This window comes from Wolffia australiana, chromosome 4, assembly GCF_029677425.1.
Source record: "Wolffia australiana isolate 7733 chromosome 4, ASM2967742v1".
NCBI lineage: Eukaryota > Viridiplantae > Streptophyta > Magnoliopsida > Alismatales > Araceae > Wolffia > Wolffia australiana.
The window spans coordinates 3,969,745-4,041,325 of record NC_135838.1 but is presented as its reverse complement, the minus strand read 5'-3'; the positions used below and the strand labels follow the sequence as shown (position 1 = coordinate 4,041,325).

Genomic DNA, 71,581 nt, shown 5'->3' with positions numbered 1-71,581 from the left:
ATGAGAGCGGAGGCCGCGCTGCCGGCGTTGTTCTCCTCGATGAAACTGATAGTGGAGTTGATGATCAGGAGGGAGACGATGCCGAGAAAGTCTTGCCAGTCTGGGCCCACCCCCTGAAATCACAGCCGTCTGATCATTGATCATAAGGATGTGATGATGAGCTCTGGACTTACGCCCCCGTTAGCCAGGACGATGGCCATGATGGCTGCGGCCTCCATGACCCATGATAGAGGGTTCCACATGAACCCCAGGAATTTGAGGAACTTGTTCTCCTGCGTTTGTCAAAACAATAGGTCAACATAGCCTTAGAATGGTTGCTTCTTTTCTTGATTTATGGTTTGATTATCGATGCCGAGTTGAGGTTTCTTTCTCTCTCTAGAACTATCTCTTTCCTGGCATAAATCATGTCTCTCTTCGGAAATTCTGTTCTTATCATCACCTTAAATTAGATATGTTCTCTAATCACACGTCGAGATTGATTCACGCATTTCCTTGCACTTTTTACTGACTCACGCACTCTCTATGTCCTGTTTCCTTGTTAATTAGGACATGGATCTCTCTCCTCTTTCTCTGTCTCTTCTCTCTCTTCTCTTTCTTCATCTTTTTCTTCATCATTCTATCTTCTCTCTCCTCTTTCTCCCTCTTTCTTCATCATTCTATCTTCTCTCTCCTCTTTCTCCATCTCATCCCTCTCCTTCTTCATCATTCTATCTTCTGTCTCCTCTTTCTCCATCTCATCCCTCTCCTCTTTCTTCTCTCCAGATTCTCTACCTTATTTCTTCATCTCTCTCCCAGCATTACATCTGCACCTAATTTCCTGCCCCTTCATCTCCAAGGACGAGCGACTAACACACACTTCAAAATCTTCTCTCTAGAACCATCTCTCTCTCTAATAAATTCAAGATAGTAGCCATTAGTCAAATTTGCAAAGGGGGGAGAACTCACAGGCTTCTCCTCTAGCTTGTTGGGGCCAAACAGTCCCATCCTGGCCTCGGCGTCCTCCGAAGAAAGCCCCCCTTTGGAAGTTCTTAGTAGCTCCAACACTTCATCCAATGGAAGGCTCTCCTGCTCATCAGATTCACCAAAATTAGTCAGTTTTACTCTCTGATCACATGACATATATATGAGTAATGATGCATGTGATGATACAAAATATTTTGAATTTTCTAGGGTTAAACTATCCTATCCTACAGTCTTTGATCCAAATGGAGATACCCTTGTACTGTGTGTTTTAGATAGAAATTCTGCTCATCAAATTGCCAAAATGTGTCATCTCTACCCTTGGATCATAGGAATTATTTGAAAGATGTAATGTTGGAATAATCCTTCCAACAACCATTGATCCCAATGTACCCATCTCTATGTTGGGTATGATTAAGATAGAAATTCTACTAATCAAACTGTCAATACCAATCAGTTTTCTGCCCTCATATTATTTATCATATGATATGTGTTCTGATGTATGTGACTATCAAAAATGTTTTCCTGGGTGAAATAAATCCATATTATGAAGATTTATCTCAGTGGAGCTACCCCTTTGGTGTGTATTTAGTAGATAGAAATTCTTGCCATTAGGTTGCCAAAGCTAGAAAACCCTCAGACTATATAGATTATCCTCTATCCCAAAAAAAAATGAAAATTCTAGGGTTGGATAATTCATGTTACAGTCTCTATCCCCAATGCGGCTGAATCATATTCATCGAATTACAAGAACCTTCAGTTCTAACTTATGAATGGATAGAAAAATGATATGATGGATGTGATTATTAGAAAACAACGAAAATTTCAGGTTTCAATAGCTCAAAGTTGGATCCACATTTGGCTTCCCATTTGTAGTGTACAATGTCAATAGAAATCAAATTACCAAAAAATAATTTGCATGTGATGATCACAGTATTGTATGAGAAATGTGCAGATATGCATGTGATGATTAGAAGATCAAAATTTTCCTAGGTTTAGGTAAATATGAAATCCAAGGGTCAAATAATATTAGGTCTTGTTGGGGCTTATGCATTCGGTGTTTATGTATGATGTAGATAGAACGCATCATCAAAATCAGTATAGTTTAATGCTGCAATTGATGATTAAAATTACAAGAGCTTACTAGAGTTAAATAGTTCCCTATTATACATGATCTAAATGGGGCTTTGTTGTGTATGATTCAGATATAATTCTTATTGATCAAACTTTCATTGCTCAAAATTTATTTAGAAAGTTATGATATATTTGAAATTATTGATGTGCATGGGATGAGTAAAAAAATATAAAATTTATTTGGTTTTATGTCATAATTTTTTATTCTTACCTGTAATTGTTTATGGTAAGTTAAGGCATAAGTCATTCACATCAAGTTAAAAATAAAATGTATAATGTAAAGTTAAAACTTTGATATACTCCAACCATTTTTCATTATGAATCATTAGAAATGTATAATGGTGCCTATGAGAAAAATATGAGTTAAGATTAAAATAAAAATACTTCTTAACTGATCCAAATAGGGAAGCCTCATAAACTTGTAATTTTTTTAAAAAATAGAAATTATACACCTCAAACAACCAAAGAAAATTTGACAGCTTAACAGCTGGATAATATAAATATAAATATACATCGAGGATTGAATAAAACCCCTGGTTTGTACTTTATCCCTGTGTGAAAGCCCTTAAAAGTGTGCATTATTTTAAGATACAGATGCTACTTATTAAATTACCAAAAGAAATTAAACAGCTTTACGTTGGGATCATATGAATTGCTAAAACTATAATGATGCATAAGATAAACATAAAATGTGGAATACTACAATGTGAACAATAAATGTAGAACTGGTGGATAACAAACACAGGAAAATGGGCATAATAATCTTTATGAAAAAAGTGCAATTGAAGAAATAAAGAAGTTCTGGTCCTCTCTACTGCCTCTCTCTGACCAGGTCAACGTCGTGGTGGATGAAGCTGAGAGGAATGATCAACGGCTTTTCCAGGTCAACCTCCATGGTCAGCCGGCAGTTTTTCTCCAGAGAAGAAAATAGATTGATATTTAGCTAGAGATAGGGAACGAAACTGAGAAAGAGAGAGAGAGTGGGAGAGATAGAAACTGAAAAGAGAGAGAGTGGGAGAGAGAGAAAGTGAGAAAGAGAAAGAGTGGGAGAGAGAGAAAGTGAGAAAGAGTGGGAGAGAGAGAAAGTGAGAAAGAGAGAGAGAGTGGGAGAGAGAGAAAGTGAGAAAGAGAGAGAGTGGGAGAGAGATAGAAACTGAGATAGAGAGAGAGTGGGAGAGAGAAACTGAGAAAGAGGGAGAGTGGGAGAGAGAGACAGTGAGAAAGAGAGAGAGTGGGAGAGAGAGAAACTGAGAAAGAGAGAGAGTGGGAGAGAGAGAAAGTGAGAAAGAGAGTGGGAGAGAGATAAAGTGAGAAAGAGAGAGAGTGGGAGAGAGAGAAAGTGAGAAAGAGAGAGAGAGAGTGGGAGAGAGAGAAAGTGAGAAAGAGAGAGAGTGGGAGAGAGAGAAAGTGAGAAAGAGAGAGAGAGGGAGAGAGAGAAAGTGAGAAAGAGAGAGAGCGGGAGAGAGAGAAGGTGAGAAAGAGAGAGAGCGGGAGAGAGAGAAGGTGAGAAAGAGAGAGGGGGAGAGAGAGACAGAAAGAGAGAGGAGAGAGAGAAAAAGTGAGAAAGAGAGAGGGAGAGAAAAAGAGAGAGAGAGGGAGAGAGAAAGTGAGAAAGACAGGAAGGGAGAGAGAGAAACTGAGAAAGAGATGAAGGAAGAGAGATGGGGAGAGAGAAAGAGAGAGAGAGGAGAGAGAGAGAGAGAGAAAATGAGAAAGAGAAAGAGAGAGAGTGTGGAAGTGAGAAAGAAGGAGAGAGAGAAAATGAGAAAGAGAAAGAGGTAGAGAGAGAGTAAGAAAGAGAGGGAGAGATAAAGTGGGAGAGAGGGAGAGAGAGAAAGTGAGAGAGAGGAGAGAGAGAAACTGAGAAAGAGAGAGACAGAGAGAGAGAGGGAGAGAGAAAGTGAGAGAGGGGTGAGAGAGAAAGTGAGAGAGAGGGAGAGATAGACACTGAGAGAGAGAGAGAGAAAGGGAGATAGGGAGAGGGAGAGAGAAAGAGAGAAAGGGAGATGGGGAGAGGGGGAGGAGAGAGAGAAGGAAAAAGAAAGGGAGATGCAGAGAGGGGGGAAGTAGGAGAACCAATGTGATTGGGTGTATAAGATTGAGAGAGAGAGACACAACACAGAGAGGAAGAGAGAGAGAGAGAGAGAGAGAGATCACCTCTGATGGAGACGAGGCAATGAAAAGAGAGGGAGAGTTCTCCATAAATGGTACCAATACAAATGGCCAGTCAATGGCTTGACCGTCCGCTAGCCCATCTCTCTATCCTACAACTGCCTCTCTCTCTCTCTCTCTACATCATTCTTACTGCATTCTTTGAACACAATTCTTTCTTACGCCTTATAAGTATAGACTATGGTGGGCACTATAGTGGTAGGAATACAAATAAATGACAGATATTTCATCTCTCTCTCTCTCTCTCTCTCTCTCTCTCTCTCTAGGATGTTCTTTTACAATGACAAGTTGACAACACACCAGAACGATGTTGAATGACAGAGAGCTCCTATGTCAGGTGAGGTTTGAAGGGCAGATGGTATTTTGTCCTGCAAAAAGGAAAGCGATCCATTTCACTAGCGAACTTAGAGAGAGAGAGAGAGAAGTGATTCACTCCATCGAGGTTTGGAACACAAAATCAAAGCTTCCATCCTCGTTTTGTGCAAAAGGGTGTTCGTTAATTATGGGTTTGAGAGAGAAGTGATTTTCTCCATAGAGGTTGGGAACGCAAAATCAAAGTTTCCTTCCACGTTTTGTGCAAACGGGTGTTCGTTAATCATGGGTTAGAGAGAGAAATGATTCTCCCCATATAGTTTGGCAGCGCAAAATCAAAATTTTCATCCATGTTTTGTGCAAAAGGTTGTTCGTAAATAATGGTTAGAGAGAGAAGTAATTCTCTCCATAGAGGATGGGAACACTAAATCAAAATTTTCATTCACGTTTTGTATGAAACGGTTAGAGAGAGAAGTGAAGTGATTCTCTCCTAAGAAAAGATCACAAAATAAAATGTCTACCTCATTTTTTGTTAAGGAAGTAAGTTGGATCATGGGTTGAAGAGAGAACCCATTCTCTCTCTAGAAGTCGGATTCACAACTTATAAAATTTACCCGCATTTTTGGTTTTAGGATAATGTTGATGAATCTGAGGATTAGAAGAGTTAGGTCGTTAGGTTTGCCAAAGGTATTGATGGATCTGGGGCTAGAGAGAGAAGCGATTCTCTCTCTAGAAGTTGTGATCACAAAATAGAATGGGTCTCAGTAGAGATAGATAGTTACTTCTCTCTCTAGAAGCTGGGATCACAAAATACAAATTACACCGTGGTTTGGGGGTTAGAAAAGAGGGTTTTATAGGTCTTGTTCAAGAGAGAAGTAATTCTCCTCTCCAGAAGCATGGATAGCAGTATAAAATTTTATATAAAATAGATAGAGGCAGGAATCTCACTTTCAAAGTTCTAAACAATTTCAAATTAAATCATCTACTCTGCTCAAGAGATAGAGAGAGAGAAGTGACGTTGTCCGAAAATAATTATACCCACAATGAAGTGTGTCAGTGGTTCATGAGTTAGAGACAGAAGTGGTTGTCTCTAAAACTGCATAGTTTGGCTTAGAAATGACATTGATGGATCTTGTGCTAGAGAGATAATAACTCCCATAACTAAGTTAACAAATTAGGTTGTACCAATGTTTTTAACTTTATGAAAGGGGTCTGTTGAACATGGGTTAAGGAGAGACTTGATTCTCTCTATAGAGGCAGAGATGGGAAGCAAATTTCTTCAGAGATGCTGGGATTACAAGAACAAAATTTTAAAACTAGTATCTTTTGGTTAATGAGGGGGTTTAATAGGCCATGAGTTAGAGAGAATCACCTCTCCCCTGGGGGTTTGGTTAATAATAGGTAAGAAAACACATAATAAAAAATTAAACAGATTTAATATTTTACCAAGGTTGATGGATCATGAGCTCGAGGAGAGGGATTTTCTTTCTGGGGACTGGAATTAGGAAATTACGACTAATTCAAGTAGTTCATTGTGATGCATTAGAGAGAGATGATTCTCTATCTAAACGCAGGGATGACAAATTAACAATTATACATACTATTTTGGGTTTATGAAGGGTGTTGATGGATCACTGATGAACCCAAAATGAGGCATGACATTATACATATTTCAAGGCCATTGTGGCACCATTCTACTAATGTTACCTTCATCTTTGTAAGAATTTTCATCTCATGCATTAAATGGAGCATTTGGTTAAAAAAATATATTTAAATGTAATTTAGAAGTCCAATTATTTTCATGCAAAATGAGTTTTAACATTACTAATTTTAAAGGGTTAAAGTGTCTATCTAGTGGTTATACTACCTTTTTCAGGGCTCAAGATAAATAAATAAAAAAGATAAGAGTAAGAAGAACTACATATATAAATTAAGAAGAAATTAAATCCAAGCGGCCAAGGCAGCTAGGCACATCAGTGCTCAAGCATGCCGTAGGCAGGCGAGCGGAGAGTGCTCAAACGCCTGCACAGCCGGCAACCCCAAGAAGGCCCATCAAAGGGAGCTTACAGAGCCCCAGTGCAGAAGTAGCCCCTGTAAGTGCATGAGGGGGATAACATTTTATTAAAACTATCTAATTCAAATCAGATTTGTATAGTGTTTTTTCTTTTTCCAATATGGGATAATATCTCATTGTTTCTTTCAGCTCCACACCAGGCTGGGCCGACAAGAGACAAGATGGATCGCGGCCCAATGGACCGCGATCTTAAGACAAACAGATAGAAAACTTGATGAGGCTTTGGGCCAACCAGGTCCGAAGCCCGCATCATTACGGGGCAAATCATTTGGCATTTTAATCACAGTTGTCCGATCTTCGTACAGAGGATCGGATGGTCCGCATTACATCTGACTCCTCTTTTTATTTTTTTCTTTTTCTAGCCCTTTGATTGGCTGCAGCTACTAACGAAGATAATAGCGCTCCTCAAAGATGAATCATAAAAAATAAAAAGGTTAACAGGGATGATGACGGGGCATCAACATGGCTCGTGGGTGCACCATAAACAAAAGGGGTCCACGGCTACTATTTTATCACAGCCGTTGGACTCTCTATGAAGGAGATCTGACAGCCAGGGCCAGACCCATCCATCTCCGCCCTTGGTCATCGCCTTCAATGCCCACAGTTCAGTTTTCAGCCGCGGTTGTCCACCTGGGATCACCCCCGTGGCCAGAAAAAACTCATCTATACTAACCGGAGATCCGTCCTAGGGCCGAAAAGGGACTCAAAAGCCCCCACTTTGGTATATAGTTCTGGATCGTCCCGGACGTGGACGATGCGCGGGATGGGACAAATTTTGTCCCGTCCGACGTCCGGATTCAGTGTAGGGACAAAGAACGGGACAATTTTTTTGTCCGACGATATGAAAACCATCCCATTCAGTCCTCCCGGGATGAATTTTTGTCCCGTCTGGGGAAAAAACCGTCCCCTCCCTCGTCTAAGTTTTTTAGGGAAATACAGAGGAGAGATAATCCCAAGGGACATACGTACAATTATTTCTGAGTGGTGTCAGTTTGCACGCGCATAAAATACAGGGACTTTGATAAAAATACATGGCTATATCTCAACCGTCAGATGTGAATCCAGCATATTTTCATCCAGATTCGTCCGTCCATCGTCTGAGACCTCCGGACGGAGGTTTTTTCATCCCACATGACAAAAACCATCCTGTCCGGTGGTCCCAGGGATGAATTTTCATCTTGAAATTCGTCCAAACCCTTGGACAGGATGATTTTTTTTGTCCGGGGATGAAAAAATCATCCCGTCCGCGTCCCTGCAATATAATTGTATAGTTGATATTTTCCATCCGTGCCGTTGAAAGAAGAATGAACTTAGTGTGCAAGTGTGATTGATAAACCTACATAAGGTAATTTCAATAGCTGATGAATGCAAAAGACTCTTTAACAGCTGATATTTTGTCATCCCTATCAAAAAGTGCAATGAGCTTATTGTGGAACTGAAGCTGAGTAAAACTACATTCAATGATTTCAGTAGCAGATAACACCGAAATACTCATGTTTACCTGATTTTTGCCCTCCCTGCCATTGAAAGTGAAACAAGCTTAGGATGTAAGTGCATTTGAATAAACCCACATAGGAAGATTCAATAGCCTCTATGTCCAATCTACTGATTAAATTCAGAATTCCAGATATAGTAAATGCACAATAGATCCTCAAAAAAATGATCAAGTCCAAACAGGACTACACTTTCTTTGGGGCAGGCCCAATAATCCTGAAGGCCCAACTCAAAGGGCTTGTAGCAAAGTTATTTTTTGAATGAGAGAAAAATACCCCTTTTATATAAGTCTGATCAGAAATAAAAACAAATCGTATGGCACAAAACAATCCACATGTCGAATATGCCAAAAACAACACTGGCTTATAAAGAGAATCACTTTGCTTTTTAACCCATCATCAACCAAGATCTATGAAATAAACATGCTTGTCTATTCCTTAATTTTATAGAGAGAATCACTTCTATCTCTAACATTTTATCTATCAACATCCTTCAGAAACCCAAAATATCAGGTCCTAGGTTTTTCATCCCTGAATTTAGAGAGAGAATCATCTCTCTCTCTCTAATTTTTAATCCTAGGTTTTCATCCACTAATACTTAAAGTTAGGTCGATGGAGAATTTAGGATAATAATAAGAGTAATTAAAGAGATTAGTTAGAGATTGATGAAAAAACATTCGGATCTTAATTTTACTGTTGTTGTAATTTTAATCAAATAAAATATGATATTTTGGATAAATCAAATAAATTTAAATTAGAAAACTCACTTAGGTTTGTAAAATGGGAGTGAGGTCATATCCATAGGGACTGGCCTTTAGAGTTGAATTTAATACAAGTTAGGTCAATGGAGTCTTTAGGATAATCATAATAGCAATTAAAGAGATTATTTAGAGGTTGAGTAGGGGAAGGGATTATAATAATAAATATAGAGAAAATAGTAGAAGACAAGTAATTACTAAATGGGAGGAAGTATTTAATGGATGAGAGAATTAAGAAAATACATTATAAATAAGGAATAGTAAATATTGTAAGGGAGAACTAGAAATAAAAGAGAGATAATATAAGATACTATTTATATATCTTTATAGATATTAAAGATAATAAGGAAGTAGGAAATTGAAATGAATTAATGGTATTATAATTTAGGCTGATATTAATATTGGTAGTGGAAGAAGTATATAAGATTGGTAAGATAGAGACAATAATAATATACTTTTCTTAATAGAAGATAGGAAGGTTATTTATTTCATTAATAGAAAGTAATATATCATATAAGAGATAGATATAATAATGATGGATATTAATATTTAGTTAGATAATGAATGAGATTTCATTTTAATAAGATGTAAGAAGTTAATTAATAACAGTATTTATTTTATAAAAATATATGAGAAAACATGAAGAAAGGGGATAAGAATATTAATGATAGCAAGGGAGAGATTATTTAATTAGATATAGACTAATGAAGGAGAGAAATATATGTGTATATACATATTTATAAATGTTAAAATTTTGAGATTTAGAGGGGTGGAGAAGATAGATTTTTTTTATTGTAGAAGAACATAGGTAGAGGGAAAAATAATAAGAGGAGAGAGAGGTGAGAGACTAGAAAATAGAGAGCTATTGAGTTAATTATGTGTATTAATATATAGCTGGGAAATATTGTATAATAGCATATTACGGTTTATATAGCTAATATATTTAATATATATATTTTAATTAGGTAAAAAATCAATAAAATTCATGTGAAATAGCCAGCGCTCAGGAAATGTTTGTGAAAATGCCTCACAGAGGCTGAACTTGTAAACCAGATCAAAAACAGATTCAGACTTTTATTTGCACCAAATGCAAACATGAAAATGACATAATGAAGTAGAAATATACCTGTGGAGTTCAACAAAACTCACTTGAATCATGTTGATTCAGGCGGTTAGATAATGGGGGCAGTCGCCACCCCCTAGCATTGGTGTTTATCTCCTCCTGCCTTCTTCCATGCTGGCACAAATTCAAGGGTCTCTAGCACTCCTAAGGTAGTATGTTAGCTTTATGAGGTATTCAAATTATCTAATTTGGATGTATTTGGCTGCAATTGCATACAAAACTCAATCGGCTCTCAATAGCAGGGATGCAAAAATAGCAACTATTCAAGAGTACTTGGGTTTATCATGAGGGATATTGTGTCAAGCCAATCACACTTCAATGAAAATAAATAGAAACTACTTAACTAGAAACAGAGACATCATTTGTGATGTCCATGAATTCATGCAGTAACTCAATGAATTATTTCATACTACAGTCTATGCACATGTATTCTAAATATTCTTATACACTAGATATTCACAACAAAAATTGAACTATCAAAAAAGAATAACATTATTTGATTTCACTTATATGATAAGTATGACTGATATTGTTGCATCAGTGTAGAGGCACTAAGGACAGAAAGTGGGACTTAATAGGGAAAAGTTCACTAAATTAATCAGTGTGAATTCCAAAATTGTGTTATACTTAAACATGAATTAGGTTGATTCATTTCACAATGTTATAAGTGGCCCTTTGATCTGAGACACCAAAAACATATTGTGGATGGATGACTATATTTTTACTCTGACTTGCAAGTCTCTAATCATAGAGTTCAAATAAGTATTGTCTCGAATATAGTAAGAAGTACATGAAGGTGATTAAGTAGACAGGATGGGATCATCTGCCCTTGGTAAATGAGGAGATTGAATTGAGGAAGAAGATTCATTAAATCGCTAGCCAGAGTAATGGAGATATTCGATAAGACATTATCCAATGATCCCCATTCCATATCAATATTAATTAAATGACAGATTAGCGTTCGATATTAAATTGTGTCCTAAGTCATTTGAGAGTCTCACATATAGTGCACGATAGTCTGGGATGGGGGCGATAAACTGTATGGGACATTTTTTGTCTCTTCTCATGTCCCATTATTTTGGGCATCCCAAACTGTCCCGTCCCAAAATTGACCCATCAAACACCCTCCTGTATGGGAATTCTCTCATTAAAAACTCTCCCATATGGAGGGCCGTCCCACCCCAAAACTGACATGTTCGGGAATCGTCCAGTTGGGAAATGAGCTTGCCCCTGATGTCCTGATTTTGTATGACATTTGGAATGAAAAAATATAGGCATTCCAAGTCATAGAAGTTTCAAATTTTATAAAATAATCATAAAATGATATTTTACTTTACCCATCAAACACCCTGGGTGGGAATTCTCTCATTAAAAAAACTCTCCCAGAGGGCCGTCCCACCCAAAAAAACTGATGTTTCTGGAATCGCCCAAGTTTCAAATTTTATAAAATAATCATAAAATGATATTTTACTTTATTCATCCCACATCCTGTCCAACACATAAGACAAGATGGTTTTTTCTTCCTAAAATTTTTGTCTCGTCCAACGTCCTTCCTTCGATGGATAAATTTTCAACTCGCCTAACATTCAAGGTCCTGAACAGGACAGTTTTTGTCCCTCGGACGGAAAACCCATCCCCTCTGTGTTCATGCACAAAGAAATATACATATACAGTGATCAATGATAGTAAAGGTTTGTGAGGGAGTGTACCACGACCCACCTAGGCGTCGTATCCTTCACAGAGCTCTACGATAATACCCAATGAGCATGACGAGGGCCCCTGCTCAATGCGCCACTAACATCAGAGAACAAGAACGAGCTGTTGGCACCTAATGACTCATTTGCAACCTGGAGTGGTATCACCATTGTATCTGTATGCTTTGTGTCATGGGTATGGGCGAGTCAGGTCCATGTGTTATTGGGATATTTATGTTCTCACTATGCCTATAAACTTTTGCATACAGTTAATATTGACATTGATAAAACCCCCCGGGTGGCATCCAGGGCACGGATGGACCAGCCTTCGAGCACAGCACTCGAGGTTGATTATACCCCGGCCTCATGCTTTTGCCACTAAAAAAGTTTGTGAGAGAGAGTTGATTTAATATTCTATATCCTCTAGAGCATAGTGTGTAGGGTAGGTTGGAAACCTATGGGCTGGAAACTGTCATAGGGTTGGCCAATAAATATTATTGGGCCATTAAAGTTATTGATTGCACTAATACATGGTTAGAGGGCCACATACATAAGATCAATTGATGTTGGTGGATGTACTTATAAGGATTTTTTTTGGAAAGTGCCCGAATAAGTACAAATAGTGGGGCCCCCATTTTGGGTGCCCATGTCAGACATACATGGCAGCCCCTTTTTTTTCCTTTGTTTGCATTCCACTCACTCCACAGGTGAGATTTGATGGTGAAGATATCTACAATATCTTCAAGAAGAGTTGGAGAAGAAAATGTTGAGATCCATGGTCGCATCGATTGGACGGATACATCTAGAGGCCAGACAAGTGAATCGCTCAGAGAAACTCTTTCACAGAGCAAAGTCAATGGTCGGCTTATTTCCCCAACACAATATGATCATCTAAATTTTATTTATAAATTCTAAATTTATGTTATCATCTTCTGATGCACAAGGAATGTGTTTTCAAACACTTAATCAAAGCCAATGAACCTAATATGTCAACTATTGAAATTAACCAATTTGGGTTTATTGGAATGAGCTTGCACTCTAAGGTTGTTCAACTACCAGTGTCAGGGATGTGAAATTATCAGCCCTACACGAGTATTTTGGGTTTATCATCTATTGAGTTTTTGCAATTCGGGTTTATTCAGTTGCACTTGCAGGCTTATAGTTTCTTCTGTTTTCCACAGCATGAATGACAAAATTATCAACTGTCTAAGAGTATGTTGGGTTTATTATCTATTGAAAGTATCTAATTTGGCCTTATTCACTGCACGTGCACTCTATATTCATTCCACTTTCAACACAAGGGGTGACAAAATATCAAGTATACAATCCAGTTTAGTTGATGGGTTAGAGAGAGGTGTAATTCTCTCCAAATGCAGGGATGACAAAATATACAAAGGATTTGGGTGCTTACATGCGAGAGGGGGGTTGTTCGGTCACGGGTTGGACCGATGCGGGGTAGAGCCGTTTGAAGAACTTGCGGCAGAAGCGGTCAGCAGAATCGGCATAGTTAAGGCGCACAAAGTTGTCCATGCACTTGAGGTAGGAAAAGTCGGCTCTTTGGCCGTCGGCTCCCACCACAAAGAAGCACCTTGAGTCAGGAAATCCCTCTGCCTTGTTGATCTGTTCGGACACGGAGAGAGATGAGACGTTGATGACTAAGAGATGTGAAGAGAGAGAAACAATCTGGTCAGACAAGTTCTCACCTGCCTTCTATTGCTTTAGATGAGAATAAGGACCTTGAGATGAGAAGATAAGAGAAACAAAAGCGAGCAAGAGAGGTGAGAGAGAGAATGAGTGAGAAATGAGGAAGAGAGATTAATTTTAAAGAGACTAGAAAGAATGATGGGAAGGACAGAGTGTGAGTGATGAGGAAGAGAGTGATTTAACCGAGATGAGAAAGAGAGAGAGGTAGAGTAATTTGAAAGAGATAAGAGAGATACTGAGGCAGAAACGATAGTCAGAGATGAGGGTGAGTGATTTAAGAGGAATGAGGGAGAAAGAAGCAGAAGAGAGAGAGATAGGAGATAATGACGAGAAAGAGAGTGGTGAGAAAGAGGTAGAGAGTTATTGGAAATAAATGACAGTGAATTATGATAAAGAGAGCGGGGTGATGAGGAAGAGAGAGAGCGTGTGATTTGGAGGACATGGGAAGCAGTGGTGAGGAAGAAATCTCTAAATAGTGATTCTGGAGAACATGAAAGAGAATGATGAGGATGATAGAGTGAGTGATTAAGAGGACCTTGAAATCGACTGATGAGGAATAGAGAGAAGTTATTTGGAGGACCTGAGAGGGATGAGAGAGAATGATCGAAAGGAGACAGAGATTGTTGAGGAAAAGGCAGTGAAAGAGTGATTTGAAAGAGATGAGAGAGAGTGATGAGGAAGAGAGGGCAAGTGAATTGGAAAACACGAGGGAGACATGATAGAGAGAGAGTGTCTGATAAAAGTAAGACGGATACAGAGAGAGGAAGAGAAATTGAGGGGCGTGGAAACAAGAGTAGGAATGGAGGACATAGGAAGAGAAAAAAAATTGAGGCAGGAAAAGACAGTCTAAAAGAGAAACAAGGAGAGAGAAAAAAGGACAAAAGTAGAGATATAGAAGTAGATTTATTGAAAGAAAAAAGGGAGAGGGAAAAGATGGAGATAGAGTAGAGATAGAGATAGAGACAGGAAATGATAAGAAAATAACTAGAGATAGAGACAAGAGGAAACGGGAAGGACTTCAGTAGATAAAGACAGAGGAAATGGGAAGGACTTAACTCGAGATGGAGAAGAGGAAAAAAAAGATTGATTGAAGTTGGGCGAGAAGAAGGGAAAGAAAGAAACAGACGGTAAAAAAAGACGTAAAGATTGAGAGAAGGGAAAGAGAAACAAAGATAAGAGAATAAATAAGGGCAAAGAAGTAGGGATTGAGAGAGAAGAAGAGAAAGAGAGGAATAAAGATATATATAGAGAGTAAACGGGGAGACAGAAATACATGTATAAAGAGTGTGTGATAGTGGATGAAAGTAGACTTCAAGAAGAAAAAAACTCCAGCTTAGAAATGAATCCCGAGCTAAGACCCTACCTCAACATAGTCAACCTCGCCAGTAACTTTTGAGCTTTTCCTCGGGTGGTACTGGAAGCACTTGTCCAGGACATAAGACTGGTCTTCCTCAGACAACCGATCGCCATCCTTATAGCTGAGAGTGGACCAGAGTCAACATTCAAAAATGGAAAAAATAAACCAAAAAAAAAACATTTAAAAGAAAAAATAAAAACAATCTCCCTACCCGAATAAATGAAGAATCTGCCTTAGGCGCATCAAGACAGGGTCAACCTCGCCGAGGATTTCCTCCTCCTCGGGGGTCAATCCCGCCCGAATGGATCGTTGACTTTGACCCCAAGCGATTAACTGCCCATCTTTCCGTTGACTTTGACTTTTCCTCCATTTGCTGATGCTTGCCATGGAATGCGACCTTTCTTGAGTCTGGGTTTGACTTCCTCCCCGTCTCCTTGAATTTGAACCCCAAGTTGGACTAGGAGATCTGCTTGATCCCCGAGGGCCGTTGATCTTCTCCCAGCCATCTGCTTCCGGGGGTGGACTCTCTGCCTGTCTGCTTGGGCTCGAGCCCCAACCTTGAGAACATGCACCGACAGCCAAATTGGATGGACCAGATGGATTCCATGAGCTGCTGCTCTTCTCCCAGCCGTCCGATCTCGGTGCTGGACTTTCTGCCTGTCTGTTTGAGTTGGAGGTCCAGGTTTGAGAACATGGTTTGAAATCCAAATCGGATGGACCAGATGAGTTCCATGCACTACTGCTCTTGTCCCAGCCATTTGCTTTTGGGGTTGGGCTCTCTGCCCGTCTGCTTGGGCTCGAACCCCAACCTTGAGAACATGCACCAACAGCCAAATTGGAAGGACCAGATGGATTCCATGAGCTGCCGCTCTTCTCCCAGCCATCCGATCTCGGTGCTGGATTTTCTGCCTGTCTGTTTGAGTTGGAGGTCCAGGTTTGAGAACATGGTTTGACAGCCAAATCGGATGGACCAGATGAGTTCCATGCGCTACTGCTCTTGTCCCAGCCATCTGCTTTTGGGGGTGGACTCTCTGTCTGTCTGCTTGGGCTTGAGCCCCAAGTTTGAGAACATGCACCGACAGCCAAATTGGATGGACCAGATGGAATCCATGAGCTGCTGCCCTTCTCCCAGCCGTCCGATCTCGGTGCTGGACTTTCTGCCCGTCCGCTTGAGTTGGAGCCCCACATTTGAGTATGTGATTTTACATCCAAATCGGATGGACCAGATGGGTTCCATGCGCTGCTGCACTTCTCCCAGCCGTCTGATCTCGGGACAGGAATTTCTGCCCGTCCGCTTGAGTTGGAGCCCCACATTTGAGTATGTGATTTTACATCCAAATCGGATGGACCAGATGGGTTCCATGCGCTGCTGCACTTCTCCCAGCCGTCTGATCTCGGGACAGGACTTTCTGCCCGTCCGCATGAGTTGGAGCCCCACATTTGAGTATGTGATTTTACATCCAACTCGGATGGACCAGATGGGTTCCATGCGCTGCCGCTCTTCTCCCAGTCGTCTGATCTTGAGGTTGGATTTTCTGGCTGTCTGCCTGGGCTCAACCCCCAACCCTGAGAACATGCACCGACAGCCAAATTGGATGGACCAGATGGGTTCCATGCATTGCTGCTCTTCTCCCAGCCATCTGATCTCTGGGGTGGACTTTCTGCCGGTCTGCTAGGGCTCGAGCCCCAAGTACATTCAATAATACCCAAATTGGGTGGACCAGATGGGTTCCACGCACTGCTGTTCTTCTCCCAGGCATCCGACCTTGGAGAAGAATAGCCCACTGGGTCAAACCCATTGTCAGAGTCTTCAACAGGGTTTGAGAGCTTCTGATCCAGCTCTGGTGATGAAACCACCTCATCTTCAGCAATGAAGTCTATATCATCACCTAACAATGTGGTGCCTTTTTCCCCTTGACCAGCTGCACCATTGATCAGATTCAGAAAATCGTAGACATCTTCATCAACACCCTCAAACCCAGCCACCTGACAAAAATATCCCTGATCAACGTTGGAGCTGGGACATTTTAAGCACCTAAAAGATAAATGAAATATAATATCAAAATCGGACCTTTTTCTTGTCCCACAGTATCTCAAAGTACCCTCCGGTGCCAATGGCCACGGGTTTTCCCCAAGAGCATGCTGCCACCACGCTGGTCAACAGATCCTTATGGCACTTCTCTGCCGCTCTCTCAAAACACTTAAGCGGGGTCTGTTGACAAATACAAAAAAAATATTGTTTGGCGCACAGGGTGATATTTTTTCCAAACAAAGTCGTTTTGTTTGTATTGATTTTTTATACTAAGTTTCAAAAAAATATGCACATGAATTCATTCATTCTAAAATTAGGAAATCAATGAAGATTGATACTAACAGCTATACTTATGCATCCGAAAACTTACACTTCTCAAATCTACGGAATCTTTCTGAATATGAAAAGAATAATTAACTTTGAAAAAAGATATTACACATACCTGGAGAGTGGCCTCAGCGAAGGGCAGCTCAATGCCAAGGGAGCGGAAAAGGGGCTTAAAACTAGATCTGTTGAAGCCCATAACCCGCCCAGAGCAGGTCATGGCTTCAGTCACCACGAGGAAATGCTCATTCAGGACCCCTTTTGATACGTGTCCAACAGCTGTTGAGAGGCGCTGAAAAAATCCATGAGCCCAAAATCTAAAATTACTGGGAGGATTTATTTTAATTTTACAAAATGAAGGAAAATCCATCACCTGAAGCGACTGGTCAAAGGCAGAGGAGATGCCCAGAAAATCTTGAATCTGGTTAATACCATAAGGGATGATCCGTCTTGTGTCGAGGAGATGCATCACAGGTAGGCAGCAGTCCAGCACGACTCTCCATGCATCACCATGAGATTTGGCCTCCTCTTTCCCCACTACCACCTCCACAACCACTTCCCCTGTGGGCACTTGAGTAGAATTCTTAACCCTTGGAATGGCGTTGGGGCCCACCCAGATTATCCCACTAGAATGTACCCGTGGATCACCTTAGGGCAGGCATCAAATTAAAGATGAAGTAATTACTCAATCATAAGTTACATGCATAAAATAACTGATACTACATAGAGAAATGTTTACCTTGGATGACAGTTTCCAATAGAATAGGGCATACTGTATGTGCCAATATTTCTAAAGTTTTGTTCATGTCTGATGGATCAGGGTACGGATCACGATATAAGAACCGTATGCAGGGAGACGAGGATAAGTGATGACGCCCTTTGTGAGGATCCCAGCTGCAGCAGATGCTTAAAACACCTTATAAATTTAAATTTTGGAAAAATGATTGTTCTTTCCGATAAATACCAACCTGGGGATCAAGATTATCTTTTTCAGAATCTCAGATAATTTTTTTCTTTTTTTTCCACGCAACGAAATGGCGTTCAAACATTTGCCGTAGATGTCATCCACGTTGCATGACAATCCATCCAATTTCCGCTGTCATCAAGTACACTCCAGTTTATTTTGATTGATTTATTTATAAATAGTGTAAAGATATTGTCTTTCATATTTCAAAAATCTATTTTTAAACGATGAAATACTTGCATTAATCAAAGGAAACGGTCAAAACGATAAACCTGAAAACAGGAGAAAAACAATAGGTGACCTGATCAAGATGAATATGCGCCATTAGACCCAAAAAGACATCTCCAGTTTCAGGTAAACTGACTCCTCCTTGGTACCTGAAGAACAGACCGTCAAGATCAAAGGAAAAATAGCACTGTGATGACAAAAAACAATTATAAAAACTGGAAAAACATTTCGAACAAAATAATAAATTTCAGATGGGTTAAGCCAAAAGTTGCATACTCGATTGAGAAGTAAAGGGTGAGATCCCGCAATGTGACTTTCTTCAAGAAAGAATAAACCGTGCATGCGGCCTTTTCTTTGCAAGTCCGCTTTCCACAAAGGCAGTCATTCATGTAAAGTATTACCCTCCGACCAGCATCATCATTCTTGAATTTGACTTTGGACAGCAGAACTTCCTGAAGAAGAAAAAAGTTAAAATACACTTCAGCGACACAAGATGATGAGACTCTTCTCCTACATTCCTCACCTTCATCAGCTCCCACGATGTCTCTGTACTCCGAGAAGAAGAAACAGCAGCTTTATAAGCGGGGTTAGAGATAGCAGTTGCAGCTAAAATCCCAACTGGCTTGCCAGCTTGCCTTCTCACGTCTGATCCATAGTTAAACATGAGTATAGAATTAGTACAAACATTCCGTACAGTCCCATCATAGAGAAGAACCACATCGCGAAGAATCGACATCAAGTTTTTAAACAGGGTTCCTGGCTCAGTCAACCCAGAAGAAGAACGGATGATCAGTTCTCTACTGTGAATCGAATGGATCATCTCCTCAAATGGATCCAGGCCATGGAAGAACGAACTGCCAATCAAGCCATAACCTTTTGTGGGGCAATGATCATCATCAAGTTGATATTTGTACATAAAATGTGAATATATATCATTAACCAATGAAGGCGAGTAAAGCTTTCCTCTATCAGAAAGCTGAAGGCCGATGAAACCAAGTTGCTCTACCAATCTGGAGACAGCTGAGTTGCTCGTCATGTCAACCAGAAAAGCTAAGGAAGATTGTTTTTGAATAAAGTCAACGACCGGGGTACTAACAGCCTCTAACTGCCTTTCTATGTGTGAGCTACTTCGCTGACAGAGGAGAGGGAAAATCCCTTCGATTTTAGAAGCTAAGTTGTCTCTAATATCTTTTGCGATGACAAAATCCTTTAAACAAATGCTGAAACCTTCTCGGGATATGAATTCCATCAGCAGAGGCAGAAGCACATTATAGAACCTGAGAACCTCTTTTGGTCCGTCTGAAGACAATAATGAGTTGAGAATCTCACTCATCGTTGACTGCAGCGAGTCCCTCTCAAATTTTAATACCATAATCTCCCCTTGCACGATTAAACACCTCTCTCCAGAACAGTTTAAGGACGGAGTAAGGGCACCTTGCAAAAGCTGTGCAGCAGTCCATAGTGAGGCATCTTTGGATGCAGAATACAAGGCTGGATAAGATAACATAGTATTTGAGAACATTGCCAGTTGCTGAATTGCAGGCTTCTTCAAGAAAAACTTTTTCTGCATCAGTTTCAGGGCCAGTAGTGCGTCTTGGTTTAGCTGGAGATTTAAGGCCCTGGTGTGAGAGCTTAGAAGCTGCTGGTCAACTCCGAACAGTTCTCTGGCTTCTGCCTTAGCAGCATATGATTGCGGATAGAAGACATGGAGGCAGTCCCCGTCGAAGTCTGCTCCCAAGGGTGCACATATCAGAGGGTTGATCTTCACTGTGTTATCAACATGAACAAATACAGATAAAGCCTGGAGAGAATGTCCATGCGTTGTCGGTGGCCTGTTTATAAACACAATGTCACCATCCATAATACTGCGATGAACAACCTGACCAACTTTCAGGGATCGACAGCCCTTTGGACCGAGAGAGACATCATAAGTAGACGAGCCGTCTTTGAACGTAACACAGTCCTGATTGTCAACAATCTGTTGCAGCCATGCTAAGTTAAGATTTGTGACTCTCTCTTCAAACGTGACTCTCATGGCCACCTCCAAGGGTAGGCCGATTTCATCAACTCCTATGTATGGGTCTCCCGTGATGACGGCCCTTGATGAATACCCAGAAGACTTTCTGATGAACAGCGTTCTCATTTTCTCAAGCCATTGCTTTTGTGAAGTCCCACCCACTTTTGGGTCAATAAGTTTCCTCTTGTCACGATGGACTTGCTGCAAAAAATATTTTTATTGCATCTTTTCCGCAGAAATTGGAGGAAAAACAATAATAAAGCAAAAATGATTTACCTTCGTGGTGCCTTTAAGGCACATGTATCTCAAAATAGCAGCCTGCAAGTCTTTGGACTCAAAGTCGGAGGATTCAAAATTTGGAGGTCCAGACCTTGATTTTTCGATGTCTTGAATTTTCTTCAGGATTCTTCTCAGCATAGAATGGGAAATATCCTGGAGAAAAATAATAGAAATGAAAAAACTTGGAAGATCGAACAAATGAGCCAGACATAAACTCCTATACTTCATGACTTACAGAAGATATGATCCCTTTCCCGTCTATGTAATCTGATAAATGTAAGCAGTTAGGGGGCACAGGAAGATACTGCATTATGAACCCTTTTTGAGGGTAGAACCCCTTTTTGGCAAGCGTTTTCCTAGTATCCTCTGGGATTTTCTCCAGCATAAGGAGGGCCTGATGTGGGAAAAAGTTGGATAAACCAATAAAGTCCACAAGGTAATAATAAATACCTTGATAAGACAAATCAGATGACTAATTCAGTTAATTTAATTTAAATACATGATAGAACGACTGCTCAGGTACCGTCCTAAGACAGTGGGACTATGTTTGCCATATAGCACGTATTAGTGGTAATATAGTATGAAAAAGTCTCATGAAATCGTAAATAAAACGCAAAATTTATACTTCAGATGGTAGCAAAGGGCGATGATTTGACACGCCATATCGGAATCCATATCTTCCCATGAAATTCCAGAAGCCAGCTTCAAATTGGGTATCTGAAGAAGCTTCCAACTCAAGTCTGATACTGCCGTCGGCAGTCTTCACATCATTAACCAGGATTGAAGGTCCCTAAGAATAAAACCATTTGGATTAGCAGGAAGATATAAAACCATAATCAAGCTCCAAAGAAAATTAAGAGATTAGCCAAAAACTAAATCATATTTTTTTGAAAGTGTAATAAATTGAAGGAAAAAATGAGATAGTGGACTGCAGAGAGAATTTCTGAGAATGTGGAGAAGAGACAGAAAAATTGGGGCAAAAATTAACTGATCTTTATTACTGAACAGATGCCCCTTTTATACAAATTTTCACAGAGAGAGAGAGAGGTTAATGCTTTTGTCCAACGGTCAAAAACTGACCGTTGGAAAAAGCTGCAGAAGAGATTCCTTTTTCAAAAAGGACTTCCAACAGCTATATTTATAGCTGTTGGAGGCTGGGCCTGATATAAATCAGGCCCAGCATATATTAGGTCCTTAATGGACCTAATATATTCCCTAAATGGGCCCCTCACTATTGGGCCCTTAATGGGCCGTTAATGGGCCCTTATTGGGCCTTTATTTAAATCTATTTTAGGTTAGTTTTTCCATTAGATCCCTAGGATTAGTCTATTACACGTACATGGCCTCAGGCCCATAAGTTAGTAAATTTGGCCCTAACTGGGCCGTGATGATCTAACAGAAAGAAGTACTTTAACTTGGAGATGCAGGGTATCGATCCCCGTACCTCCCAAAAATAAATAAATAATAGTAAAAAAACAAAACAAATAAACAATAATTATACATCTTGTATTCATATACAAGCTAAATTTTTAAGGTTCGAAAATAATACAATTTGAAGAAAACTTGAACAATTATTTTTTTTTGAACTATGAAAACTTGAACAATTGTACATCTTGATGCAATTTTCTAGGAAGTCTAATTCTTACAAATTACTCAAAAGAGAGAAAGTATGTTATGAGACTGATCCTAAGGGGCAGAGAGAAGCCGAGACAAAGCAGCGGAATGGAAGAAAGAGGGGAACAAAGACAGGAAAAAATGATTGTGCATAACAAATGAAGGGTACGAGAACTTGCCAGCCGGAGAGGCTAGGGCGAATGGAGTTATCCCTTTGCTTCAAACTCAAGTCTACCAATTATTGACTGATAAGAACCTGTGTGCTCTTACCATGTGAAGAGAAGAGAGATAATTTAGACGCCACTTGACAGGGAAGTCAGAGCTTCAGCAGGGTCAAGGGAAAGGGAAAAACGAGTAGATGTCTTCAAAGGGCAGTTATAGGGAACCATATTTATTTTTAATTTCTTCTAGGCCGCCCTGATAAATGTAGAGATACCCTATTTAAATAGAAACATGCAGTAAAGGAATAGCTCCAAAAGAAGCCCCTAGAGGGGGTAAATGACAGGAATACCCAAAGAGGTGTTGGAGGTCGTGTATTCCTCTCATTGGAGAGTGATATGATCCCCATCATATATAGGGTTAGTTTCGTCATGTAAGTGCACTAGGGGCATTTTGGTCATTTGGCCCTGTCAGCCGAGACGTTACAGTTCTTTTAGTGCATTAGGGGCATTTTGGTCATTCGGTATAACTCCCTTATAACTCTAATGGGACTGCTACTATTAGCCCATGCTGATGCACAACTTGGCCTCTATATGTAAACCAAGGTATCCAGTGAGAATGCAACATGATGTCCCTTTGTTTCTTGATTCTCTTGCCCTCTTCCTCAATCTCCTAGAGTTCCCTAAAGAGATCTATCATCAGAAAAAGAAGAAACCTTATAGTCATAGAAGACAGGTCCCTATGTGTTTCCTTTAAATAGGGCAGTCCTCCCTGTAGAAGGGTAGACAAGAAGTATCAAGAGATAGTCTTTGGCTCTCTGTAAAAGTCCATCCTGCCATTATCTTCTCCCTGGCGATGTCCACCCTGTCAGACCTCCTTCTCAGGGATGTCCATTTTTCCTGTGTCTCATCTTCTCCCTTCCTTCCCATCCGTAACCAGATAGGAACTTGTGGGTTCTTATCAGAGAGCTCCTAGTCCCTACACAATCCATAAAAACCAAAGCATACAACTCAAAAATTGCAAGGAAGCCCCATATCATCAGATAGGTCCCCTACTACTCGCTACTCAAAGCAGATATGAAAGCTAGCCCACTACTCGCGTAGCCCCCTTGCAAGCATCAGACATAGATATAGTGATGGAAGTGAATGTCAATGAAAATGCAATGAAGCTCGCATGAAGGTTCATTCTAAAAATTTTCATGTCCAGACAAAAGTCAACAGAAGGACTTCATTTTAAAAATTTTCCCATTTCACCAATGCAATTCTTTATGTCCGTTAGTATAAATTATACTATTGGATAACTCAACCAGAGTAGACAGTCAATGTTGATGATTGGCTCTCTTTCTTCTGGCCTCAAACTGTCTATATTTATCTCTCTACCTTCCTCTGTTCTGGGCATTAAGCCCATTACAAGCTGCCCGGTGTCGGGTGATACATCCATCTTGTATCAGATTTTGATCCAGCAAGCAAGCGTGAAGATGAGAAATGTCTGACTCTATAGTGCGACAAATCTCGCAAATGTTGACCCCAAGATGAAAGAAGAAATGGAGGTGAAGGGAAGAACAACTAGAAGAAGGTATATAGAATCCGCGAAGATCTCCTCAAGCTCTCCACTCTGGTTGGCAAGCCCGATCCTGCTCCCCCAGCCCTCACTCCTGATTCAGCGACTGAAATCTTGAAAAACACTTCCCGCATCTTCTTTATTTATACTAGATCCAGCACGTGTCTTCTTTTTTTCCTTTGATATTTCTTGGAGAAGAATCATTGCTTATCATCGGGCTACTGATGTACCTTTTGGATATGGTTACCAGGACCCTGATTAACCCTTTGTCTGAAATTTTTATAGTTCTATCCAATCAGATCATTAAGATCGTTATTCTTTAACGGAAAATTCAATGATTTCATTTCTCTCTCACTATTCCACTCGTGTTTAGATCAGAAATGACAAATCCTTGGGCGAGACCCCTCCAACGCATACTCAAATTCTTCATTGTTTTTGGAGTTTCTATCCATCAATCAAAGGATGCCTAAGCCATTTAAGAATGTATAAAATGATTTCCTTCTCAAGATCCACCAAATTCGAAATGGAATAAAACAAGGGAACCCATAAGAAAATCAGGTTGAAAGGGAATAACCAAATTATCAGATGCAATACTAATCAGATTACCTGACAGTATGTGCACGAACTTCGTTTCTTCTTTCCGGAGAGGCTCTGATTCCCCTGAGATACAGAAAACTCTGTCACAGGGATGTGTTACAAGGTAAAATTCAAGATTTTAGGTTGAACTACGACACAAAATAGAGTGACAATTCAACTGTAATCGTAACCTCCAGAGACACTTTAAATTAAATATCTCCAGTTCATACTTACAATAGAAATTAGCAAGAATATTAACGACAAAGGATTACTTAATTCAAAATACAGCTCCCAGTTTGACATATGTCTGATAAATAGCGAAGAAAATAAGCTTGAAGACCAAATTATGACCATTTTCATTCAACGAAAGAAGAAAAAGAGGAGAGAGGTTCTGAATTTCAAAGTTCCATCACAAAACTCTTGCTCATAATAGGCAAATAAATAGCGTAGAAAAAACTTAAAAGATCAAGACTGGTCCCACAGATTTTCCGGCAAATTCAAGGGTTTTTTTAACCCAAACTAGGGGATGGAGCTTTCTTTAGCAACTGGCCAGATGATTGGTCTGCCTGTGGCAAGATGCGAGAGACATTTCCCCGCCTCTTTGCGATGGCACGGAGTCCCAAGCGTAGGTAAAAGAGCGTTGGGACAACACATGGAACCTGCTCTTGGAGGGCGCTCTGTCTGATCAGAGATTGGAAGACCTCCTGATCAGGCTATACTCCATCTGCGACCCACCTTTGGAACACGAGGCGGTTGGGGATGGGCCCACAGCTTTCAGTTCGGGAGGTTTAGAAGATGATCAGGGGAGGTATGACAGAAGCTGAGACCATCATCTGTGCATGCTGATGTTTATGGAAGCAGAAGATTCCGTTAAAGGTGCAGATTTTTGGATGTCTTTTTCTTAGGAGACAAATTATGACACGTGTTCTCCAAAACCGCATGATACCAGGCACACCGGCATCATGTCCCATGTGCATCCAAGGAGAGGAAGACCGTTCTCACTTGTTCTTTTGCACTGGCAATTTGGCGATCGAAGAAGCTCAGAGAGGCGGATGTGATGTCTGACCAAGCATGCTGGGGATCACTCCCGCGGGTGCATGCAGAGGACATTCAGGGTGGGGAAGGATCCTCGAGGAGCTCTGGACATTATGGCTGCACCCCAATGAGGTGGCCTTTCAGGAAAGGGGTGTGTCGCTGGACGTGGTTGTACATGATGCGGAGAAATATATAACCCACTGGTCCATCAGGAAGTGAAGGATGGAAAAAAGGCCAGGATGGCCCCTCCTGTATTTGTCACGATCACATATTTTTATTAATTTTGGGTTGATCACCGATTTAGGGCGATCATCCCGCTTTTTCATCAGAAAATGAAAGACCAGTCCCACAGACGGCTTCTATAATTAAAAAACTCGGTTGGTAAATCCAAAATGACAGGTGATCATTGAGGCATTTACTTCGCATTTTCTTCAAGTCCAAATAGATACTGAATGGCGCAGAATTGGGTTAAATGATAAAAGTAGACGCATAGATTTTAATTTTAAGAATCATGCAAAATAAATAACACTTAATTCCCTCCAGGGTAAAGAAGTTATCTAGGACGAATTCCACCAGACACTATTACCACAATCTACAGAGAAAAGATGCACCTTCTGCTTCTTGACTTTAAGGCACTTCAAACACAGGAGATTCAACAAGTTCTTCAGCTCATGAACATGGAAGGGATGGTATACAGGTAATGGCAGTATGACATGTCCAAAATGCCCTGGAAGAGAGAAAAAATATATTGACAGCATAGTTATCATTAGATGATACAATACTGACACTATGCAATGAAATATATACCTTCACACTCTCCAAGTTCAGAGGTACCACAAGCATCACATTTCCCGGCCTCTGATGGCAGACCAAGCATAGAATTTCTAAGTTGGTGAGCGTGAACTATCCGCTCATCATTTGCACACGACAAGATCTGAACGAGGAAAGTGAAAACTTTCATTTTCAGTCAAAAATAGAGTATGTCAGATGACATAAGACATTCAGTCATAAAACCATAATGATAAAATAAAATGAACACAAGGCATGGGTCTGATAGATTAATAATGAATGAAGATGCATATACAATTTGTTATCTTAACCAAGATCTAGGCCAGCCAGCTTAGAGAGGTGATCTGCGATCTGATAGGATCAATCCAATCTGCCTTTATTCCAAGAAGACAACTCGGGGATGGCACCAAAGAATGAAGGTTGAGGAAGGTAAATTTTGCAAAGGCTTACAGCTGCCTCGAGCGGTCTTTTCTATGGGCATGTATGTGGCACCTAGGCTTTCCAGCAGAATGGGTGAGGTGGACTAAGAGATGTATAACATCTCACTCGTTTTTGGTGCTGGTGAATGGTGTTAAAGGCTTACCGAGGACTTATAAAAGAATAAGAAGAAGTGGAGGAGACGAGTCACGTGCCAGCCTGGACCGTGGCCGTCCAACAGAATGAAGGCGGGAAACGAGAATAGAGATCTATTCTACAATAGAGAGAGTTTATCAGATCATTGAGTTCTCGTGGAGTCTTAACAAATAGTTTAACGACATAGTGATGTCAGACAGGGATGCCCTTTAGCCCCACTGCACTTCGTTTTTAAGCAAAGCTTCGCCATGTGCCCATGGCCTGATCAGTGGGCAGACCACTGCACTTCGGCTGTGGTTGAAATGTCTTCTGCAGGTTTTCCTCAAGTCTGGAAATTCTCCAACACCAAGCTAGGGAATAGCACAGCCTATTGCTTTTGGCTTGACGACTGAACAGCTCAGGGCATACTGTTAGGATCCACGAAGCCCACTAGGGGCATTATCATCTTTTGTATTCCCAGGCATTTCCCTTTAAATATGTAGCCCTCCTCGTTGGAGGGCAGGACATGAGTTGTTGGTTAATATTTCCCTTCCTGTAGTCTCTCCTCTCTCGACGACGTCCACTCCATCGAGGCCCACCACACCGTTTCCCCACACCCTCGGCATCGTCCACTCTGCCAGGGTGAACCCTGTTGTCAATACGGTCCCGACTAGGATCTTATCACATACTAAAGGCAGAGTTCCCATGCCTGTCCCCCCTTCCATGGACCCCTTAAGCCCACAGTCTGGGAGTGAACGGATGTCATATGGAATCCATGCTTGGCCGACATCCTGTCAGACCAGAGACTGGAGGACTATAGACAAAGATGCTTAGTCCATGGATGCCAATGCACATGTCCACTGAGAGGAACACATGACAGTTGGGGGGTGCACCAGCACATCCTTCTTTGTCCGGGATGCTAACGCAAGGCTCAGACTCAGAAACGTAATGTAGCAACCGAAGACGAACTGCCCATGCCACGCCATTATAGAAACACAAAATCGTCCTAAAGTTACCTTTCTTTGGTTGCATGTTCCTTTGAGGAAGACTGATGACGTAGGTCATCGGGACGAAATGGTTCCAGAAAGCCTTAGCGGGATGTGCCCATAGATCCTTTGAAGCCCATTGTCATCCTAGTTGTGACGAATGACGTGAAATGATGACTTTACCCCCAACATCATCATCCTGGAGTAAACTAATCATAAGAACCATGACCGCTCACCATAGACCTCTACTCATTCTTGATAAAGAAGATCACAGGGGCAGGGACGAGGGAAGAGACTGGCTGCAGCAGCCATGTCGTCTGGAGACCAGTTAAAAGGGCAGATGAGTAGATTTGTCATCAACATTCTGATACAGTCTGACATGGTTCACATCATGAATGGGGAGGAGGGAAGAAGTCAGAAGAATGGGCATTGCCACAGGGATGACACGGAGGGAGGTAGACCTCACCATTGGGAACAAGACCCCATGGAGTAGACATCGCGGGCTACATCTTTAAAGAGGAAAGGCAAAAAAAGATTGAAATGCCCTTAGTGGACTTAAGACACGACTGTTTGGATCATATCACATCAAACTCGTCAGACTGTTTGGACTCAAGACAGAAAAACTGTTTAATAAAGATGACGAAGTTTTCAACATCATCATCCTGGTCGTATACAAGTGACGATTACGACTTTGTCATAGTCACCATCATACTGGAGTAAACAAATGATGATTAACGAAGATGACTCCTTTACATACTACAATATATCAGGTACTTACAAATAAAACTGAACGATAGCACTTATTACTATTTGATAGAGCATTAGCATATACATATACAGAAGTGCAATATGACCCCAGTCAACCGGTAAACTGGGCTACCACAAATAAAATTAGAACATAGTGTAACATAAGTTGAAAAAATTGCCGTATCGACCAAGTTTTCTCTAGTCAAATAAATAGAGTGATTGAAGAAGAATTCTCGGAAAAAATTCTAAGTTTCGAACTGGATACAACAGCTTTTATAATCGTTGTACGACCTAAAGTTCTTTAGAGATCATTCAGATGCCCCAAATTTTATTTTCGCTGCTAAAAAAGTGACGTCCAAATATGCATCTATTGTATTTAACAAAATTAAATTATTGAAGAGAATACTTGTTCACCAGACAAAGATACTTGAGGCGCCTTCCACAGTTGAAAGTGCATTGGAAGAAAACTAAGATAAGATGCATTGAACTTGATTGAACCTAAAGATACTAAAAAATTCCCCGTAATAGCAAAATCATAAACTGCGGGACAAAGTTTAAAGCATGATTATCTTCAACTATTGGCACATATATGCAACAGGCAGCTCAAGAAGTAATGCAACCGCATTTGATCAAAAAATATAAAGCCCAGAGCTACATTCCCAAACAGTTATTCATCTATCCTCTAGAAGCGGAAAAAAAAACAGGATGACGATACCACACATCAGCCCTAATCCAGAAATATTAACCCAATTAAAGATCAAAGAGATAGAACACCACGCACAATGTCCTCAGCCGACGCAAGGCTGAAAGATATCTCCCGAACAGATGCGTTCAATATCGTAGGAGAAGTGAACTCCTCCATTGTAGCAGTCTCGTCGCCAAGAACACTGCACAAGATCAAACCGAAGCGCAGAATTTTTTTCAATCAAAGGCCATCATCATAAAGAAAAAAAACGCCGAGAAGAAGTAAAACGGATTCAGAAAAGACAAACGAACAGCAAAGACACGATCAAAGCGCTTGGAAGGAAATTAATCGACGAAAAATGCTAGCAGAAGAATCGAGAAACAGAAAGGAAAACGAAAAGGGTAAATGATCTTGCTTTCAAAAAATGAAGAAAAATGGCGCAAAGTGGAGAGAGATTTCAACCGCAGAGCTCTTCGTCTTCTTCTTCTTCGATTTAGAGAGAGAGCGAGAGAGAGAAAATGAGAGGCGGTGCGCGACACAGACGAAGCAGAAAAGAAAGAAGTTTAGACTGTTGCGCAAGTCGAGGACATCGACCAGATCTTAGAGAGAGAGAGGGAAGAAACTGAGCAGGAGAGAGAAAGACTTGAGCAGGTGAGACTCTCGACGTGACCAGGAGAGAGAGAGAGAGAATCGACGTGAGCAGAAGAGAGAGAATCGACGTGAGCAGAAGAGAGAGAGTCGACGTGAGCAGGAGAGAGAGAGAGACGTCGTGAGCAGGAGAGAGACAAAGACGACGAGAGAAGAAGAGAGAGTCGACGTGAGCAGGAGAGAGAGAGAGAGAGAGAGAGACGTCGTGAGCAGGAGAGAGAGTCGACGTGAGCAGAAGAGAGAGAGAGAGAGAGAGTGGACGTGAGCGGGAGAGAGAGAGAGACGTCGTGAGCAGGAGAGAGACAGAGACGACGAGAGAAGAAGAGAGAGGCGACGTGAGCAGGAGAGAGAGAGAGAGAGAGAGAGAGAGAGAGAGTCGACGTGAGCAGAAGAGAGAGAGAGAGAGAGAGAGAGAGAGAGAGAGACAACGTGAGAAGAAGAGAGAGAGTAGACGTGAGCAGGAGAGAGATAGACAACGTGAGAAGAAGAGAGAGAGACGTCGCGAGCAGGAGAGAGAGAGAGAGACAACGTGAGAAGAAGAGAGAGAGTAGACGTGAGGAGGAGAGAGAGAGACGACGTGAGAAGAAGAGAGAGAGACGTCGTGAGCAGGAGAGAGAGAAAGAGAGAGACAACGTGAGAAGAAGAGAGAGAGAGACGTCGTGAGCAGGAGAGAGAGCGAGAGAGAGAGACGTCGTGAGAAGAAGAGAGAGAGAGAGAGAGTCGACGTGAGCAGGAGAGAGAGAAAAAGAGCGAGAGCAGAGATGAGAGAGAGAGAGACGACGTGAGCAGGAGAGAGAGAAAAAGAGCGAGAGCAGAGATGAGAGAGAGAGAGAGAGAGAGAAAAAGAGCGAGAGCAGATGAGAGAGAGAGAAAGAGAGCGAGAGAAGGTGAGAGAGAGAGAGAGAGAAAGAGCGAGAGCAGATGAGAGAGAGAGAACGAGAGCGAGAGCAGCAGAGAGAAAACATGCATGAGAGTGAGAACAGGAGAGAGAAGGCAGTGCAATAGAGAGAGGGAACTGGAGAGAAGGACAGAGAAAGTAACCCAAGACACAGAGAGAGCACACGAGAGGAGGAGAGAGAAAGCAGAGCAAGACACGGAGAGAGAACGCGAGAGCAGGAGAGAGAGAAGGCGAGAGCAGGGTGAGAAACTTTGCATGAGAGAGAGAGAGCAGAGCAGAGCAAAACAGAGAAACCACTGAGAGAGAGAGCAGAGTAAAACAGTGAAACCACTGAAAGAGAGAGAGAGAGAGAGAGAGACAGCAGGAGAGAGAAACCACTGAAAGAGAGAGAAAGCTAGAGCAGGAGAGAAAAGCCAGTGAAAAAGAGAGAGATGCCTGGTGCATGAGAGAGAAAAAGAGAGCAGGAGAAAGAAGTGATCGCAGCAGAGAGAGAAAGCGAGAGGTGAGAGCAGGAGAGAGAACCCTGAGTAACAGAGAGAGAAAGCGCGAAAGTGAGAGTAGGAGAGAGAACCCAGAGTAACAGAGAGAAAAAATCTATGAGAGATAAAGTGAGAGAGTGAGAGCAGGAGAGAGAACCCAGTGTAGAGAGAGAGAGTTAGAGAGCAGGAGAGAGAACCCACTGTAGAGAGAGAGAGTTAGAGAGCAGGAGAGAGAACCCACTGTAGAGAGAGAGAGTTAGAGAGCAGAGAGCAGAGAGAGAGTAAGGGAGTAGGAGAGAACCCAGTGTAAGAGAGAGAGAGAGAGTTAGGGAGCAGGAGAGAACCCAGTGTAAGAGAGAGAGAGAGTTAGAGAGCAGGAGAGAGAACCCTGTGACTTAGGGGTCGGGGATTCGGACAGATCGTTCGAATGTTTGGTCGGATCGGGCGTTCGAAGGATCGGATCCGAACACCGATCTGTCCAGTTCAGATCCAATCCGAACACGATCTGCACCTGTTCGGATCGGATTGCTCGAATAAGATGCTTGTTCAGATTGAATGTTCGAATACAATCCAATTCAAAGACGTTGTTCGAGTCGATTCCAGCAGTGGCCAGCGGCTGCCAAAGAGAAAGTTGCTGGCGGTCGCCGGCGCCGCTGGCCATTTGTTCGTAATTGTTCAAACAAATGGCACTCGAACACAAATGAATCAAATTGTTTGTGCGAAACATTCGATCCAACACAAAAAAAGGCTCTGTTCGATCTAAAGATTATAACAGATTGTTGGAATCAGCGTTTGTTCATTCGAATCTATCGATAAAGATTCTAACTATCTTCCCGATGCCTATAAGAGAGAGAAAGCGAGAGGAGAGAGACAGAGAGAGGAGAGGGAGAGAGGCAGGAGAGAGAGAGAGAGAAAGCGAGAGGAGAGAGAGACAGAGAGGAGAGAGAAAGCGAGAGGAGAGAGAAAGCGAGAGGAGAGAGAGAGGGAGAGAGAGAGAGAAAGCGAGAGGAGAGAGACAGACAGAGAGAGGAGAGAGAGAGAGAGAGAGGCAGGAGAGAGAGAAAGCGAGAGGAGAGAGACAGAGAGGAGAGAGAAAGCGAGAGGAGAGAGAGGGAGGAGAGAGACAGAGAGAGGAGAGAGAGAGAGAGAGAGAGAGAGAGCGAGAGAAAGCGAGAGGAGAGAGAGGCAGGAGAGAGAGAAAGGGAGAAGAGGGAGAGGGCAGGAGAGAAAATGGAGGAGAGAAGGTAATTATGACGGACTTGTCTAAAGGCAAGGATTTGACTTTGATTGATAGGATATAATGATTTATCGAGATATCAAACGATACACAAAGATTTTTACATTCCAATCAAAACGTGACAATTAACTATTTAAGCACTGCCATCCAAAGTATACATTAAAATTACTTAAACCCTAGTCTTCTCTATCTCTTGTGATCATTTTGAAACGTCTTATTTTTTAATAAAAGCAGCATGACAATGGCCTTATTATCAAACTAGAACATACTTTATTAAAACCCATCATTTTGCTCTCTTGTCTTCAGCTTTCTCCATATTTCATCAAAATAATATGCTGCTAGAGAATAATCTACTTATTTCTCCATAATTTAAACAACATAATTCAAAAAACCAAAAGTAACCATTTTGTAAATCTTTTTTGAATAAGTACAGAATGAATAACTGGAAAATAAAAAAAACAAATATTAAGGTTATTCAGTGATTATTACCTTTCTCACTCTTCTGTTTTCAGCTTTCTCCACCATTCTTATCAAAGAAATGCTGCACACGGCTATAAGATAGAAAACTTTAATGTAACTGTATGATCATTTAATGAAACTTTAATGTAATTCGGACAGCCTAAAGTAACCAGTCAGGAATGCCGGTTTTGAATACGTTATTTCACTTGTTCTTGCTTGGACTTTATCCACAAATTTTCTCAATATAAAATTTTATAGAAGTGGCACATGAACAGAAAATTCAAAAAATAATGAAGTGGTGGTATCCCAAGTATTAGGTATTTTATTTTCGATCCTAGGCCTCTCTATATTTTGTGATCATTTATTAGCATCTTTATGTTGATTAAATGCAGGATGAATAGCCAGAAAATAAAAATGGAAGATATATAAAATTTATCAGCGTTTAATGACATTTCTCTGTTTTCAGCTTTCTCCACCATATTATCAAATTATATGCTGCTCACATCTATGATTCATAAATTTTGTATAATTACTTATCTGCACTTTTACACACTTTGTTTCATCCTTTCGAAACATGTTATTATTTTTGTCCTCGCTTGGGCTATATCCACTATTTATCTGAAATTAAAATTAATATAAGTGGCGAATGAACAGAGGATCAAAAATTAAGTTTAATTGAGACACTCACTCTATGGCAGAAAATTTATACCGTTTATGGTTAATACCATTTTACAAATTAAATAAAATAATACAGTTTACATGCATTGAAACATGTTTATTCAACTTCCTGGACAGTGAGTTTTTATTACAATTTTCCTTTTTCAGTAATTTTAATAAGCCCATTAGGCTAACAGTTAAAAATATGAACCAGCCGCATTATTATTTGAAATTAATGCTTACTGTATTACAATAGTTACTCATTTGGAACCAATAATATTTACAGAAAGTGGGGCAATTTTATGTAATTCTTCATGAATTAACTAAAAGTTGGAAATATTAAAACTTGGTTTTATGCATTATAATAATGAAGACAATGATTATTCTGTAGAGAAAAAGAGAGAGAGATATCGGTTCACAGATTGTTTGAAGGAGAGTAAGATTGAGAGAGAGAGAGAGAGAGATTTTTGCATTATAAGTAAACTTACCGTTTAATTTTACCCAAGAATAAAATCTCATCTCAATCTAATAAAATATAACTTCTGAATAAAACCAGGCGATAACATGCAAATAGGAACTAAATAAGTACTAATTTCATCATATTTTTGGGCTTTTAATGGATCAAACGTGGATTTTTAATGCATGTTATCATCATTTTAGGTTAAAATAATAAATTCCTTGAATTGCAAGTTAAATAATACTTTAATCAATATTTTGGTCAATTTTTACACTTAAAATGATTTTTAAAATGAAATTAAATGTTTAATTGACCTATTTCTATAAATAAAAAGAAAAGAAACAAATTAAGTGAAATTTAGAAATTAATAAAATCATTTTAGGCATTAATAAGCATTTTTTTGGATTTATTCCAGTTATTTTATAATTACAAAACATTTTTTTTAATTTAAACTGGCCCTTATTGGGCCAGTTTTGGCGCTCACGCGGGTGCTACATGGTGCAGGGCATACGAGACCACTGCAGACCAATCAGCGTGCGGATTGGTGTCTTCGTTGCACGACACGCGCATATGCAGCGCCATGCGTGTCGTGCACCACAGGCGACCGCACGCTGACCAATCGCATCTGGCTTAACTCGCTGCGTGCGACGCAGCGAGTTAAGCGCATGCACAGCGCTGAGCGGGTTTTCTCCCATGCAAAGCACGCGCACGTAGTGCGGTGCACACAGAGGAAAACCCATACACGATACCAAAACGGCGAATGCCGCTGCGTTGTACGCTATGCGAACAACGCGAAAAACAGAGAAAAATGAAGCGGGAGTTCCTGATTTTAAAGCTCGAGGAAAGAAGCCTAGCCTCCTCGAAGTCTCAGGAATCCACCAGAAGCAAGTTGGAGCTCCAGTCCTTGAAGAATTCTCCAGATCAACAAAATCGTAGAAATCGGGGTCTTCGTTGCGCGGAATTTGCCCATATAGGTTCTCTGATAATCTCTGGTACCTCTAGGCTCTGTTTGCTTTGATTTTATCTTTGATTTCACACTTAATGTAGCAATTTGAGGATTCCGTTTATGTTCACCGTTGGTTTTTCAATTTTCAATTTTAATTGTCTTAATTTGTAGATTTTAGTTCGTTTTAAAATCATTTAGTCTTAGTTGATTATAAATTTCCGATTTCGAATCCTATCTGTCCATTGAATCGCACAAAAATCCTGCATCATTTTCACGATCAAGTACTTCTTAAGTTAGCAAATCGTGAATCATATTCACGATTTGCTAATTTAGGACATATTTACAATTTCAAATGAATTAAGATAAAAATAAAAATATAATAAAAATGCTCTTAATAATAGAATAAAAACTAGTTTTCTGATTCTTTAAAAATAGTAAAACATCTTCTGATGAATGAATCATATTAAAGAAATACAAAACTTAGGGTTAAATCAATTTTAGAATTAGATTTCAAATCCATTAAAAAGAACGTTACAAAAAAATATATATAATCCAGAAAAATTAAAGATTTTAAATCAAATAAAAAGATAAACTTAACTGATTTTATCTCTGTTATTTAATAACAGAGAATCATTAAAATCATTTAAGTTCAAAAGGATAGAATTTTAGTTAAAATTTACAAGTATTAGCATTTAAATAAGTAATTAGAACATCATTTCATTTAGGTTTCGAATTCTAAACCCTAATTAGACAGAAAATTGAATATAACCAATCGCCTCCCTAGGGTTCGACCCCTTACTTACGCATTAAGGGTTACATAAATTTCAGTGATTAAGTTCGAAAAACCCCTAAATAACGACATATAAACACGTATTTTTGAGCTTATCACCAGGTAACGAACAGATTGCAAGTATAGTCAGGTTTGGTGCCCAGGAGTAGTAAACTATTCTCAGATCATTTAATATTATTTTTTCTTCTGGGAACAAGAAAAATTACCCTACAATTTCAAAGCAAACCATGAACAGAAATCAAAATATATCTAAAGATAGTAACGACATCCTTTCAATGAAAAAAAGTCCTGTAGAATATGGACATCTAAAAGGGGGAGAGAGAGAGAGAACAAACTTGTCGGTCATGGTAAGAGCGTGGTAAGCTGGGCGCCGAAGAGGTCCCCGAGGGCTCGACGAACGTCCATCTGTTAAAACCAACAGGAAAACAATCTTAGTTTTCTTCAAGTTTGACAAGAATATTGGTCCCCAACAGAAAAAAAAACCAATATCTCAAAGATCCCAAGTATAATGATAGATGCAACGAGTGACGTAAAGCTAGACAGAAGAGATCGACATCGTAAATTTGGTCCAAACAATTTTGTGAAAAATACTTCTTCCATTATACATAACGAGAGGAACTGTACTTTCTTCTGACCCGTATGCCTATGATTGAAAGATAGAGAGAGAGAGAGAGAAAAAAAACCCTGAAATTTTAAAGATAATAAGAGAGAGGGAGAGTGAGCATCTGAAATGATAACCCGTAAGTATAACTTCCGACGAAAGGGTGACAGTGCAGAGTACTCACAAACCCCCCTTCTCCGAACCCTTCGGCACTCTTCCCCCCCCCCTTTCTTCTCCAAGCCCGTCGGCGCTCCCCCCCCCCCCTCCTTCTTCGAACCCTTCGGCGCTCTTCCCCCCCTTCTTCTCCGAACCCTTCGGCGCTCATTCCCCCCCCCTCCCATCTCACGAACCCTTCCGCGCTCTTCCCCCCCCCCCACATTTGAGACCTTTTTATGCAAAAATTAAGGTAAACATTATACATTAATATTTTCTTCAACCGATATAGTCATCTGTCGTCTCCGTCATTCGTCACGAATGACGGATGACTAATGACGAATGACGGACATAGGACCATTCAGTCCTCCGTCAATCGCTACAAATGAAGACGGATGACGAAATTTAAATGACGGATGATTTTCTTTTTTTGAACAATGAAGAAGATCACCCAGCTTGGTGATCCTCTGTACACGTGGACAGGAGGGATCTAGGCCAAAAACAAATGGCCCATCATGCCCCCTATACCCTCCACCTCAGCCAGGACCAAACCAACAAAACATAAGTCTCTCCACTTCATTAATAGCCCTGTCCACCGACATTGCTGTCCCCTTGAATAAGACCTCGTTGCAGTGGGACCATATTGCCCAAAGCACCGCGAATCTCAGCCCGCGCTCCTTGGCAAACCCATGTCGATGCCGCGGCAGTGTGGCCCATAAGACTGAGCTTGACGTAATCTCTGCTAGCCCCTGGCTAGCCCATATCGCACGAGTGAGCCGACATTGGAAAAAAAGATGCTCGCACTCCTCTTCCTCCTCCGTACACAGAAGGCATTATGATGATTCTGCTAGGAAAAACCTTCGACGTCTCACGCGGGTCATTGTCCGCTTCCTGGCGAGCATCCAGGCAAACATCCTAACCTTTAGAGGTATCTTTTGCCTCCAAATTGAGCGACATGCCCTAAGATGATTGGGTCCTCATTGTGGTGTGTTCTCAACCTCTGGTATACTCCTCGGCAGGAGAACAGACTCGATGCCCATACCCACCCATCTGTCATCCCCTCCATTGGCCTCTAAATGCTCAGTGTTTGCTGAAGGCTTAAGAAATCCTCCACCCGCTGATTAGATAAGATGGCCGCAAAAGTTGGACACCACACACCATCCCAACACTCTTCCACCAAAGCTTGCCGATGACGGGCTAGGGCATACAGACGAGGGAACAGGTCTCAAAATCGTCCATGCAACGTCCAATTTTCCATCCAAAACCTAAAGCCGGCGCCATTCCCCAATTGGGCCCGTAAAAACTCCCTGACCAAGGGAAACACCTTCCTCATCCCTCTCCAAAAGGCCGACTACCCCTTCACCTTGTCCATCAAATTCTCCCAACCCAAATTGGAGCCGTATCTGTCCCTCACTACATCCTTAATCAAGTCATCCTCCGGTCCCGCGATCCGTCTAACCCATTTCGTCAGTAGAGCCACATTCAGTGTATCTAGACGAGGTACTCCAAGTCCACCCTGTTTAGTTGGCATGCAAAATGTCATTCCATGAGACCAATGCCATGCCACGCCCCTCCCCTGCATTGGACCCCTTCCAAAAGAATCTCCACTTGAGCCCGCTTATGCGTTTCCCAACACCCACTGGAAGTTTAAACACGGATAAATAAAAAGTTGGTATTGCTGATAGTACTGATCGCAATAGCATTAGTCTTCCTCCTCGCGATAAAACTCTCTGTTTCCATCCCTCCAAGCGTCTCTCCACCTTCTCCACCACTGGTTGCCAATCTGCTTTTTGTAGGTTACCGGCAGATAAGGGTAGTCCCAGGTATCTCATAGGCAGTCATCCCAGTGGCGTTCCAAGCGCACTAGCACACTGGGTCTCCTCTTCCAGCGATGGACCAAAACCCACAAATTCTGATTTTCCTCTATTGATGAGCAGTCCCGAGCAATCTGCGAACACCCGCAGGAGTGCCGCCAAATTTTTGGCCTCCTCCACTGATCCCTCGATGAAGAATAATGTATCATCGACATATTGTAACAGAGGGATGCCCACAGGATGGCTTGGCATCTGGAACCCTCTAATACATCCCCTCCCACATACCAAGGATGTACTGATGGCTAATACATCAGCTGCCAGAACAAAAAGCATTGGTGCTAAAGGACACCCTTGTCTGATCCCTCTCTGCGGTCTAATCCACCCCCCTTCGGGGCGTCCATTTACCAGCACCGCAAAGGACTGAGAAGTCACGCATCGCTTTACCCATTTGATCCATTCCTCCGGGAAACCCCGCCTTAAAGATGCCCATAGGAATCGCCAATCCAGAGAGTCATATGCCTTCGCAAAATCTACCTTCCACATGAACCCCTTGGTCCCATTCTCCATCCATGAAGCAATAATCTTCCCCGCCAAGACTGCACTATCAACTAGCTGTCTTCCCGGAACAAAGGCAGATTGAAACGGACCAAGTCCCCAAGCACCCCTTGTAGTCGATTTGCCAGAACCTTTGCAACTATAAGATATATGGAGTTGGATAGTGATATGGGCCGGTAGTCGCCTACATTTTCTGCCCCTTGCCGCTTCGGTAATAAAAATAGGAAAGATTTATTAATCTTTTCCATATTTGCTTGAGTGTTTCTCAGCTCCCCCAGTATAACCACCACGCCCTCTTTGACCTCGTTCCAAAAACACCGTTATGTAGTCTGGTCCTAGGGCGCCTTCGCCATTCAAACCTGCCATAGCTGCCCGAACCTCCGTTATATCAAAAGGCCGTACCAGATCATCTCTCTGGTCTTGGGTTAGTTGTGACGCCCCCTGGCCCGTCCACCACCATCTGTTCGGGGCCCCCCGCCGTGACATCGAATGAAAATGCTCCGCTATTGCTCAACCCACTGCCTGCGTTCCGGTAAACCTCTGTGATCCGACCTTCACTGACAGGATCTGATTCACCCTCCGTCGTCCATTTGCTACAAGGTGGAAAAACCTCGTGTTGGCGTCACCCTCCTTTAGCCAAAGCTGCCGGGACCTTTGTCTCCAAACCATTTCCTCCTTCCTATCTTCCTCTGCCACTACATTCCTCCACCTCTTTCGTTCCTGAATCTCCTCAATCATTAATGTCCGATTGTCCTCCACCTCGTCCAGTTCTCTAATCCTTGTGAGGGCCTCGATTCTCACTCTACATCTTGCCTCCCTTATCCTCCTTCTGTAGCTTTTCAACTGATCTCTCAACCTATGCAAATTGCCAATCTATTCGCCCCTGGCTCCTGCTCCGAATGTGTCCGCCATATATCCTTTACCTCCTCTCTGAACCCCCCTTCTCGTAGCCATGACTTGTCAATTTTAAAATATGTGGTCCGCCCATGGCCCTCATGAGACTGCCACATGATCGGTGTATGGTCCGATATAGGTCTGGACAAGGCTCGTACATCTGCCCCGTGGAACCTTATTATCAACTCCACTGAGCATAGGAACCTATCCAGCTGAGACTTATATGTCGCTCTCTCCGAACTCCGCCATGTGTAGCAACAATCATTTGGCCCCATCTCCTGCAAACCTGCTGCCGCCAAGAAAGCCCAGAACTCCTCCGACCCCTGGTCATGCCCCCCCCCCTACCATAGGGCCTATCATTGGTCTCCAGCGTCACATTGAAATCCCCCCCAAACAACAGTGGCCTCCCTCAAAACTTATCCACAAGTTCCGCCAGCTCCACCCATAGCCCCTCCGTCAGGCTGGCGTTCACTGGTCAATAAACTGAAGCTATGACCACCCCCAGACCATCACTCCTTGTCAACCTTACTGCCGCCGTAAATTGACCACGCCATGCCTCCTTCCTACAATCGCCCTTGTTCCAAGCAATCACCACCCCTCCTGACCACCCATTTGCATTCACCGCGATGAAACCCTCCAGCAAACTCCCTTAAACCCCACGACAATCCCCTACTCCACAATCCTCCAACATCGTCTCCTGCAAACACACCACCGTGGCACCCCACTCCCTTAAGTATTTGCCCACAATCCCTCTCCTCTTGGCATCCCGGAGCCCCCGCACATTCCATGATATGCATCTCATGGAACCTGGCACAAACCCCTCCCGTCCTTTTGAGTCTCCGCGAAGCCTCCAAGCACACCCACAATTGTGTCTCGTGTTGCATCGTCATCCTCGTTCGCCACCGCCTCCCTCTCCGGCTAGAGTGTCTCCTCGATCTCAATCTCCTCCATTGCCCTGCTTCTCGATTTGTTTACTTTCCTCTCCATCTTGTCGCGCCTTGTCTTTCCCACTCTTACTGCCATCCAGTCCCAGGGGAAATGCATCCTCCCACCTTTCCCAACCTCCAGCCATATCTTCACTCCGTCGACGTTCTTGATATAGAGTTGCTGCCTTGCATAACCAATGCAACGACCCAATAAGTCTCCCTTCAATAATCGCCTCCCTCTTGGCAACTGTAGTGTGCCCTTTCTCCTGGCCCCTTTCTGCTCGATCGCTCCCACGCTTTGTGACTCCATCCTGCCATCACTTGCATTCACATCCTTTGATACCCGCGAGCTCTCCTCTTCATTATTCCCCTTTGCCTCCAACGTCCTGGTTCCTGCCTCCCCTTCCCTTGCAGGCAACCTCTCTCGCCTCCCGCCTTCGACCGCCTCAGTACGGGGCTCATGACCCTCTGTATCAGGTGGGGCTGGTGGTTGGCGCTCCAGTACTCGTACATTATATGTGCCCTTACGACCCTAAAGCAGGACCCGCGACGATGCCACCACATCTTCCTTCACCTCCACATCCAACACCGCCAGATCTGGGTCACCCGACTCTAGGCCCGACGTAACGACCCATCGCAGCCTCCCAAAGGATCGGACTAATGCCTCCATGTTCCGAGTGGATCGATATGCGGCTCGTACCCCCCTGACATCAATAATAGCCGGCTCGACGCTCTATCCCTGACCTTTCCGGTCCAGATAATGCGCTGCCATTTGATTCTTGCTTCACCAATCACCTGCCTCCACCCACACACTGCGATGCATTCAGTCACCGGAACTTGTCGGACCACTACCTCTCCCTTCTCTAGTCTCTTTACCTCCGACCCCTCCATAGCCAGGAATTTCCTTACCAATGCCTCCCGTACTTCCTCCTCTCTCACTTCACCTGCTTCAATCTTCCCAACAATGCACGCAGCCTGGGTACAACTCACCCGCCTCGCAATCAGTAACTCCTTTGCCTTTCTATGGTCGGAGGCCGCGTCTTGGCATTGCGCTTGTCGATGTCCCACCCCCCGACATCGCCTGCAAACGAGCGAATTACGACAATCACGTGCATGATGCCCCCACCCCAGACACCTGAAGCATTTTTCAAATGACGGATGATGAAAACGTCATCCGTCCGCCAGCTCTACATGGCTCAGGTCTGAGCTGGAAGGTGATACGCAACTGACAGGGACATATATGGAAAAGAGGAAAAAATCAAAGATCGCTCACGCCGCTCACAAGGCCACGCTCCGCGGCCCAAGCACAGGGCGAGGGTAGGTCAGTTAACGACCTATAAAGAAAGAGGAACGAACCACAGAAGAAAGGAGGAGGAATCTTCTGAAGGGAGCTCGGGCTAAAGCTCCAGGAGGGTTGGGGGAGATCGTCTCACTACCCTAACCGAGACATTGCCGATCCGGCTTGTCTGTTTTCCTTGTTCTCTACTTCTCACTCTTCACGAACCTCTTCGTCCCCCTCTTTTATCTTCATCTTTGTCCACTGACTCAAGAAAGCGATATTCTCGTTAGCGAGTTGGATTCCGTGGCCCATTCCGTTACGCTTCTAGTCCCAACGAAGTCGTAACAGGAGGGGTTTGTGGTTTCAACTCGAGGGGAATCCACCTTAAATCATTTAAAAAAAAAAATACTCGAGGGAAATCTAATTTTTGGCATGGCATGAGACAGATCTTGCCTTGATATTGGGAATTTTTTCAGTGCCCAACTCAGTGATGGCTTTTTGCCCTCGCAAAGAATCGCCAAGCGCTGGCTAGGGAGTGCTGGGATGGCAAATGGAATTTGATCTTGGAGGATGCTCGGTCGGATCAGAAGCGAGAAGAGCTGTTGAGCATGCACTCGTCGCTGTTATATCTCTGACCTTTGAGCCAGACACGTGATGGCCGGGAGTGGAGAGGCATCTCCTTAATCCATGATGCCTATGATACAAACCTTGATCTAGGCTCGTATCTAAAGGAGGGTAGAGGACGAGGCGAGGTAGAAATTCAGGTGGTAGAGAGGTGAAACGGGAAGGATCTGAGAGGAGGCCGAGCAGAGGGGGTAGGTAGAGACGATCACGAGGGCAGGGGATCATAGAGGGAGAGGGGGAGACCAAGAAAACTTTACTTCAATCTACTTCTTCTTCTTGGCTACCCTCCTAAAGGGAGGGCATCCCTATTTAAAGGGAATACATAAGTCAAATGACTGAAATGTCCCTGTGGGCTAACATGACGAAAATACCCCTAGATAGGTTGAGGATCCTCTCAAGGATCCTATCAGCCTACATGATGATCAGAGAGGGATTGACGGAGGAGACGAAAACCATCACAAAACCATCCAAAAAGTCACACCTTAATGGGAATTTTCTGCTTCCATAGAAGTCTACACGTGACAGGAACCTCCAAAAGAGAACATGCCGAGATGCCTCAGCCGAATGCACCAAGTGCACAAAGGATGAGGATGACAGATCACCCGCGTGATACGGGCCTTGCAGAAGATCCCGTGGGTGGATATCTCCTTAGAAGGAAGCCTTCTGGGGCATTGTGAGTAGGCTCCCTATCTTTTTTCATTTCCTTATATTTCTCATTGCTTTCCTTTTTTGTAAATTTGGTGCATGTACTTAGGAGGCAACCTTATCAGTTAGCACCTGACTCGTTAAGTCACGCACATGTGTATTTCACTGGGATTTTTTTTTTTGAAGAAAAAAAAATGGGTACCTGACTCGTTAAGTCATGCACATGTGTATTTCACTGGGATTTAAACCAGTGAACCAAAGTAACTGGTAAAAATGGGTTATTTTCCTCCTATTCTTTTTTCTGACCGCTGGCTAGAGCAGCAGCTGACCAGTGACAGAGCTGGATGATGGACAGCCTTGACAGGTAGCTTTCTCCATGACATGGAGAGCCTTGTTTCATACTGGTTTAGAAGATAGTGAAGATCGGGGTCCATCCTGGTCATCCAGTGTATTTTACGTCCATAACAGTAAATAGCATCAGGTTGATCACTGTTCTTGGGTGACCTTCCGCATTATCTTAAAAAAATTTTAGTTCCAGAGCAAAAATGCAAACATTTAAAAAAGATAAAACGATCGGAGAGAAAGAGGGAAGATTAAATGAGATGGGAAATAATGACCTGATTACAGTTAACAAGTTTGGTGAGCAACGGATAGAATTCCTTTAGATGCCTCCTGAAGATCTGACCATTCATGACACACATCCCCTTGAGAACCTGTAAATAAAAAGACAAGCAGAAATAAGTTGACCTCAGTCAATGTCATCACAACGCCATTAACTACATTTGCATAATATTTTACATGTTAAATGAAAGCACAGGTAAAAAAACATATTTGTGTTCGTCGAGACACCTTTTTCTATTTTTTGTCTTTCTTATTTCGTTATTTCCTTTATAGACTAATGGCCCAATACGTGTAACCAAGAATCTGGTATATTAGACCAGAAAGAGTTAATCGAAAGATGTCGTCGTTGTTCAATAGCAATTATCCCTAGGGTTTCTCGTGGAGAAGAAGGTTGTTGCTGAGGAGCTGAAGACACCAGCTTCAAAGTTGTCAATTTGAATAATGGATGGGGAAAACAGGAAACAACGTTTTCTTGATATTCCTACCTTATGTTAAAATATAAACAATAACGGTGGATGTAAATAAAGAAAATGAAACACAAAAGTACACATAAGCCAACGTGCAAACAAAGATATTAAACCAAGTATGCCACTTAATACTCCAACATTAAATTAAAACACGGCTAAGTACTCCTTGTTTTATTTGAAACATAGATATGAAAGGAGTATTTAAAGAAGTAAAACAAAAGGCAAAATAATAAGTGTAAGTCCTTGTTCAAATCAAAACGTAAATAAGGACAAATGAAAGAATAACAATACGTTCTCCTGACACTTCAAGTAAAAGAAAATAAATATCTATTATAAATTACCACCTACCTTAACAATAACAGGAGCCCGGAGCTCCAAAGCTCGGTGTGCCTCGACATTAGCAGCCTCAACAGAACTCGACTGAACTTCAGCCGCATCCTTCAACACTTGCCCACAAAAAGAAACAAGTTTATCCTCCGCCATGCTCTCAAGATCACCTTCGACGGTCTTCTCTAAGAAGCTCGGATCATCCATTGATCCAGTCGTCTCCTCTTTCATAGACGTTGACTTATGTAAGATGTCTAAGTAAATGGAGGTCCCAGTGATTTCCTGGCGTAGCAAATTGAGAGGCGGCCTACGCAAGAATTGATTCCCACAATCATAAGCTGTTTCTGAGGAAGGAAAGAGATAGGGCAGAATAAAAACTCACCGATCTGCGGGGGTTACATGCATTCTCCCTCTAAGGTTGGAGTAAGAGTTATAGGTGGCAGCAAACTCTAGGAGAGAGAGCACTACGTCCATAATGTCGATTTTTTGCGAGGTTTTCAACCTAATCCAGTATTTCTTCTGAAAAAATAAATTCAAAAAAATTCAAATAATGCCGATTTTTGGTGGGGATTCTGAATTAAGTTAGTGTTTGTTCTGAAATAGGAACTTAAAGAAAAGGAATGAAATTATGTCGGTTTTCACGTCTGTAATGTAAATTTTGGCCGCGTTTCCAACATAAACCAATGTCTCTGCTGAAAGAGAAAACTCAAGAAAAGAAATTAAATGAAGTCAATTTTCATGTCAATATGGTCAACTTTTTGGGGTTTCAACCTAGTCCAGTATTTCTTCGGATGGCACAAATCCAAAGAGGCATAAAATTATCTAAATTATTGCGTCTTTAATGTCCAATTTTACGGGATATCCACCAATCCAGGATTTCTTCTGTAAAAGGAAATTGAAAAAAAACAAAACAGTGTCGATTTCCACGTCCAAAATGTCAACTTCTGTGGGGTTTTCAACGTAACCCAGTATTTCTTTTGAAAAAAAAAAATTGAAAAACAATAAAACTGTGAGATTTGGAGGGCTGGACCCCTAGACGACAGGTGGAAGAAGAAAAAATACAAAACTTAATTAACCCTAACTACACCCACGTACTCCTATATATAGGGGTTCTAATATGGGCCAAATATTAATGGGCCTATCATAACAGGCCATATTGTTAAATATAAAGGGAGCAGAAAAAAACAGAAAATACACAATATAGGAACGTAAATAATGGTAGTCGACTGTTAGCTAAAAAAAGCAATGTTAATTTCCACGTCGTAAATGTCAAATTTTGTGGGGGTTTTCAATCTAATCCAGTATTTCATCCGAAAAATAAAACTAAAATTAAAAAATAAAACAATGTCAATTCTCAAGTCTAAAAGTATACTTTTCAAGGTTTTCAACCTGATCCAGAATCTGTGTAAATTAGGCAATCCAAAAAAGGAATAAAATAATGTCAATTTTCACGTCCATAATGTCAAATTTTGTTGTGTTTCAACCTAGTTCAGAAATAAAAATAATGTCAATTTTTAAGACCATAATGTCAATATCCAGTTTTGGAGTCATTGTGGCATGACTGGTCCGGGGGATGTCAATAAACTAACATAAATAACTAATAATATCAAAATGAAATAAAAAAAATTACAAATCGTGACTAATTTTTAAAAAATAATGACACGGTTCAAGACCTGAATGCTGTCTAGGGTGCCAAGCAGCAGCAGTTGAGTCATGCATTTCCCTCTAATAGTTTGGAGTGCTGGACTCTCCTCTTCCTCATCTGAGCTTGGTTCAGTAACTTCAGGGATCTGTGACCGTTGGGTCTAACGAGAGATTTAGGAATACTGACCATCCTTCGAGTCAAACGTCCTAAATTTATCAAGGAAATATGTACCTTTAAAGGGGAGGAGGGCAAAGCAGCGTCGGGAATGGGGTTCTTGCTCTTGGAGGTGAGACTTCTGACTAGAAGGTTGTCCATCATGTTGCCAATTATTCGTTGACCAAATGTTTGGCTTCGTTGGATGTTCTCTGAGTCACTCGCCTTTGGGGTTCTTACAGATGCCAACGGCGAACCTAAAGTATGCGAGTATTTTAGTCAGATAAGTAACAAAAATAAATAAACTAGTACAAGAAAAACCGCGTAGTGATAAAATTATTAACTTGAAACCTCCTAGTATTTTTTACTAAATTAAATATTATATGATGGAACTTAATATTAATTTAAAAATATCTTTCAAAAAAAAATCTAAAAGTAATATTTGTGCGGTTGAATGCACGTTTCATTCCCTAATTTGTCCTACTTCCCTCTGTATAATGGCTCATTAAAACGTCTCATTAAGAATCTCTCCCCCTCCCTATACATACTTTGTAGCTAACCCGAATTCATTATAATGTTGAGGCTAAGCCTCTCTTTTTCTCATGGACTCTCCATCTTTGATGAAGTCCAAGGTCCGGAGTTCATCAAATATATATTTAACCACTTCCTACAATTGAAAGTAAGTTTGTTTTGAGGCAAACCCACATTTCGAGGCGGTTAATAGGTAGTTTTTTTTTTTTTGAACTAGTTTTTTTTTTGAGAGATAAAAAGTAAGACCACCCAAAAACGGTGGTCAACCAGATGCTATTAGGAAATATGTGTACATTCATTTCATATAAAGTTTCAAAGTACTAACATTGCAGTCTGACAGGAGTACACATAAGGAGTCCATTTTTAAATGGTACTTATTGCATGATATCCAAAATCATCTTCGCAGGGTACTTTTTTCATTTTATATTGAGCTATAGGACATCCATCTTTTTTTCAAAACATTTATGAGCTAAAAAACCTCCCTTCATGTCATCAAATCAACTAAATAAAATAAATTGCAGACCTTCGGACTCCTCCATTGCAGACCTTCGGACTCCTCCTTGACTACCATCCCCTAAAATAACATGTCCCATTGCATGATCAGACTCTTCGTTGGTATGTTCGCTCTCTCCATGAGCATTTCCTTCCGTACTGAGCATTAGCTGATTATTAGTGTTCTTGAATCCCAGAGAATTGAGCAGCTCAAGTGGCTGTGTTGTAAAACACGCATCTCTGGGAAATTGAAAAGTACATAAATATATGAAGGAAATGCATTTTTTTTTAAAAAGATGAGTCCATGCAGAAAAAGAAAATAAAGATGGATACCGGATGCTTTTTAACAAGGTATCCCAGTCTGCATCACTGAACTGATGACCGCCAACCTCTATTAGATGCACTAATGCACCTAGAGAGATTGAAACGACGGCCTGATCAGTTTTCTTGGCGCAATCCAGAAGCAAACCAAGAAGCGGCGGCAACATGAAGGATACTTCCTATGAAAAAAAGATCCAATGAAATCAAAGCTAATGTCTTGTATAAGTTGAAGAATGGAATTATACATAGCAGTAAACATCAAAAACCATTGGATTCTCAATATCTCCGACACAATTGATAGAGACCGATACATTCCTTTGAGCATATCAGTCAAATGACCTGATATAAGAGAAATTCTGACATAGAAACCTCCAATTCATGGACGACAGCAATTGCCAAACATTCCACAGGAGAGAAAAGGAAATGGGTGGAGATGTTCATCAGCGAGAGGAAGTAGAGAGATCGTTGATTGTGGAGGCAATGGAGAGAGAGAGAGAGAGTCCGAGAGAGAGTTGGTGAGAGAGAAGAGGGTAGAGAGAGAACGGGTCTCACAAGATACTTCTTGGCTGCCTGATTGAGTGCACCAACCCTCCTGGTTGAGTGCACTTGGGTTCATCACCATCAGCTTAGGCTAAATTGGGAGGACATGGTGATACTTCCCAAACTTGCAGCCCTCAGGATGGTCTCTATCAAGGAAGGGAAATCTTCGAGAAAGAATGGTAGAAGAAAATATAGAAAGATGAAAATGGTTACAGGCCAAGACTGGTCCCCGAACCATCCTCACGAGTATCTCCCAGCCAATACAAGTTCTTACAGGCCCTACTTAGAGAATGGTTAGTAGCATTAAAATGGAATAACATTGCTGCCAAAAAAACAAAATAACCCTGGCAGGGGTTGGGGATCGAATCAAAAAATAACAAGAGAAAATCAGTAATCTCAGACTTTCTGGACAGAGCCTATTTTAAATTCAAGAAAGGTCAGCAGGTTGAAATCAGTGTCATCAGATAGAAACCAAATAGCACTTTCCAATTGTCTCTTACAACAATGGGCCCTACCTTATAGGGTTTGGGAAATCACGAAATTACAGGATAGTTCTAGAATTAGAACTTTCTAGATAATTATAGAGGATGAGCTAATGGGCTTAACTCGTACAGGCCCACTAAGAGAGAGAAATATAGGAGAGAGAGAGAGAGAGTCTTCGGCTGACACACAGCAAGAACGAACTGAAAAGATATTCTGCATAAACTCAGTCTAAACTGTAGAACATCATACTTGAATCGTTGACACTCTCCCAACTGTCACTCGGGGTTAAAATAGAGAAAATGATATTGTTGAAAACCAAATAGATCATACATCCGATATGCAAACAGTCACTGCCACACAAGTGTTCCTAACAATGCGCAATTTCAAGCACTCTAAAATCATACTTCGCATATAAATGCACTGTTTTTACAGAAAGATGCATCGGCATGGATAAAGCTTAATCTAAAACTAATGTCAAGTTGTCCAGGATGCAAAAAAAAAAACAAATTACCTTGTAGAAATGATTAAAAAGATTGCAGAGTAACTGAAGTGAATGAATGCTAGTTTCACGGAGCCAATCTTCTCTAGGCGAAAGAAGCCCATCTGTCCCAGTGTGCCTCACGTGATCAAAAATCGGGAAAAGAACTCGGTAAAATATGTTTTCCCAGAACGCTGGTGAGAACTTATGTCCTCTCTCATTCAGCAGATCAAATAGCACCTCAAGTGCGCAGTTTCTGACCTCTGATCTGTAGTCCAATGTCAAATCCGACAAACCTGCTAACATTGGGAACCAATAGTGCTCTGTCATATCAAAATTATTGTCCAGCCTAGAATCAACTTGTTTCAAAGCACTGTCTGGTATGAGACCCTGTATAAATGAACAGAGTTTTTCAGAAAATATCTAAACATGAGTAATAAAGAAACTGATGTTAAATAAACGATAAAAATGATAAACCAATTTTGGCACTCATAACATCCAAGAGTACCCATAAAATGAGAAATGCTCTCCGCGAAATTGGTAGACAAGTATGAATTAGTCGCATCTTTGAGGAGGACTTGAACAGAATCATTGAGATAGAAGTGTGCGGGAAAAATATGTTTTTCTTTTGACCGAAACAACTTAGATTATGTTATTTTCGCTTGATCAAAGGGGGCATTATTTCACCTGATATATACTGAGTTAATTAACTTTTTGCAGCCGCATCTATCTGTAATTTATGTTTTACACTAAAATAACAAATGCATCAATATTTTACCGTGGTCTACAATAAAGGACATATGAGCCTGACATGTTGTAATATACGGGTATGGACCTTAATTAAGGCAAAAGGAGAATCAGGTATATTTAATGATTTAGTAAGGAAGAGAGACACAAAGAAAAGATTGTAAAAGCCCACACATTCCATGTCAGGTTATTCTATCTCTTTTTCACAATCCTTCTTTTATCTACTATTAGTTATACTCTAATGGATCCAATTGGACTCTTCAATCCATACATAAATTGAGTGCCTTCATAATCCAGAATAAACCCAAGGGTTCATGGGACTTTTCTACCAATTGGACACCCACCCCTGGGATAGGATAACATCACCTCTCGTCCCAAAGCCCAGGAAGCTAGATGGGACTGGACATACCATGTGTGGACAGGAAGGTAAGTATGGAGGGTCCCATAAGCCCAATAAAGGTTATGATGGTGTCGACAGCAGTGGCACAGGACCCTTCCATCCCGCCATGGGATGTTGCGAATGGTTTACAGGCTCAAACCTGCTCTTACTGGGGGATGCCAACCAAGCCAATACTAAGATCCAGCACTACCCAAACTTTTTTGGCTCGTCCCAACAAGACCTACTTTGTTGGCTATTGCTAAAGCAGTTTTTAGTTATCAACTGGACCTGACCAAGCAGTCATCATAATGTGTCAGATTTACTCTATCTTGCAACCATCTTTGCTACGGTGCCTGATATTCTATCTTATGTTAGGTAAGATCATACACACCGCACCAAAAAAAAAGACAGATATCTAGTAAGAAAAACGCTGCTACATGGGGACTGAAATGGAGCTTTGGCATATACCTCAGCAAGACGATCTTCACAAATTCGCAGGAGTGCAATCGCCTTCAAACTGATTCTTGGGGAGCACTTGTTATTGGCGAACCCGATAAGGCAGTTGACACAGTCCATAAAGCAATCACACACGACCTGGTCAAAGTGCTCAAGGATGACTGCAAAATGAAGTGGTTCAGGCCCCGTAAACAGGAAAAAAACGCGATAACAATCAATAAATAGCACCGTAATACTTAACGGACCTTGTTCCACGTTTTCAAAGGCACCATCTACAATTGATTCAACATCATCATTAGCAGCAGCTGTGAAGATCATAAATACACTTCGCCATCCAGATTTGATGCTTCCCACTTTAGATTTTATCATCTGCGTCCCATGAACTTTATAAGTTCTCTAATTAAAGCCCTCAACTATTTATGAGAAAACTAAAGAGAATCTGAGTCCGAAACGAATTGAGCTAGTAGAAGAGAGCTATGCCTGGACGATGCAGTCGACAATAAGACCTCGTATCCTTTCACTTTGACTATTGCGCATCAGAACAACAAAGGGTTTCAAGATATCATTCTGGAATGTAAAATTAGTGAGCTCAGCACGCTCCAAATACTTCATGCCCAGCTGTCTCAGCGAGTCAATGGCATACATAGCCACCTTTTCCTCGCGGTGACTTCCAGCAATAATGAAATGGTGAGCCAACACAGACCATATTCTTGCCCACACCTATTGATTTTAAACAGAAATGAGAAATTTCTTACCATTGAATTTAAACTGAGTAGAGAGTACATGAATCATAAAAACAGCAAATATTACATTATAAATTGAATTATTAATATTATTTCAGAAGAAAAAACGATCACTACCCTGGATAACTGGAGAGTAATAATTAAAAGAAGAGAGACTTATTAATTAGGTTGAGTTTATGTGTGTGCCTGGGGGAGAGAGAGCAGATTGAAGGAAGAAAGATGGAGAAAAGATTAAATGAAGGGAGAAAGGAAAGAGGGATATGGGAGAGAAAGGCAGAAACATAGAAAGGAATGAGGGATATGGGAGAGAAAGGCAGAAACAGAGAAAGGAATGTGCACAAACAGACAGTGAGTGTGTGTGATTACGTGGACTAACCAGACGAATGCGAGCCATATTATAATAGCTGATCTCCACCAGCTTCTGCAAACTAAAGACTCTGGCAGGCACCTGCTTTAGTTCTTCAGCAGAAACTCCACAAAGGGCAGTGAAGAATTCAACAATTGAATCGCTTGGCAATTTCACACTATTCACAAACACTTGCTCAGAAGGTTTCCCAGCTAACTCTCTCAAGGATTGAAGAACAGAGTCCCTTGATATTTGATTGGACCCATGCATCACAGTAGCAGAAATGGACGGAGTGGATATAATAAATTCCAGCCTAGAAACACACTCGAGAACAGCGTTCCACGTGTCCTGCAAGGAATCTGTCTCGACCTCACACAACAACAGCAGCATCCTCAGCGCCTCAACATTCTTACTATGTAAATCTTTAGGAGCATGCAAAAATGTAAACCTGGAAAAAACTTCAGTTAGACAATATGATTCCATCAACACACAGATTAATGATCGAATGAAAAAAAAGAGATATTTACCGCACAAGAGAAGTCAGAAAAGCATAACGCATCGTATCCATCCCAAGAACACGAGTGAAATGAATGATACACTTGAATCCTTCCATACAGAGGAGTACCCTCGCCTTATTATCACCTTCCTCCATAATCACAGAAAACGCGGCAAGCAAGGGCCAACCAACAGATTCCAGCATGGGTCGTACAAGTTCGACCTGATCTGCCGTATGGAAGACACCCCTTTTCGCACCTTTGCCTTTGAAAAGAGCTTGTGTTTGGTTGATGATTCGTTCACTTTCTGCCTTAGCATCAGATGCAGTTTTTCTTCTAGGGAGAGCCAAATTAAGAATTCTGACGAGTTGTCGTCTGTCTTCAGCTCCATGCCTTTGCCTGGCGCTCTTCATTGAACTAGATTCATCGTCCTTGATCTTGATTTCTTCAAGGATGATTGAATCATAGATCTCCTCCAGAAGCTCCTTTGGGCCGCCTTCTTCGGCATCACCTCCAGAATTCATACGTACAAAGTCAGACTTTGACATTTTCGATGAAATCAACGGATTATGGGCATCAGTGTTCAGCATAATAACGGCATAAGCAAGAACATATGCTGCATCCGCATTCTCAAAAATTCCCAGGTTGTCAGCACAGTAACTGCATATTCAAAGAAAAAGAAACATCTAAAATCCAGCAATAAACCGATGAATATAAAGAGTAAGATAAATAAATTAATAATAATACCGCTCAGCAAATTTTTCCATGATCCTATCAATCTTCTGTGCTTCACCTGGAAGCCGAAATCCCCGGAGAAATTCACGAATTGCAGGAACAAACTTTAACCCAGAAAATTGCATGGACTCAACATAAGCATGCATCACTGCAACTGGAAACTCTTCATGCTGACCCAAGTATTCTCCGATCATTGTCTGCAAATTTTGAGAGAGTTAATAAAAATTAATATTCTAACATAAAACATTAATTACTTTAACCATGAAATAAACATCAGCAAGCCCATAAAATTTAAAAAAAAATCTGGAAAATCATAATATCATTCTAAAACTATATTTAATCATTTTAACCCTGCAAACATTTGAATATAATGATACTAATGCCCCCAACATATTAAATCAATTATTTGAAGGCTATTATTGGCATGTTAACAGTCAACCTGTGCTTGTTTTGCCAGAAATGGATTTAACTTATCATATGGTCCAAAAGGCTACCTTATCTAAGCTAGGAGTGTTCCGCAGGAACTGGGCAATGGCCGAAGGAGTGTTCTCCACCAAATTATTCGACAGCAAGAAATCTACACCCTTTCCTGGTTTTCGATTAAACTGTAGAATAACAGGCGATCAGGAAATAATTTTTCAACACGATAAGAGGATAGAATCTTAAGTATTGTTTCATCAATTATGCATACCTCAGAGATAGCCATCTCCATTGTAGACTTATGGGCTTTAGCCTTCTCAAACTGACCCGGACCATCTTCCCTTCTTGATCCGTTCAGATTGCTCAGGTTCTCCATTGGTGCATCCTCACTTGACTCGGCTGTGATGATTGCATATTTTTCAGACTCTCTATGCTTTTTCTCCCAATCTATTAGTGATTTTAGCACATTCACCAAGCACTACGAAAATGGGCACAACCATGACACCAGAAAAAAAATTATTGACATGAGGAAACAGTACAGTTAAGTGTAATTAGCGAGCAAGCTTTCATCATATATAGTTGGGAAATACCTGAAGAGACGAAGATTTAACCGTTGCAGTTTGAGGCCCAGAGATGGTGCTTGGATCCGAATTTAAGGTCCCTTGTGAGATTCTTGAAAGAGCATTGATCTTTTTGAATATAAAGCACAAACACATCAGAAACAACCAAAAGTCGAGATCAGAAAAACCAGATAAACAAACCGAAGGTTATCTGGAAGTTTACCGTGCGTTCAAACAGATTTGCCGAGTTGAGATCACAATCATAGTTGAGAAATATATCCGAGAGCATTTGTGGATCCTTAAAAACCCTTTCCAACATACTGAGGATAGAATAATAACCGAATAGTTGACATCAAAAGAAGCGTTACTATTATTAAAAACAGAACATTAAATAGAAATTTGTTACTCGTCAAGGAATAGATTACCGAAGAACACTTATACGATGATTGAGAGGGCTGTCAACGCTATCCAAGAATCTCAAGATTATAATGGGATAAAAGACACCAATTTCTCCCTGATCAAAAGTCTTAGGGTCAGTGATTAAATGGAAACGTCTAATAGTGTCCCCTGGATTCATACGGGACACAAACCTTGAGACTTTCCCTAAACCGCAGCAGTAGAACAGAAAAAATCCCAGTGCTGATCTGCCAGGCAATAACAAACGTAGTAAATACCAAAAGAAACCTGACACAAAAACAAATAAGCTTGCGTTAGGTTGGACATAGGAACTAAAGGAACAAAGGATGACCTGAAAAACGGCTGGGGATGGAGAAACTGAGGCTCGCAACAAGGCATAAGACAAATATGCTTTTACTGAATCAATGAAGTGAAAATTTCTCGTAAAAGAGTGGGTAACTCCTTCCAATAAACCCTGTATAGTGAAGAATTCCACAAACGACAAGTAATATGTTAGTCCAAGATAGGCAGGCAAACTGTAGTCCTTACAATCTTTGGATGAAAAGAAAAATCCGAGGGCAGTTACAACATCCACACAAGTGAAAATGGACTTTAATTTTGCCAGAGAAGAGGCATTCAAGAGTAAACCTGGAGAAGCTCAAGCGACAAAAGCCTAGTCTTCACTGTAACTTCATCCGTCTCCTCCTTCATTCCCATCTGTTAGTACACTAAAGACGATTAATCCACCTTCAAACAACGACTTGGTGGCAATCCAGGAGGAAAAAGAGTCAACCTTGCAAAGAGTCCGGAATAGGAGAAGTGCATCACGCTGTCCCACACTCATGCCCTCAAGATCTATTCCTCTAAGAAGAAAAAATGACGTTGACATCTCAGATTTATAATTTAAATACGATGCAGACCAATAACTCATATTAAAGTTTTTCTTCTGTACCGGGACACTTTTTTCCCGTACTCAAGATTTACAGCTTTGTCGAGAACAGCCTCCAATCCCTAGTGGCGGAAAAGGGAAGAGGAAGATGAACACTTAGTCAGCAAGATTAGTAAATTTGACGTCGTGTTATTATAAGAGAAATCACCTTAATGTCGGCACCTCCAGCAAGAGTTTGAAGCTCTTCGACAGATGCAAGTGATGCATCACTTCCAACTGTCATGGCTAATGCATCTCCAAGAGTGATTTTCTTGTCTCCTTTGTCCTCGACAGAATTTTCTCTGTCATCAGATTTTCCAGAGCTACTTGAATTAGGATCCGCCAGATTACACTCGGTAGACATATCAGAGACCTATGGCCAAATAATAACCCAAGAAATAGTTTCATCTCTTACTTCCAGGTAAAATCTTCCAGAATAGAGTCCTGCTTTACCTGATCAGATTCCATCCTTCGTAAAATTATACTGACCATCTGGGTCAACATTGCCTTCGAAGTTGCTTGATTTATATGGTTCTTGCTGCAACCACCACAGCAGAAAACATCAATTGCCATTTTCCAGATTATGAAAACAACAAAAAGAAGATAAATGAAACTGTACCTGTTGAGGGCAATATTGTAGCATACCCGCAGGACCCCAAGCAAGGGTTCACCGTGGACTGGATAATCGAAGAAATGATAAAGCAGATCGTCAATTTCACAAACTAAAGTACGCACTCAACCCTGCTCTAAAGTCTAATCTAATATGCCGCTTCTTTAACTTCAATTTTCAAAAAGGAATAAAGATACTTGCAGAATAAAAACCCTGAATCTTACTATATCTTTATGAACCAAACTCTATTCACAAAAGAGATCTCCATGAAAGGTTTCAACATTTTAATTTGTCACTAGAGGAGCCATAAAGAATGGATGTCAGACAAGGAACAAATGTGAAACTGACATGCGCATTTTAGAGTAATTTTTTTATTGCTACCCATGCTATTCCGTTAATTTCGTGCATGATCATGTCAAAGAGACTAGGGATCAAAGCCACGTCCAGACAATAAAAAATCATAGAGATTTTACCCTACATACAAGCACCACGGCCGTTACTAGAGAAGAACAAATTCAATCAAATATCAAACTGTTATGATCCCCCTATATTATTCACTATTCCTCCCGCATGACATCGATTCATGGGTTCTGCGCAGAGGAAGAAAGTTATGAATATTGAATGGGCTTGTTCTCTTATTTCTAATATCTCCTTGTAATGACCCATGGTAATTGGCCCACTTTGCATTCTCTCTCCTCCTTCCTATAAATACAATGTAATGCACCCTAATGAGGGTTAAGGAATTGAATTCTTGATTTCTTCAATGAACCTCCATGACAGTGTTGTTACATGAGTTTTTGGTTAAAAAGTCAAGGCACTCATGATAATTTGACGCTTGGATGCAGATTCTTCAGCAAACGAACCATAGCACATGCAATAATAAATGAATCTTGTGGATAGCGCATGGGGAGCTATGAACCAGTAATAGAACTACGCTACCTCTAAAGTTTGCAGACGCCACTGCAGTAAGAAGTACTTTCAAAACCTGCAAAACAGTACTGAAGTTCCAAATTTTTAGTAAAAAATGGAACCTAAAAGGGATATTAATTAGCATGTTAAAATAAACCAGGGGTTTATACCTGTCTGGGGAAGAATTATCCACTGAACTGCAAATCCTGTTAAGGATATCGGTAAATATTTGTGAATTTTTACCGCCTTCCAATCCAAGATCACCCTCAAGGTGATCATAGGCAATGAGTTTCTGAATAACAGAGAATATAAAAAAATCAAGTTCAATGGTAAAAAAGAGAGGAATTAACATTTGCTACTAATAATTTTCACTCTATTTTCTTCGGCAGATTATTCCTTAACCTAGATCCTCAGAAGTCTCTTCTAATCTAGCTTTTTCCGGTACTAATCATTGGCGGTAATTTCTTGCCGATGGTTCCATATTTCTGACATCTTAGATAAGTCCTGAGGGCCCATCGAAGAAAATAACCTCATAACTAATACCGTCAGTTTTTACAGAAAAAAACTATTAGCGTTAGGAGCCATTGTACTAAAAAACTGCATTGCTTCTTTAATATATAAAAAAATCCGTAGAAGACAAAGGAAGAAAGAAAACGAACTAAAGATAAGATGAAAATGAAGCGCATTAGACCCCTAAGGTTTCTAGTTCAAGCATTATTTCTTTTCCACTCTGAAAAGAGTATCAGACTAAACTCTGAAATAAACAAAGAAAAACACGATTCTACAGTTTGTCAGATCTCAGGTCCAGGCAACTAATATATATGTCACGACTTTTGTGAATACCGTAAAAGTTGATGAATAACATTACGTTGAGACAGGATATCCCGTTACACAGAATGCCCACATCATTTTTGAAACCTGACAACGTGGTCTTTTTCAACTAGTCCAATATGAGGACCTAATATGTTAATAGATAATTAACTGACCGGAATGTGATGTTAAGCAATTGTTGTTATGGCTGATCAAACATGTCGCCGTCAGAAGAAAAACATAATCCTAAGCACACGATATAGATACCATAGAGTAAATGTATTTACAACAGCATTTCAATCCCAAACCCAAGAAACTACTGCACTACAAACTATCGGACAACCAAAATTAAATTTGTAAATATGCCCCGTTGAGAGCTGGTGTCATGAATTTGTAAATATGGCATCATTGTAAAACCAAATTAAAAATCACAATTATTTTCACAATCCTTACTGTTGCACAAAATGTTTGAAAGAGAATTGAGTTTCTGATTAGTAATAAAGTCATAGAAATCGAGTTTCTGAGTAGATTCATGAAGACATACGTGCAGACAGTCCAATGCTGATTCCACCAGCTTGATATTCTTTGTCTCAAAAGCAAGTCTCAACGGTTCGAGGACAAGCTCAGCCTGAACCCCTTCCAATGTATGTCCAACAGACGCCAGTACAGATGTGATTGTCTCTGTGTTCTCCACAGGACTAGTGCTTTGTTCATCCGGAGTAGCTTCTTCACTTGCTAATGCCTGTTCATCCACGCTATTGCTGCTTTGCAGAATTACCATGAAGTCATGACATGTAAAAAATGCAATGCACTTGTTTGATATCAGAAGATAAATTTAGAAAAGGCCGACAAATCCCGGATGACTCTTACTTGGCCGCAAGTATTGACAGTTATTATGATATGAAAATAGCAATGCAGAGCACAAATCATCCCTTTCAGTACCAACCTCAAATGATAAATTGGGTAATTATTTTCAGGAAGGCGCACGAGCAAACATCGCGATTGAATTTAAATCCCAATTTATTTTGGCATATCACAACAATTATCTGGGCAACTAAAAGCTTGGACCAGAACCAGTATCCTTCATGATGAAACCCTATGTTATTTTTTTTTGAAAAAAACAAAGTGAAGAGATGCTAGGAGAGAGAGACCTGAGAGCCTTTGAAGCAATTACTTTGTAATCCTCAGATCTTAATAGTTATCTAATTAACCAATATACTTCGTGAAAAAAAACTAATTAACAAATCTAGACGAACCTACTGACAATTAACAAACTAGGTCACGAGAAAACCTCTGATCTGAGGACGCGCCAGTTTCAGAACTTGGGCCCTCCACAATGGTAGGTTTCTCCGTGATCACCTTTGAAGAATCTGCAAAATGAAAAATTAAGCAAGCAACAGTAAATTAACCATGGGGAAAAAATTGGCATGAGAAAAAAGAAGTTCTCGAAGGCAATCAGGGCATGTTGTTGATAGATTGAAAGAACATGTTGAAAAATGACCAGATCCTACACTGTAGGACTGAGGAGCCAAGGAAAGGGGGAAGAAGTGATGACAAATCAGCAGAAAAAAGGAGACAGTTTGAGCATAACGATGAAGTGTCTTTGAATTGTTAAAGCTTAAGACAAGGCAGGTGGTTTTTTTTAATCATAGGATGACCGACAAAAATTAACTGAGACGCTCACAAATAGTTTGAAAGCAGGAAAAAAAGGAGCGATTTACAACAAGTTTAAGCACCTGAAACAACTTTCAAGATGACAATGAAACAAGCAAATCACCAGCGAAAATAGAACCCACAAATTGTGTCATACTACTCAACAAAGGGGACAACGCTTCTCTTCAATCAACCAGGATTTGAGACTAATAATAGGTGATTTCTAATTCAATCTCCAACTCCTCTAGGGATGTTTCTGTCATTTCATCCCACTAGGGGCAGTTCGTCCTTTCCACTCATGCATGTTTCTCTCTAAATAGGGCATCCCTTTAGGAGAGCAGTCAAGAATAATTATCATGACGATGCAGTTCCCTTTTCTTTCTGCAGCTGTTTCAATCAATTACAGTTAAGCCCCTCGTATTGCTTCTGTTTTTTGGAGTTTCACTGTTATCCACTTAATGTTTATTTTACACAGCTCCCACAGTCCTCTTTTCTGGACAGACGGTTTTCTGATATTTCTTCCCTTCCGATCTAAGCGATTCTCCAGCACTCCAGTTCTTCAGACAGTTTCCATTTTCAAAATTCTTATTACACTTTTAACGAATCCAAGGAATAACAAAAGTTATTAAGGTGAGCACGCCTTCAAGTAATGGTGTTTCAGTTCTTCTGGACGAAGATTTGCAGGCAACCAAGAATAGGCTAATGGAGAGGAGACAACTCTCTCGCCATATCATTGTTTTACAGTAAGGGCTCCCACTGAGAAGCTCATCCGATTTCTTAAAATCATTTGATAATTACTCTTCAGAAGCCCATTGGATGTGTTTGCCTTGACTTGTAAAACAAGATCGTAATATATGAAAATGCAGCGAGTGAAACTCTTCAGAATTAAAACAAAAGCAAAATGGAATCGAGGTACATTAATATGCACCAAAAAAGAAGGGAGAAGTGACAGAAAGCTTCACATAGCTCAACCTTATTGTTGCATCAGCGACAATGGGCAGTTATTGGAACATTTCAAATAGATGGAATGTACAGCTACTGGAAAATGAAATGCACATTTTTTTCTCATAGTATAGCTAAGTAAACATTCTAGCAATGAGTTAAAAATTGGAAATCCATTTCTGAACTTGCGGAGCCCGTTGAAGTCACTGATTGACGTTATCAAAACGCAGAAAATGAGATGAAATGGCAGATTAATTTCAGACATTGTTCGTTAAATAGTGCCCCTCGAACTTGCCACCACTGAAATAGAGGAAAAATTCCCACATTCCATCGCGCAGAAAACCCCATCAACTCATCGTATTCGTCGAATTTCCGGATGAAAATAATTAAGATGGAAAGAAAATGATGAAAAAGAACGACAGAACCAACCTAGGAAAGTCTGAATCGCCTTCTGCAAAGCTCCATACTTCTTCCCGCCGCAGTCTTTTAGCATGATCTCGAAAGAACGCGTGAGAAATCCGCCTGCGGCTCCTGCCATGGCGGGCGCAGTCTAGAGACCCGTTCACCCCACCCTTTGAAACCTCCACGGTAAGATCAACTCTTCTACCTACAATAAACAAGAAGAGATTCAAAGCCTTGGATCGCCACTAGCGAAGTAGATCTGCTCTAAAGCGGAAGAAATTGCCCATGATGAAAAAGATCCCAATAGGTTCGCGGATTGAGATCTTACCGAAATAGATCTGCCCTTGGAGCAGAATTCAAACACGAATTCGGACAAGGAGAGAGAGGAGATCTCGATCGCGAGAGATGGTGCGAGAATCCGCTTCTTCTCACGCTCGAGTTGAGCTCATGAAGAGGAAAAAATAAGGGAGGAGAGGGTGCCCCTAAGTGGGCCTAAATGGGCCCAACACAAATCTACCAATTAATCAAAAAACTGCAATTATTTGAATCGGTTCGACAGAAGGAAAAACTGTTTGATTTCTGGTTTATGTCAAAGAAGATGGTAGTGAGATTAGATACAAATTTGGCACGTTGAAGTTGATCGAGAGAAGGAAACTATGCTCGTTTTTTGTTGTGATCAACATCAGAACTTTGCGATACCTTAGCGTAATGCCGCGACAAGTTGAAGCTGATCGAGACTTGGTTTCTGCTTTCGATCAGCATCAGGAATACTGGATAACTAACTAACAAGCCACGAAAAGTTGAATCTGATCGAGATTTGGCTTATATTTTCATCAACATCAGGAATCTTCGATAACATACCAGCAGCCACATTTTGCAGCTGATCGAGAGAAGAGAATTTACGTTTTTGTTGAACATCAGGATAATGAGATAAAATACAAACCGCAACTTATGCCAGCCGGTCGAGATAAGTAATAACTTCTACAGAAAAAGAAGAAAAACAGGATCGATCTAGGACAGAATGCTCCCGGTTTCTGTCACTGATCCGGAACATGATCATGAAAAAAAACAATGATCCGAGTCGCAGCTCACGACGAATCGAAATTTAGAATCATCGATCGGACGCAACAATCAAAATCGAGATCTGGACTTCATTCCACACATCGGAGGAGAAATGATGAAATCAGAAGATGAAATTTACCTGCTTGAAGCTCACAACAGATCGATCTGGCAACGCCAAAGCTCACAACATAAGACATATTTATACTGCACCGAGCTGGGCAAAATAGACAATTAAATAAATTTATGATCTAAGTTGTAGTGGAAGTTATTATCTTAGTGTGAAAAAAGTTCACCTGAATTTTTAGTGACAAGTTTATTAATTGTCCATCCAAATGCTCAGATCATTAATTCCTGCTATTTTTTGGTTTATAAAGGCTTTTATGGACCTTCTCTCTCTAGAATTTAGGAGAGAGGATTTTTCAAAATAACTGTTGTACGAAGGTTTTTGGTTGAATTAAAGGCATGGATGACAGAATTAGTGATTTGTATTAATTTTTTAGATCATGAAATCCTGTAATTGTTTGTGAATGCTTTTATGAACCTCCTCTCTCTTGAATGTAGACATAGGGTCTTCAAAAGAACTGGAGTGTGAAGGTTTTTACTAGAATTAAAGGCAAGGATGACAGACTTAGCTGTTTGGATTAATTTTTTAGATCATTACATCCTGTGAGTTTTTAGTTTTTGAAGGCTTCATGAACATACTCTCTCTCTGAAATCTAGTGAGAGGGTCTTCAAAAGAACTGTCAAGTGAAGGTTTTTTAGTTGAATGAGGGGCATGGATGACAGAATTAGCAATTATATTAATTTTTTAGATCATTGGATCATGAAATTTTTGGTTTATGAAGGCTCTAATATCCATCCTCTCTCTAGGCTCTAGAGAGAAGGTCTTTGAAAGAACTGTCATATGAAAGTTTTTGGTAGAATGAGAGGCAGGGCTGACAGAATTAGCAATAATCTAATTTTTAAGATCACCAATTCCTTCGATTTGTTGGTTGAGAAAGTCTTTTATGGACCTCCTCTCTCTAAAGTTTTGTTGGTAAAGGCTTGGCGGCGCGTTGGGGCGCGCGTGATGTAACACGAGGTGCGTCGGGATCAGTCGGCTCGTGTTACTCACAGGGGAAAAGTCTACAATGCACTGATGATATGAATGAAACGAGAAAATGGATAGAAAATTAATGACAAGTACTCGGGCACACACAACGCAGGCACACACAGCGCGGGCAGCGAGGGCACAAGGCGCACGCTGGAAGGCACGGACCCGTGGCGTACATGTATGTGACCAAATCATTGAAAATTGAACGACTGAGCGTGAACCATCATTTGATGAAGAAAATTAAACGGCCAAAAACCACTCCGTGCCAAATGATCAGAAAATCCAATGGTTGGGGGATCACGCAAATCTCCTGAAATGTTCAAATGGCTAGGAAAAATATGAGAAAATGCCAAAACAAAAATTGGGGATGTTTTTCTAGCAGACCACCGACGACCATGGGAAAGAGGGTGCAGGAATGTCAAGAGAGGGTGCCTTTTCATTTTGTCTCTTTCATGGAGCAAGATTTGGGGAAACATGACATTGTGGAGTGCCATTATAGTGTTTCTATTTTTTCACAAAGGCTATAGGCCTTCTCTTCTCTGATCTTTACTCATGTGATTTGCCATACGCCAAGCGAGGGAGAATCATACTGGCTCACAAAGTGAGTTTAGGATTCGAGAGCATTACCAAAGAGGGAGGGAAGTCCTGGGTAGTTTAAATAGTTTTTAATCTACTCAATCTCTCTTATTTGATCATCTGTTTTACTCTCTGTGACAAGTTTTTAATAGCTATGAGTAGGACTTAGGAGCCTATACATACAATTTACCACTCATTTTCATCATATAATCCTAACTAGTATCTTCATTATATAACCATCCCATTTATTCTGGTCTATCATCTCACCATAACCACTTTCTTCACAATTTAATTTCTTCAAAATTGATCTACACCACCTGTCCTTCTCTATTGTTCAACCTCTTCCTCATCATTTACATTAGTAGTACTAAATTAAAGGGTAAACTATAAATTCATTGCATAAGTCTTGCAATCATACATCGACTAGGTTACCTCTCCTAAGACTCAACTTATCACCCATACTTTTAAATTACTACTACCTCTATTGTGTCTACTATCTCTTACGCAATACATAATCGTTTGCACCTTCTAGAACTCACCCTTCGAAATAGTTATTTCCCTAAGATCCGTTCCCTGTGGAGAAGACCCTTGATCATCTCTATCTATATAGACTGTTAATGAGTAGAGGTTTATAAATATTTTTTATTAAAATAAAATTCACAATGACATAAATTTTAACTTAGTTTCAAGTTTATCAATGCACTGATGACAAAAACAAGCAGCACCACTTTCTTTTTCTAAAGGCTAGGAATAAAAATAAGAACTGTATATACTTTTATTATTTCCCATGATTTCTCTTTTATCCTAACTTTTGTATCTAATTTTAGTAAACATCGTCAACAATAAATTTTTATATCTGATTTATCTTACATTGAAATTGGTGGGTTAAATTTATATTAGAGATGGTCGAGTGATTGAAGGCGGAGCATTGTAACTGCTATGCAAGCTTCTGTCTTGCGAGGGTTTGAATCCCTCTTTTTCCTTTTGTCTACCTTCACTTAATTCACCAAGGCTACTTAACACAATATATTAAATAACTGGATTAATAATAATTCGGTGGATTCATTCATGCCATTTTCCATTAGGTAATTTATATGAATCCTTAATGTTCTTTTTGTGGAGTTTCACTATAATTCATACGATTACTAAAATATGGAATCATCAAATACCACACTCAATAAATTCATTGCTAAAAAATGTAACAAATGATCATAATTTAAAATGTCAAAATAAGTAAAATGATATGTTTGCATGAGGACTTGGTCAAACTTTTTATTCAATTTTATCTGAGATTACTTCTAGATGTTATTGTGATGGAAGTTGAAAATTTATATTTCCCTTAAGCACAAGATATCAAAATGACAGGATTATGGAAAATCGGAATTGAATGATTATCCAATCAATTTATGAATAACATTTATATTTTAAAAAATCAAACATTTCTCACAAGCTTATCTTGTGCTGTTTGGTATTCAACTTTATGTGAGATTCATGGCATTATATGAATCCATAAACCAACTCTACACATGTTTATGTAAGAGTTTTTCCTCTATTATTGATCAATTCTTGTAATTTTAGATCCAACATATTTCTTTAGCTCTGAATTTGAACAAGACAATAACATGGTAAGAAATCAATTTTTACGTGGTTAAAAATCCTAGTCAGATAAATAAAACATGGTGGGGGACGTTTTGGAAATACTGAAATTAATCAAACCATCTAGTTAGAATAAATTAAATGTGGATTTTAATTTCTAATGAAAAACAGAGTGTGAAGTTAAAGCGGTTCACTACGTAGACCATGAACATCATAAGATACGGGGTCATGCATTGTGTGACCTTAGAGGTCTATGATTCATTGTGTGACCTTTTGATGGAAATATGTATGGGCGTTAAGCAAATTGCACATCTCATACCTCGTTACATGCTCATCAATAGAACATATTCATTATAATGCATATGTGATGTTTATAATGAAGTACATGAATACATGATCCGACTTAGTAAATTATGATGAGATTGTAATACGGAGATCACTAGCCTTTAAGAATGTGTTCATGTACCCACACTCATATGATGAGTGGGGATATTCACGTAGACATTTGTGTGGAGAGACTAAGAATAGATAGTGGGTGCCCTTTAGTGGCTGGAATGGAATTATACCTAACTGTCAATCAGGTTGATTCATGTCACAGTTGTGTAAGTGGTCCTTAGACTTTAGACGCTAAGGACATCTTGTGGACAAAAAGTTGTACTTTTACTATGACATTGATAACATGGATATTTAATACGTTAATATGATCATATTTGCATATCTATTTGCATTAGATCACTCATATTTGCATGTTATCAAGCTTTAAATGATTAAATCTATTTTTAAAATGAATTTCAAAATTTTCTATATTTTCTGAATTTTTTGAGAATTTTATGACAATACATTCTAAAAGAATCTAATTTTTTGAGACAGAATATGATTTTTCTTGAATGTTTTTGCATTAAATTTGTAAAGATATGATTTTTCTAAGTCAAAATAAATATGTATATGTGTTTTTGGGCTTTTATTTTAATTAATATGGATTTTAAAGTATATTTTTAATCCTTTTTATTCGCGCCACCACTTGTCGCTGTTCGATTCATCAAATAATGACGAATTGTAGTGCTAATTGATGATTGACGACAACCAGTCATTAACTAAGCTCATGATTGGTGTCAACCAATGATTAGCCTGGCAATCATTCCTTTGCGATTCGCAAAGCAATGATTTCATTTATGACTCAAAAAAGTTAACTTTGTTTTTTTGGCGCAAGATAACATGGCCCAAATGACGAAAAAGGGCAATATTTTTGCATTAAATGATGCACGGACAGAGGCGCAAAGAGACAAAACTCACTTTTTGATTCTTTTTTCTTTGAAATGGTGCAAGCAACATGGTGCACTAATTGATGGCTTAGCCCTCAAGTTATCTAGGGTTTTTTTTTCCTTTCTAAGTTTAGGCTAAATTTTCACGTTTTAGTTTAGGGTTTCTCTTTGTTGCTCATGGGGCCTATATATAGGACCCCTAGGGTAAGAAGAACAAGAAGTCCAGTTGAATTTTTGGAACAAAAAAGAGTTTAGAGAGAGAAATTTGTAGGAGCGGCGCCACCGCCGGCGCCGGTCCCCTCCGGGCCCCCCAGTGCGCGATCCCAGCAGCTGCCATACGCGCGCCCGCCGCCTAGTGCCGCACAGCCGCACCGTTATGCCCTCGCGCACGCGCCGCTACTGCCCCGCGCGGCCGCATGCCACTGCCATCCCGCGCGCCCACGCGCCGCCCGCGCACCAAGTAACACGCCGTCGCGCGCCAAGTAACGCGCCACCGCGCGCCAAGTAACGCACAATCGTGCGCCCTGAAGTTGCGCCACCGCGCGCCATGAAATGTGCCACCAGCGCGCCCTGAAGGCGCGCCGCCTCGCGCAACATCCTGCACCACTGGGTGCCATGAAACGCGCCACCGCGCGCCCGTAGTCCCGCCATCTCTGGCCGCCCGCCGTCTCCCGCGCGCTCAATTGCGCGCACGCCGCACTCTGCGCACCGCCACCGCCCACACGCCCGCTGCCGCGCCAGCGCCGCCGGCACCCACCGCGCCACGCCCTACCGCGCCGCCCTGCGTCGCGCCCAGCCACCACCCCATCCGCGCCCGTGCGCGCCCGTCTGCACCGCGCCCAGCTACGCCAAGCCGTAGCGCGCCAGCCCGCGCCGCGTCGTGCCCGTCCACGCCACGCCCAACTGTGCCCTACCGCGCCCAACTGACCGGTCCATTGGGCCGCCTCGCCCATTGGGCTTGAGCCACCCGGTCAGGCCCACCAATCCAACCAGGCCGAGCCAGCCTGGATCCCGCGCCCCGTGGCGCCGTAAATCCATGCCCCAAGGTGCCGGTTACTCTAGCCACCCATGCACGAATCTCGAGGGATGCCACGTCAGCCCTAAGCCCATTAACGGGCCTAATTTAATGGGCTGCCGCCAATCCCGGTGGCCCAATCTAGCCCAAATCTGAGGCCTATCACCCTGAATGCGGCCCATTACCGCGACCCAATACCGTGGCCCATCCCTGGCCACCGTCGTCCCTGGCCGCCACCGCCGCTCGCTGCCGCCTCCGGCCGCCACTGCCGCCGCCACTCGCCGCTCGCCGCTGCCGCTGTTGCCGCCGCCTCCGGTCGCCACTGTCCCCGCAGCTCACCGTCGCCGCCGCCACCGCCGCCTCCAGCCGCCGCTCACTGCCGCCGCCGCCTCTGGTCGCCGCCCCCCACCTCAGCCGCCCAGCACCACCGTATCGTTCGCCGCTACTTCATCATCCGGCTGGCGGATTTGCTCGTCCACCGATCATCGGCCTACCGTGCCTCAACGACTGTCTCGTGGAGCACAAACCCTGTGAAGATAGCAACTCCCTCTGCCCAACGAATTGAGGACCCCGTGCAGGACCAGATCTTTCCGGGACACCCCACCTAGAGCGGAACGTGCCGTCCAAGATGAACGTCCCCGAGAAGGACGAACGGATCACGACTCCCGCTGCAGGACGTCAACGACATCTGTCCTGCATCACTAATGTCCACTTATTTAAAACAAATGAAATAAAAAAGAAGAAAGAGGGTGACGTGGCGCGAGCTGACGCACCACCACGTCAGCCTCGAGAAAGAGTCTTTCTTTCTTCTTTTTTTATTTATTCCTTCACCTCTTTTTGTCTTTTTTAGGTACACGTGGACTCCGAAAAGCACGCGCGGAATACAAAAAGTGCGAAATCTTAAGCGCTTTGACTTCTTAACAGAAATGGAAAATGAGGTCGCTGATGAGGAGAGAGAAGGAAATCAAGGGCTAGGCTTGGCTCAACTTCAAACGGCCATAACTTTTGATCTACAAGTCTGATTGAGCGGAAATTTTCAGCATTGCTTCATCTTTGCCTCCTCTTTTCATCCATACCCTCTAATTTATAAATAGAGACTTGGATCATTATGAAATTCATCTTGAACTTGCTTCTTACTTCTGTGGGCTGATTGAAAGATAGTGAGTTTTGAGATCCATCAAGGGCGATCTTGGTGTCTTGGGTGTGTGGGGAGAAGCATTCGAGAAGAGGGGGAACTTACCGGCCTCATAAATCACTGTGATCCTAGCAGAACGTTAGGATCTAAGGTAAGTGTCTTCGCCTTGGGTTGCTCCTTATCCAACACCATCATTCGTTGAATTAGTGTTTTTCATCATATCTTCACTCACATTTCACTCATTTATATTCTCCTATCTCGTCTATATATCCTCTCCATCACACCGTTCTACATTCAGCCACTACCATCATTTATGCACTCGACCATCATTGTACTCCTCACATTCACTTATTTGTTGTTAAATTAACATATAACTTACATCCTTTTACTCGATATCACTAGCTCGTATTGATCATCACTATCCTAAGAACTTTATTCCTTAATCATCGTTCCCTGTGGAGACGACCCATGCTCATCATTAAAAGTATTCTTAAGTACAGTTAAATATATTTTTATTGAAGAATCTTAATTACCAACGATAAATTAAACTACTAAAATTGAGATTATTAATTAGCATCGTTGCGAGGGAATGGTAGCCACTAAGGATTTTATTTCTTTTATTTTGGTGTTTTTCTCTCTATTACTAATCGTGATTAAAGTAGCACAATCAGCTCCACGAGACCAACGAAGACACGAAGAAAAGGTACACCTCTCGTCTTGAAAACTCTTTAAGTTTTACAATTTTTAAGGATATATCTCATCATGAACGGTAGACGATCACAAAAACAAAATGAGAATGAAAGTCAATGAGATATAGGAGAGGCTTTGAATTACCAAAACAATCACCTTGAGGATTTTTTTATAAATGACGAAAATAGATGATGTATATTAAACGAATATTCTGCTCCTGTAGGATACGAGCCCCTTACTAAGATTACTGCACCTATAGATGAGGATTCAAATTTTAAAATTGATCATCATATGATTTATCTCAAGAAGAGTCGTATAAGCATTTGGAAGAATTTACTTTAATTTATCAAATATTTCACTTCCATAATGTTACGAACGAGGTTATTAAAATGTGATTATTTCCTTTCAGTCTTAGAGATAAAGCTATAAGCTGGTTTACATCTCTATCTCTGAACTTTCATTCATGGAAAGAGATGGAAATTGCATTCTTAAAAAAATTCTACTAAGTCGGAAAGACAAATTCATATTGACGAGCAATAAGAGAATTTTGTAAAGGGCCTGACAAATCCCTAGGAGAAGCATGGGAAAGGTTAAAAGAGTTGACCCAAAAATGTCCACTCCATGGGATAGAAGATTGGGAAATTGTTCAAACTTTTTATGCAGGATTACGAGATCAAGACAGAAAGATGATCGATGCCGCCAGTGGAGGTACATTTATGCATAAATATTTACATGAAGCATTTGGCATTGTAGAAACACTAGCATAAAATGATGTTTATTACACTGCTCTTAATAGTAATGGGAGAAACACAAATTCTAAATGGGAAGGGATGATTGATGTAAGTGCCATTGAAGCCGATATACAAATTGAGCAATTAGATAAAGCTGTTTCTGATCTAACTACACGAATTGATAGTTTAGAATCACCTAATTCCTCTCATCCTTCTCAAATGGATACTTCACTTTTCCAGCATTGCTCTAGTGCTGATCATGTAGAAGTAGATTGTCCAATGCATGAGCAAATCATGGCTATTGATCGGTCCAAGATGAATAGACCTGTAGCTCAAAATTCTTGGAATCTTAGAGATAGTGGCTACCAAAATCAAAATCCTAAAGAATAACATGCCGACAAATACATATCAAAATCCTATTCCTTTTAAAAAAGAACAGAAAAAATTTTATCCAAGGCCCAATCACATACCTTTCACCAAACTACTGACCCTTCGTATGATGAGCTCTACATGAATGTGCATGAGAAACAAGATAAAATGGAGCAAATGCAAGCTCAAATGATCGGAATGCTCCAAGAATTCAAGAAGGAAATGGAGCAAATGAGAGAAGAGCCGACCTCAAACAGAAAGGTGAAATGGATGAGAATGGATTCCCTATCCAAGAAACAAGTCGACCCCCAATTCAACCCCATATTAATCCTAGGAATCTACATTTTATTGAATGTCATGATTCATTTTCTCACGAAACCATGCATGCAATTTCTAATTACGAAATGCAAAAGTTCTGCCAGATATTTCTGATGTTCAAAAAGAAGAAGTAGAGATATATCAGGAAGATAATGATGATTCCACCAAAATTGAGCCTAATCCAATAGGTTTCGTTCCACCCGGAAAAGCCTCTAAAGCCCAAATAGATCTCAATCGCCGATGCCTCTGGTAGTTATCATTCGGCTATGTCTCGAAGTTGTTCTCAATCGGCGATTCCTCCAGGCCTTTTAATAGTAGATCTCAATCGGCAATGCCTAGAAACCAGCTTTTCGATTTTGTACACACTAATACTACGTCGTCTTTTTCTTAATGGTTTAAGGGCCTTTTCCAAACACATAGGGGTGTCCATCTCAATCTATAGCTCGATCAAACCTTCTTACAACTTTTCTTTGGCCTTATAATTATGTATAAGTGACCTTCTTACAACTTTTCTTCCTTTCCACGTTGCTCTAAAAAACTCTAAAGTTAAATCAAATCCTCATGATGAAAGTCTTCTAGAGATTTTTAAACAAGTATCTATCAATTTTCCATTGACTGAAACCATACAACATTTTTCTTCTTATGCAAAGTTTTTGAAAAATCTGTGCACACCTAGCCGAAAGCATAAGAGAACTAAATTATCCGAAAATGTTAGTTCTATTTTACAAAATCTTCTAGAAAAACCTAGGGATCTAG

The 71,581-nt window shown here is 41.0% G+C and overlaps 3 protein-coding genes across 6 annotated transcripts in view; all 3 read right to left on the bottom strand.

The window, feature by feature from the left end:
- LOC144701662 (ATPase 10, plasma membrane-type) overlaps positions 1 to 3,026 on the bottom strand; it is a 9,083-nt gene extending 6,057 nt beyond the window's left edge. Inside the window, exons 1-4 of the mRNA XM_078573392.1 lie at positions 2,924 to 3,026; positions 946 to 1,065; positions 174 to 272; positions 1 to 113 (exon numbers count right to left, since the gene is read on the bottom strand). The exon at positions 1 to 113 is cut by the window's left edge and continues 25 nt beyond it. Of these exons, the coding sequence (XP_078429518.1) occupies positions 1 to 113; positions 174 to 272; positions 946 to 1,065; positions 2,924 to 2,989 (398 nt within the window). The 5' untranslated portion in view covers positions 2,990 to 3,026. The remainder of the gene's footprint in view (positions 114 to 173; positions 273 to 945; positions 1,066 to 2,923) is intronic.
- Positions 3,027 to 12,982: 9,956 nt separating this feature from the next.
- NRPD1B (nuclear RNA polymerase D1B) lies at positions 12,983 to 29,885 on the bottom strand. 2 transcript variants are annotated; one of them, XM_078573390.1, is made up of 19 exons: positions 29,791 to 29,885; positions 29,425 to 29,530; positions 26,377 to 26,503; positions 26,181 to 26,296; positions 24,565 to 24,618; positions 21,251 to 21,415; positions 20,861 to 21,019; positions 20,623 to 20,778; positions 18,853 to 20,547; positions 18,606 to 18,781; positions 18,403 to 18,478; positions 18,106 to 18,233; positions 17,877 to 18,031; positions 17,511 to 17,785; positions 17,256 to 17,429; positions 16,853 to 16,993; positions 14,993 to 16,767; positions 14,788 to 14,902; positions 12,983 to 13,340 (listed from the first exon to the last, which is right to left on the bottom strand). In XM_078573390.1, the coding sequence occupies exons 2-19, from the start codon at positions 29,503 to 29,505 to the stop codon at positions 13,128 to 13,130; spliced, it is 5,781 nt and encodes a 1,926-aa protein (XP_078429516.1). In that variant the 5' UTR covers positions 29,506 to 29,530; positions 29,791 to 29,885; the 3' UTR covers positions 12,983 to 13,127. The 2 variants fall into 2 exon arrangements, with proteins under 2 accessions (XP_078429516.1, XP_078429517.1); XM_078573391.1 differs by having other exon boundaries at positions 17,511 to 17,698.
- Positions 29,886 to 36,127: 6,242 nt separating this feature from the next.
- On the bottom strand, positions 36,128 to 62,219 carry ATMIN7 (HOPM interactor 7). Of its 3 annotated transcripts, none has more exons than XM_078573388.1 (34): positions 62,180 to 62,219; positions 61,006 to 61,183; positions 59,273 to 59,351; positions 58,526 to 58,742; positions 57,342 to 57,463; positions 57,202 to 57,260; positions 56,272 to 56,329; positions 56,106 to 56,190; positions 55,822 to 56,025; positions 55,677 to 55,735; positions 55,518 to 55,587; positions 55,373 to 55,441; positions 55,077 to 55,199; positions 54,919 to 54,972; positions 54,754 to 54,842; positions 54,552 to 54,648; positions 54,359 to 54,457; positions 54,040 to 54,246; positions 53,843 to 53,953; positions 53,361 to 53,545; positions 52,647 to 53,273; positions 52,150 to 52,567; positions 51,511 to 51,750; positions 51,276 to 51,399; positions 51,043 to 51,191; positions 49,482 to 49,838; positions 47,960 to 48,126; positions 47,658 to 47,866; positions 46,682 to 46,860; positions 46,479 to 46,610; positions 45,188 to 45,324; positions 44,827 to 45,112; positions 44,008 to 44,103; positions 36,128 to 36,304 (listed from the first exon to the last, which is right to left on the bottom strand). In XM_078573388.1, the coding sequence occupies exons 2-34, from the start codon at positions 61,112 to 61,114 to the stop codon at positions 36,242 to 36,244; spliced, it is 5,280 nt and encodes a 1,759-aa protein (XP_078429514.1). In that variant the 5' UTR covers positions 61,115 to 61,183; positions 62,180 to 62,219; the 3' UTR covers positions 36,128 to 36,241. The 3 variants fall into 3 exon arrangements, with proteins under 3 accessions (XP_078429514.1, XP_078429513.1, XP_078429515.1); XM_078573387.1 differs by lacking the exon at positions 62,180 to 62,219 and adding an exon at positions 61,307 to 61,448; XM_078573389.1 differs by lacking the exon at positions 62,180 to 62,219 and adding an exon at positions 61,307 to 61,448 and having other exon boundaries at positions 46,479 to 46,595.
- Between the last annotated feature and the right edge of the window lie 9,362 nt (positions 62,220 to 71,581).

Coding starts and splice junctions, on each gene's coding strand:
- NRPD1B (XM_078573390.1), bottom strand. CDS start 29,505: ATGGAGGAGTTCACTTCTCCTACGATATTGAACGCATCTGTTCGGGAG. Junction 21,020..21,250: donor GCCCTTTGCTACCATCTGAA/GTATAAATTTTG, acceptor TTCCCACATCAG/GCCCTCCTTATGCTGGAGAA. Junction 18,479..18,605: donor ACCCTTTACTTCTCAATCGA/GTATGCAACTTT, acceptor TCTGTTCTTCAG/GTACCAAGGAGGAGTCAGTT.
- ATMIN7 (XM_078573388.1), bottom strand. CDS start 61,114: ATGGCAGGAGCCGCAGGCGGATTTCTCACGCGTTCTTTCGAGATCATG. Junction 54,649..54,753: donor CATCGTATAAGTGTTCTTCG/GTAATCTATTCC, acceptor TTCTATCCTCAG/TATGTTGGAAAGGGTTTTTA. Junction 51,400..51,510: donor TTGTCGACTGCATCGTCCAG/GCATAGCTCTCT, acceptor CATGGGACGCAG/ATGATAAAATCTAAAGTGGG.